This window comes from Phodopus roborovskii, unplaced genomic scaffold, assembly GCF_943737965.1.
Source record: "Phodopus roborovskii unplaced genomic scaffold, PHOROB, whole genome shotgun sequence".
Taxonomy (NCBI): Eukaryota; Metazoa; Chordata; class Mammalia; order Rodentia; family Cricetidae; genus Phodopus; species Phodopus roborovskii.
This window is the reverse complement of record NW_026125059.1, coordinates 8519786-8591874: the sequence shown is the minus strand read 5'-3', so window position 1 is coordinate 8591874 and position 72089 is coordinate 8519786. Positions and strand designations below refer to the sequence as shown.

Sequence of the window (72089 nt, the reverse complement as noted above, 5' to 3'; positions counted from 1 at the left end):
AGATGACATGAGACTTAACCTGGGACTAAAGAGATGGCTCAGTGGTTGAGAATACCGACTACTGGTCCAGAGGACCCAGGTTCAATTCCCAGCACACACAGGGCATCTCACAACTGTCTGTAACTCAGTCATATGATGTACAGATATTTGCAGGCAAAACACCACTATACATAAAGTTAAAAAAGAAAAACAGATGGGAAATTCAAGATTGACCTCTAATTGCACACATGCACCCACACTGACACCCACAAATTACTTAATTTAACCTTAAAAAAAAATTGTTTTGAAGTCAGGCATGGTGGATCCACCTTTAACCCTAGTACTCAGGAGGCAGAGGCAGATGGATCTCTGTGAATTTGAGGCAGGCCTGAGATGATGACGACAACGTAGAAAAAGGAGGAGGAGGAGGAGAAAATGAAGGAAATATTTATGAAAAGAAAGAAGCGAGCAGCTTGTGAAGGAACCGTCACTCATTTGGCAGTCCTGCTGACTGTAGAATGGGGCTAACCTGGTAAAATATGACACTAAGAATTGGCCCTGTCCTCCCAGAGTCTGTGAGGTCTTCAGCTCACCTCATCCTCCGCTCCACAGCTGAGAAGTCTCCCATTGGCCAGTGCAGAAGGCTTGTCAATGACCTTTAAAAGCAAAGGTTTCTTCACTCTACACAGATATCGAGGGTCTAAGAGCTGATGTCGTAGGCCTTCCACAGATCTCATCAAGGCCAGCGGGGTGGTAAGGTGAGTGACAGAGGGCAAGCAGTTTTCCATGACAGGCCAAGGTGACAATCGTGGATTTCTGCCATCCTGTCTCCTTCCCCACCCAATCATTGGAGCCCCCTCCTGGACTATTTCCCAGGTTCTAGAACGAAGCTTCTCCCACAGGGAGACAGGAAAATGTGGGAAACACCTGGTGTTCTGACAGGGAAGAACATGTTTCCTACGTTCTTGCCAGCCACATCTGCCTGAGCCCGTTTAATGGCTCACTGGAGTCTCAGGATAGGATCACAAGGGCCTCAGCAGGCCTCCGAGAATGCGTCTCATCTGGTTGCTGCCATTCTAGCACATTCCGGAACCCTTTAAGTTCCAGCAGTCACCAGGCATTCTGCCTCAGGACTTTTGCAAAATGTTGGACCTTTCCATTTCTGCTGACATTCACCACTCAGGAACAACTCTGACCCTAGGTCTTGGAAACATCTCCCACCAGCGGGACTTCTCTTTGGCAAAGACAATGGCACTTGAGGTCACTTGTGCTGCCTGCTTCTGTCTGACAGGGCACAGTAGTGCTCACACATGCTCCTCCAACCATCACCACCATCATCCTTTGATGGAGTTGAAGACAGATAGTTATGATTATAGTTTTCCTTAGTTAGGCTTAAAGATAAGTTACATATAAGACTTTAGACTCACAAAGATAGGACAGATGATGGAATATTTTCTTAAATCATGCTAAATGTTAATGGACTTAATATTGTTAACTGTGATACTTACTTGATAACTGTTGTGTTATATATTTTGCTATGTTAAGCTTAAAACCCTTCTTTTTATTTAGACAGAAAAGAGGAGATGAGGGGAGATGTCATTCTGTATATGTTTCTTATACTGGGTAATAATAAAGCACTGTTGGCCAATAGGAAAGGAAGATAGGAGGGACTAGGAGACAAGGAGGAAAGAGGAAGTAAGAAGGAGGAGCCAAGATGGAGAGTCTGGAGAGAGCAGTATGCCGGCCGGCTCCCCGGTAAGAGAAATACATAGATCAACAAATATGGGTTAATACTTAAGACAGAGCTAGCCGATAAGGAACTAGCACCTGGCCAACAGCATAATATCAAATACAGAGTCTCTGTGCATTATTTGGGGCTGGCGCAGCGGCGGGACCAGACCAGCGGCGAGAGGAAAAACCGTACGCCTTATAAAAACAAAACAAAGAAGCTGGGATAGGAGTGGGTTGCTGGAGAGAAGGCTCAGCAGTTAAGGCCTCTGCTGTTCTTCCAGAAGACCCAGTTTGCATTCTCAGCACACATATACCAGCTCACAAACATTTGTAATTCCAATTTAAAGGAGTCTATGTCACCATGGCCATGTGGTACACAGACATACATGCTGGCAAAACACACACACACACACACACACACACACACACACACACACACACACACACATAGAGGGGGGGTATAGTATAGATTTTTTTTCCCTCTGTGTAACTCTTGCTGTCCTGGACCTCACTCTGAGGACCAGAATGGCTTCGAACTTAGAGATCCACCTGCCTCTGCCTCCCAAGTGCTAGAATTAAAGGCTAGTTGCCACCACTACCCAGGAAATAAAAATATTTTTAAAAATTAAAATTATATATATATCATGGGGAAGCTGAGTTTGACAACTTAGACATGTAACCACAACTAAGGCCAGAAGTTCGTAAGTCCAAGGTCTGTGAAGGCTACGGAGTGTTCCAAGCTAGTCTTGAGCAACTGAGTGAGACTGTCTCCAAATAAAAAGTAGGGCTGAGGATGTAGCTCAGAGGCCCGGGGCTTCCTTAGCATGTTTGACGTTCTGGGATGAAACCCCTGTACTACAAAAAAGTAAAACAAAATGAACAAAATCATATGAAGAGAGAGAACTGGAAAGAAAACCCCCTCAAGTTAAAAATAAGAGTCAACAAGATGGCTCAGCACGTAAAGGTGCTTGCTGCCAAGTCTGCTGACCCAAGTTCAATCCCTGGGACCCACATGATGGAGAGACCAACTCCCAAAGTTGTCTTCTGACCTTCCCTCCATGTGGCACATGCACCCACAACATTTAAAAAAAAAAAAAAAAAAGGTATTTTTTTTTAACGGGGCATAGTGTCACATGCCTTTAATCCCAGCACTCAGGATGCAGAGGGAGGCAGCTCTCAGTGAATTTAAGGCCAGCCTGGTCTATGGTGAGTTCCAGGACAGCCAGGACAGCCTCAGAAAAACATATATTTTTAATATTACATATATACAAAATATTAGTGCTGTCCATAAACTGAGAACTCAAGTACCTTGGCATGCCTCTGGCAATCTGTAGAACAAGACTTGAAACCCAAACCCCTCAAATGACGCTCAGTGACCTCTGAGCCATCCCTGGACATGAGGCTGTCATCAGCAGCAAGAAGGTCATGCAGCTCCTGCCCCTCGGCGGCAGCTGCTCCCAGGAGCTGGTTTGAAATGCAGACTCTCAGGCCCTAGCCCTGCCCAAGCATCCACAACATGCCCAGACATCACTGTGAGTCTTGTGGCCACAGATGAACCAACCACTGTGATGCACCACAAAGAGCCAATACGGGTGCCTGTGATTGTTCACGCATGCTAAGTCCCCGGCCCCAATCAGAAACTCCCTTGTCAGACTAATTATACTTATGGGTGTTCTGTGACTTGCTGTATTCTCAGAAAAAGAAAGAAAAATGAAGTTCTCTTTCAGGTTTTCAGGGTAGATAATTTCAAATATTTACAGAGCAAACATCATTCTAGAGGCACACCATTCTCTTGCTGCTGATTAGGGGGCTGTCAATCAAGCTGTGATGGGAGGCCTGTCAACCCTCTCAATAGACAGAAACCTCCTGTCATCCTGGCTAAACCATGTGTGCTGCCATGCTAGGCATGCAGGGAGCAGGCTCCCAGGGAAGGCCGTCCAGGGCTGGGCTCCGGGAAACAGAAGGCCTGCCTCTGTGCAAGGCCATAGCTTAGGGCTGCCTGCCCAGTGAAGATGCTGGAGGAGGGGCAGGGCCTTTGTGTTAGGATAAGATGCTCCAACTTTAACTAAAGGTTCTCAGACCCAGGGGCCAGCAACATCTCCACCAGAGCTGACTCAACGCATATGGCTACCCTTCTCCGGGACAGAAGAGGTTGGGAATGAGGCCTGAGACGTCTGTGCCTAAGGCTTCCAGTTACCGCCCCTCCCTGCTGCTGTTGCTGATTCCTCCTCTTCCTCCTCCTCCTCCTCCGAGATCAGATGTTGAGAGTCAGCACCTGCCTGCCATGGTGGTACATGGCACAAGTCTGTAATCCCAGAAGCAGGAACCAGAAGAAGAGGAATAAATGAACGCACCAATGAGGCTACGGAAAAAGGCCCATCTCAGCAGCAAATGAAGAGAAGGAACGGGAAAGGAAAACGAAAGAGAAAAGGAAAGGATAGAGGGAGGGAGACAGAGAGAGGGAGGAAATGGAGGGAGGGAGAGGAGAGAAGGGCTGGGGCTGGGAGCAGAGGGGAAGAGAAAGGGAGGGAGACAGAGAAGAGGGGAGGCGTGGGGAGCCTGCTCTGAGCCCCTGCTACCCTGAGTGTAGACCTTTAACCAGGAGCTTCGGAGCTACCTGGGAATGTGGGTGAAGGCAGTGGGTCAAAGGAGCCTGCCCTGCTCCTGAACACACAGAATCTTCGCAGCGCCCCCAGAGGGAGCTCTGGGCATTGAACTCAAAGCCCTTCGTGCACCTGGCATTACATCAGTCCCCTCGGGTGCCTGACACACAGGTCTCTAGGTCCATCTTGGTTGCACATATACTCGGGCAGGCTCATACACAGACATATAAATAAGTCGTTTTCCTCTTTTATGAAGAAAAGAGAAACTGCTGGGTGGTGATGGCGCTTTAATCCCAGCACTGGGGAGGCAGAGTTAGGCGGATTTCCATGAGTTTGAGGTCAGCCTGGTCTACAGAGTAAGTTCCAGGACATCCGGGGATACACAGAGAAACCCTGTCTGGGAAAATTAAAGAGGGCCAGGCAGTGGCGGCACCCACCTTTAATCCCAGCACTGGGGAGTCAGAGGCAGGCGCATCTCTGTGAGTTTGAGGTCAGCTTGATCTATAGATTGAGTTCTAGGGCAGGTACCAAAGCTACAGAAAAACCCTATGGGGGGGGGAGAGGGGCAGAGAAAAAGAACCAGTGGAAATTAGATGAGAACTCTCCCCTACGACTCACCTATTTGAACACTTGTCTTCAGTTGGTGGCCTTGATGGGGACATTATGGGGACCAACAGCCCTACTAGGGGAAGTGTTTCACTGGGTGTAGGCTTCGAGAATTCAGAACTTGCACTTGAGTTTGCTCTCTGCTTCGTGACTGTGGTTGAATGTGTAATCTCTCAGCTGTCTGCCCCCGTTACTAAGTCCCCAGCTTGCTGCCAAGCCCCCCACCATGATGAAGTCTTATCCCCCTGGAACCATGCGCCAAAGTAAGCTTTTTCTTCCATAAGACACATGGCCATGGCTTTTTACCACAGCAACAGCAAAGTAGTTAACACAGGGAAGGAAGGAAATCTCTCCAAATACAATGCCAAAGTTTACCCGCCTCTAGCATGGTTCTATGTAAATGGAATAAGACGAAAGCCATGTGTGTTGCATCCAACTTTATAGGACGAAATAAAAACAGATGGAATTAAATTTAAAGGTATATTCCATTAACACAAGATACTGGTTCAAACTCTGAATCTATATTTTAAAAAAAAAAAAAAATTCCTGAGGCCTAACATTCAGAAGGCCCTGGATTGCATCCCCAGTACAATGTACCCCCAGTTCAATGGCCCATGCTATAATATCCAATGCCCACAGGTAGATACAGGAGGATCGGGAGTTCAAAGTCATTCTCAGCTTTATAGAAAGTTTGAGGCCAGCCTGGGATGCACGAAACCCCGTATAAAAAAGAAAAGGAAAGAAAAGAGAGAAAGAAGGAAGGTTTTACTGTTGTTTTGCTTTTGTTGCTGTTGTTTGTTTCCTGTTCTTAGTCTCCAAATTCCTAGACACATTTACATGAATGGCACATTGGGCCTGAACCAGTAGTGGGTATTTCAAGCACTGGGCAGCCTCCCACAGGTGGCCACTATATCGGATAGACTGCTGTGGTTTGGATATCTGTCCTTTCAAAATCCTGAGGAAATCCAGGATTTGTGGTCCATACCTATAATCCCAGCACTTTAGGAAGTAGAGACAGGAGGATCAGGAATTCAAAATCATCCTCAACTACATAGCTGAGACCCTGTCTCAAAACCCCAAAACAACGCTGGTGACGTTTGTTGTTTGTCATTGGAACACCATCGATGGATGGTACCTTTCAGGGGGTTGGGGATCTGGAGTGATGATGGCTCAGCGGTTAAGAACGATGCCTGCTGGAGGACCTGGGTTTGATTCCCAGCACCCACAAGGTGGCTCAGAACACTAGACCCCAGGCACACAGAGAGGTATGAGTGCTTTGTCTTTGTGTATGCGTGTGTGTCACCGTACGTATGCCTGGTTCCCAAAGAGGCCAGAAGTCAGTGTTAAATGCCTGAGAACGGGAGCCATAAATGTTGCAAGCTACCATGTAGGTGCTAAGAATTAAACCCAGGTCCTCTGCAATAGCAACAAATACTCTAAACCCTAGAACCATCTCTCTAGTCCCGATAAAAGAAATATTTTTAAAGGCAGTTAGACCTTGCAGGGAATGAATGTTGTTACTACCAGGGTATCTTCATCATCTAAAGTGTGAGTTCACCTAGACCTTCAGGCTATCTTGATGGGACAGTGGTTCTCAACCTTCCAAACAAGGCAACGCTTTGATACAGCTCCTCAGGTGGTGGTGACCCCCAACCATAAAGTTACTTTGTTGCTACTTTATAATTTTGCTATTCTTAAGAATCATAATGTAAACATCTGATGTGCAGGGTATCTGATATGTGACCCCCCCAAAGAGGTCACGACCCACAGCTTAAGAAGCTTTGCTCTGGGGACTCTTTGGGGACCTCAGTAAATCTATGGCTGTGAAGCATCTTCCCAGAGCTGCTTTCGAAGTGAACCACACCCCATAGTCCCCTTCTTCACTGCTGGGTTCATCTAGCCGCCAGCCAGAGAGATTGTTTTTATTGAAAAGACTCATGACGTAGCAAGCGAACAAAAGCTTAGGAAATAAACCCTAATCCCCAAAGGAACACTCACTACAACTCTACTCACACTAAAATACTCAATTTATAGCCTACATTGAATCCTCTGTCTGTAATTTATTACCCTAAGTACGGAGGAGTTTTTTTTTTTTTTTAATACAAACCAATTTCGATGTACTTTTACTATTTTCCTTGCCTCTGTTAAAGCAGAAATAATATATTTTACAGAGAAATTAGGAGACAAATGCAACAGAGACTCACAGGGGTGCCTCCTCCTACCTCCTGGATTCCTTCAGACACCAGCTGGAGAACCGAGACTCTGTTGGGTATTCTGGGCATTTGGATTGCTCACCATTCCCAGGTGGCTTTGGTATAAGCTGAGCACCACAGTTCTTAAAACAAGAAATGGGACCAGTGAGGTTAAAAAAAAAAAAAAAAAAAATGCTTGCTCTACGTGTCTAAATGACCTGAGTTCCATCCCCAGAAGCTGCAGTGGAAGAGAGAACCGAGTCCCAAAAGCTGTCTTTTGACACCCAGCACACTTGTGCTATGGCATGTGCAGGAACGCACACAGTAGTAATAACTATAGTAATAAAATAACTTCCTCTGACTTCCAGGTCAGAGGAAGGTGCTGGGGATCCAGCAGCACCACACAGGCTAGGCAGCAGCCTTGCCTTGCTAAGAAATTGTTCGTAGCTGGGTGGCAGTGGCGCACGCCTTTAATCCCAGCACTCGGGAGGCAGAGGCAGGCAGATCTCTGTGAGTTCAAGTCCAGCCTGGTCTACAATGGAAGTTCCAGGGCAGGCAAGGCTACACAGAGTTTCTCTGTCTTGAAAAAAAAAAAAAAAAAAGAAAGAAGTTGTTTGTACTGGTTAGTTTTATGTAAGGTTGACACAGCTCTAGTCATGGAAGAGGAGGGAACTCTGAGAAAATGTCACCATAAAAGCAGGCTACAGGCAAGCCTGGAGGCATTTTCTTAATTGGTGATTGATGGGGGAGGCCCAGCCCATTGTGGGTGGGGCCATTCCTGAGCAGATGGTCCTGGGTTCTATAAGAAAGCAGGCTGAGCAAGCCATGGGAAGACAACAAGCAGCACCCTCCCTGTCCTCTGCATCAGCTCCTGCTCCAGGTTCCTGCCCTGCTTGGGTTCCTGTCCTGACTTCTTCAATGTTGAACAGTGATGTGGAAGTGTGAGCCACATAAACCCTTTCCTTCCCAAAGTTACACTTAGTCATCACAGCAACAGAAACCCTGACTATGACACTGCTGTTCTGAAAAATAAGAAAGAACACAAATAAAGGAATGAGATTTAAAAAAAAAAAAAACAAAAACAAAAAACAAAAAACAAAAAACAGAGACTGCCCAGGCGTCACATAAAGCTTTACCGAGAGGTGGCATCTGAACAAAGATCTGAGACGTGGGGGGAGGGGCAGGTCACAGTAACAGAAAAGGAATGTGTTTAGTGTGTTTTCTGTGTGTGTGTGTTAGTGGATGCACATATTTGTGCAAGTGTGTACACATGTACATGTGGGTGTGTATACACGTGTACATTGCGTGTGGAGGCCAGAGATCTATCTGCTTCGGGTGTTTTCTTCAGTCACTCAATAGCACTTACTCTTTGAGCTCAGCCGTTCAGCTAGATGGGCTAGCTGCCTAGGGAGCCCTTGGCATTCTCTGGCCCTGCTTCCCCAAGCAGACATGTGCTAGCTACCACAGCCCCTTTTTACATGGGGAGGGATCTGAACTCAGGTCTTCAAGCTTGCCCAGCAAACACTTTACCAATGGATCCATCTCCCAGCCCTGGCCTGTGTTTTCAAAGGACCCTCTGGATACTATACTTGGAATTGACTCTCAGAACCACAAATGAAGGAAGATTGGGTAGAGACCTGATCCCATCAGCCTAGTGAGGGTCGCTAGGGTAGGCCAGGGCAGTAGTGTTAACTAAAGACATGGTTGGGTTTTAAGTATGTTTTTCAATTAGGACCTTGGCAGTTAGCCTTATGGTAGATTTATGTTATGAAAGCAAGATGGGCTCTGAGGATGACTTCAGGGTCTTAGCCTAAGATTAAAAATATCAAAAGACTGGTGAAGTTGTTTCCTGAATGGGGAGGGTTATGTTTGCAGAGGGAATATTAGAGTTCAACTTTGACACGTCACATTGGAAATGCTGTACCAATTAATGCTACCTAATAAATTTCCCCTGCATATAAAATAACAAATGTTTATTACATTCCTATTAGTGTAAGTCAGAAAAGCAGAGGCAGTTCTCCTGAGGGCCTTTCAGGAGGCAGTCTAGATGTCATCTGAGGTTGCAGGATCTGAAGACTCAACTAGGGGAAAAGGACCAATTTCCAAAATGGCACCCAACCATTTGCAAAATGGCACCCAACCATTTCCAAAATGGCTCCTGTCCCACTTCTACAATGGCATCCCACACAACTGGCAAGGCACTTCAATTCCTTGCTACCCCTGAGCTACCCAAAAGTAAAGGCAAGATTCCCAACATCCCAATACCTAGTCTCGGAAATCACATTCCATCATTCTAGTCAGGACTGTACTGTGTCAGGTATAAGTTAATTACCAACTCAAACCCCATTCAAGAAGTGGGAACTTGAGCTCCACTCCCTGAATGAAGTTATAGCACAGGATTTGCAAATATTTTTAAAAATCCATCTCAGTTGCTTGCCAGACATTCAAGTAGGATTATGATTTGGTTGTGAAAAGACCCCCACAGGCCCTTGCATTAGAAGACTTGGTCCCTAGCTGGTGGTGGTTTGAGATATTGTGGAACACTTAGAAGATGGGTAGGGCCTAACTGGATAAAGCAGGTTACGGGGACCCCCCTCCGTGTTTATGGCCCAGACCCATTTCCTGTCCCAGCTCTGCCAAAAGCCACCCTCCCCTCCCTTCCCCACCTCGGTGAGCCAAAATAAAGCCTTCCTTCCTAAGTTGCTCCTATCTGGCATTTCATTACAACCGGGAAAAAGGTAACCAATGGAAGCAGAGACAGTGAGTGTGCAATGCTGGGAAGGATCTAGAATCGGGGCAGTGGTGATCGGTGCTGTCAACCAGACAGAACCTAGAATCGCTGGCTAAACAATCTTCAGGCATGCCTGTGCGGAATCAATCACTTTGGTGGCTTTAACTGAGAAGCCCCTCCCACAATGGGAGGTGTTAATCCCTGGCTGGGGATCCTGGACTGTATAACCACCTCTGGCAGTCTTTAATTCCAACAGCAGGTGGGTCTCTGTAAACCAAGGCCAGCCTGGTCTACAGATTGGATTCCAGGCTAGCTGGGTCTACACAGTGAGATATACTGTCTCAAGAAAAAAAAAAAAAACAACAACAACAACAACAACAAAATGTAGAGAGCGAAAGCTGAGCCCGCCCGGCATTCTTTTCGGCTCTGAATGTTGGGGGGGGGGGGGCAGCTCCCTCCAGAGCCTGCTCATGACCTCCCACAGTGATGGGCCTTATCTTGGAACTGTGAGCAAAGACAAACTCTTCCTCCAGTTGTTCTGGTCAGAGTACTGTACCACAGAAACAGGGAAAAAGAGCCTAAAGCAAAGGAGATGCCGTATAATTTTTTTTTTTTTTTTGGTTGTTGTTTTTTGTTTTTCGAGACAGGGTTTCTCTATGTAGCCCTGGCTGTCCTGGAACTCACTTTGTAGACCAGGCTGGCCTCGAACTCACAGAGATCGGCCTGCCTCTGCCTCCTGAGGGCTGGGATTAAAGGCCTGGCCTTTTGTTTTTGTTTTGTTTTATTGTAAAGATAGTCTCCCTACCAATGGCTAACTAGCTGGAACTCACGATGGGATTGGGCTGGGCTCTAACTTGTGGCAATCCTCCTGCTTCCATCTCCTGACTGCTGCACAGATTGCAATTGTATGTCTCCAAAAACTTGGTTCAGCATTACAGTCTTATTCTAGAGTAGCTACGGACATAAACTTTGGTCAAGCAAACTGTTTGACCTTGACCCCGGTCATGATATCTGAACCTCTCAGCAGCTCACAGTCTCTCCTTATAAAATGCAGGTGACAATGTTGCCTATTCTTAATCGCCTGGAGCCTTGGTCCATCCAGAAACTTGAGAGTGAGCCAGCCTGTTCCTAAAGACACTACAAAGGATGAGGGAGGAAGAAAGCGGTTAAGGTAAACCACTGAAGCAGAGCTATAGTGGCCGGACCCTTTAAACTCTGTGTGCTGTTTGGTTTGTAAAACTGTATTCTGTGTGTCCTAAACAACACTCCAGTGTTGTTTGAGATGGGGCCTCTCACTGGCCCAGGAGTTCACTGATTCAGCCAGGCTGGATAGCCACCCATTGGCCCAGGAGTTCACTGATTCAGCCAGGCCGGATAGCCACCCAGGAATCCTCCAGTGTGCACCATCCCTGTGTGAGGATTATTGGTGCTTGCATCTACATAGATGCTGGGGACCTGAACTCGAGTCCCAGGGCCTGCACTGCCAGCACTTCACCAACTGAGCCAGCTCCAGAATCCTCTGAGCTAATGGCTGAATCTTTGGAAAGCCATGTTTGGGGGAAAACAGATAAGAGGAAGCAGAAAGCAGAGCTCTGCAGAAAGACACATCTTAAGTCCCTAGGCCTCGCTTGAGAACACACAGGTTTTCTCAAGATGTTTAAAACTTTGTAGGCTTAGAGAATAGATACTAAACCTTTTTTTTTTTTTTTTTTTTTTTTTTAAATAGGTCTCACCGAATATCTCTGGCTGTCTTGGAACTTTCTATCTATATAGACAAGGTCGATCTTGAACTCAGTGAGACTCCTGTTTCTGCATCCTAGATGCTTAGATTAAAGGCATTCACCACCACACCTGGCTTCAGGACATTTCTTTATTAAAGGAGCTGGGAGTACTCCAGCTGCCATCCAGGCCGTATCAAAGGATTTCCACCACCATGCCCAACAGAAACCAGGAAATTTTCCCTGATGAGCAGCTATTTGCTTTTCATAAATAATTACACATATTTTTAAGTTTTTCGGAAATTTTTTATGAGATTTATTTTATTTTTATGAATGTTTTGCTGCATGTGTGTAGCACATGTATGCTTGGTGCCCTCAGGTCAGAAGAGGGCTACGGATCCTCTGGAACTGATTGATTGCAAGCTGCTGGGAATCAAACCTGGGTCCTCTGTAAGAGCAACAAGTACCCTTAACCACTGACCCATCTCTCCAGACCCCTACTATTTTTAATTTTTTGTTGAGCTTATTTGGGGAGAGAGACTCGTACATGTAAAGCATGTCAGCAAAGCGCTGAGGATGTCTTGCTAGAATCCATTCTCTCTTTCTACTTTGTTGGTCCTGGGAATGAACTCAAGTCACCAGACACAATGAAGCACCTTAACTCACGCCATCCCACTGATCCTTCATACATTTACATTTTTCAAAAAGACTCTGGGGCTGGAGAGATGGTTAAGAGCTCTGACTGTTCTTCCAGAGGTCCTGAGTTCAATTCCCAGGAACCACATGGTGGCTCACACCTGTCTGTAATGAGATCTGGTGCCCTCTTCTGGCCTGCAGGAGACACATGCAGGCAGAATGTTATATACTTAATAAATAAATAAATCTTTAAAAAAGAAAAAAGAAAAAAGACTCTGATTTTATCATGTTCCCCTCCTTTCCCTGAGACATAGGGCTCATCCTGCACGCACACCTTTAATCTCCATCGGGGTCTAATATGTGGCTTCCTTCAAGCCCCATACTCAGGCCATCATTTTGGATTGGTCATTCTGAAACTTACTTTTGTGGGTGGGGTGACAGGAAACATTTGTTTGTCTGCCTCTGACACAGCAGAAAAGCTTGAGCCAGGCATGGGGGCAGCCACCTGTAATCCCAGCACCTAGAAGGTAAGAGAGGAGAAGAGAGTTGAGATCACGTGAGCAACATAGAGCATGCAAGACCAGTCTGGACTAGAGAGAGAAACTAAGATTCCAAAATACCCAGGTGTGGTGGCACACTCCTTTAATCCCAGAACTTGGGAAGCAGAGACAGGCAGCTCTCTGTGAGTTCAAGGCCAGCTTGGTCTACATAGCGAGTTCCAGGTCAGTCAGAGCCATACTGTGAGATCCCTTTTCAAAATACATAGATACATAAGTTAAGTTCTGACCCACAAAATGAAGAGACCAGATAGTCCATAATAGACTCATATTATAAATAATATAGTAGTTTGTGATAATTAATAATAGATTGAGATTTGAAGCCATTAAGCTTCAGGGCAGAACCCCAGTTACTCATATAGTTGAGGTGGGAGGATTATAAATTCAAGCCAGCCTGGATAGCTTAGTTAGTTAGCAAAAGCAGGGCTAGGGCTGCTTCTCAGTGGTAAAGCTCACTTGCCTAACATGGGCAAGGAGGACCCTGGGTTCAAATCCCAGCATCACAGAAGGAAAAATAAATAGACTCTAAAATATGAGTAATGCTATTCACAAAGCATATACTTAAAATGGTGGTGAATGTTACACTCTTTACATATTTTAACACACACACACACTCACACGAATCAGAAGATCCTGTGGGATTATGGGGCTAACACTGGGCAATGGCTGCCCCTTTACCTGCTTGAGGCCTGGGCACCTGGGGTCATACAACTTGAAGGCCTCACCAGCCAGCTGCTGCCCTCTCTCCACTTTGTGTACAACTCCATCCACCTACCGTCTGTCTGCAGCTCCCCACAGGGTCCCAGGTACCCCAAGATCCCTCCTTTTCAGGGGGGCTGCCTTGCTTCCTCCAGCATTATATACCAGGAAGGGTTATCAGAGCAGAATGAGGTTGGAGCCAGGGAGGACCACAGACAGGGCCTTAGTCCCCAGCCCCTCTCTAACTATGATGATAGTTATGCTGGTGGTTGGCCAGCATTGCTACCAGCGTTAAGCAGGCATTTATCAAACCCTGAAACTCTTTCTTCAACAGGAAACTGTGACCCTGGTCCTGCACCCTGGCAAGCAGGAGCCACTCAAGTCACCCGCTGTCAGCAGGGAGGCTAGGGTGCCTGGCCTGATGAGGCCTGGTGACAGCAGAAGGCAGGGGCTGTGTCACCATGCAGAGACAGGCCTGTCACTGGTGTGTGTGTGTGTGGTGCGTGCCTGTGTTTAAGAAGCTGAGAAATGCAGATAAACTGAGTAAACTGAGACCCTAGTGTGCAGCCCACACACACAGCCCCTAGCAGAGTCCCAAGCTACTTACGGTTTGGAGTGAGGGGGCATTAAATATCTGTGTCCTCTTTTTTTTTTTTTTTTAAATGAGACAAGGTCTCACCATATAGTCATGCTAACCTAGATCTCATAGAACCCACTGTATTAACCAGATTGGCCTCAAACCCACAGAGACCCACCTGCCCCAACATCTGCCCTTTTGGTACTGGAATTAAAGGCCTATGCCACCAAGCCTGGCCTCCTTAAGGCTTTAGAGGGCCTCTGTGTTTTTCTACAGCTGTGGATACAAGGTGACCACAGCAGGTAAGACGTGACGGCTCGGTGTTTAAAAGCACCCCCTGCTCTTCCAGAGGACCTAAATTTGGTTGCCAGCACCCACATACAGGCCTCTGCACCTCCAATTCCAGGGACCCAACACCCTCTTTTGACCTCCATGGGCACTACATACAATTAGGCAAAACACTCATATGTACAAATTATGAAATAAATCCTTCTTTTAAAGAATGTATCCTCTTACAGCTTTCGAAAGTTTGAAGCCTCGAAGCAAGGTATGGGCAGGTGTAGTGAGACGTTCACTCTGTCCGCACTGTTGCACCGACCACGCCCATTGGGTACAGGGATGGGGGCAGAAGGATGTTACCTGGGTGAACGAGGGCTTGGGCAGGGACCCCGGAGCGCTCTCTTGCTTGCTGGATGGAGACAGAGAGCATCCAGAGGCATCCTTGGGACCAGGAACCTGCTGGCGTTCATCTGTCTCTGTTGTAAGTTATTTCTCTGTGAATAAACATCTAATCAGCCTGTTTTTCCCGATCCTTATTATTCCACAATAGGCTGGCTTTTGTCTCTTCCCAGTGTTCCTTGGCCTGTAGCCACATCACTCCACCTCTGCCTCCTCTCTCTTCTGCATCTCTTAGGCCTTACACAAACCAGATGGCATCCTCTCAGAAGCTTTCTATATGACACCTACAGGCTTACCTTCCAAATCTGCTCACATTTGGGGTTCTGATAGGCACCTCTAGTAAAGGGTATGTAGCCAACCCCCTATGTGCTATAACCAGCTATTGAAGGAGATTTGACCACACTGTGACCACCCTAGTTAGCATTTGCATTAATTAAATAAAATTAATGCTGGGTCTGGAAGCTGAGTTGGTGACTAGTTGACAGGAAGTAATTATAAAGCATCAGAGGGCATCTGGAAGAGATAGAGAGATACACCAGAAGTAGTTGGGAGGGATTTTAGTGGTGCATCTTTTTTTGTTTTGGCAGAGCAGAAGAACATGCTGTTTGGGAGAGGTTAGCAAGGAGAAGGTTAGTTACTTGCTACTCAACCTCTTTAAGCTAACAGGTTTTCACCCCAGCCTTTGAATCTCAAGTCTTAGTTATAAATAGACCAATAGAGATTTAGTTAACACTTTCATTAGGGGCAATGGCAGAGACGGTGCCTGTAGGGACAGAATTCCCACCAGGCTGTGCCAGACTGTGAGAAAAGCAGGCTGGAAACTGTTCGGCTGCGAAAATTGCTGGCCAAAATAACAGTAGATTAAGGCGCAGCCACTGTGCCAAAGATAAACCAACACTTGGTGCTTTCCATGTGGCATGACCACATGGACAGAGAAGCCACGCCAGCAGCTCTGCCACAGTTGCTGGGACTTCGGAAAGCAGATTCGCGCTTAGAAACTGCAGGAGGGGCTTGAGATTGCCACCAACACCACAGGAAAACTATGAAGTCAGCAGATTTGGTGAGGCACCTGGAAAGTCCTTTAGGAGACAGTTAAATAATATTACAAAGAAAAATCTTTCCCATGTTAAGAATGGGGAACATCACAATACAGGGTCCTAGGACCCTGTACAGTGCTACTATGGATGGCTTGAAAAGGGAAATTTAAATGAAGGGGTAAATGACATAGCTGGCATTGACATAATACAGATTGTAATTACCACCAGTTTGGTAATTCAATTTTATCCTTAAAAATAGTTTGATAATTGTGCCAAATAAGATAATATAACTGAAAAGATATACACCATAGAAAGACTTACTATTCATAAGATGCAAGCTTTAGAGTTAGTACTGACTAGATACAAGCCTTAGAAAGACTCATCAATGAAAATAAAATTTTTTTTTGATTAATGAGATACAACCTTAGAAAGGCTAATGAAAATATAAATTTGGCTGATAAGATACAAGTCTTAGAAGGACTTACTATTGATAGGACAAAAGCTTTACAAAGACCTACTAATGAAAATAAGAAAAATACTCAAGACACAGAGGAATTTAGAGCAGAACCTACCAACCCAAGTTTGTTAGAAAACCAACCTTAATTTATCCAGTTACCATACAAGAAAGATGAAAGCTATGTGGAAGGTACCGGGGACCCTGTAGAAATGTGAGATTTGGAGATTTAAGGAGGTGATCATTTCATATGGTATGCATTCACCTTTATGAAGTAGATGTTAAATTCATGGGCACCTTGAAAAAGAATTATTCCACAAGACTGGAGAGACTTGGCTACAGCAATACTGGAAGCTGATCCTCAGTTACAATGGAAAACATGGAGAGAGGAAGCTAGGCTCATAGAGCAATGAAGTAGGGGTAGAGGTATGAAAATTTCTCAAGGCCAGCTTCTCCGTGAAGAAGGCCAAGGTGCTGATTCACAAAGACAGTCTACATTTGATGATCACACCTTGGCTCTATGTCATACGGCAGCTTTGAATGCTTGGGACAAAAATTGAAGAATTGGGAAAGGGGACTGAGTCATTTACTAAAATTATACAAGGCCCAAAAGAACTTTTCACTGATTTTTTTTTTTTTTTAACAAAGATTGACTTCAGCTATAAATAGATATCGGTCCAGAAATTAGACAAATATTAATTGATTCTCTGGCCTCTGAAAATGCTAATTCAGATTGCAAAAGGTGATTAGGCCTTTAAAGGCCAGATCAGCAACAATAGATGAGTGGATTCAAAATACAGCTGATACGGGATCTCCCATTTATGATGATACTTGGATAGCAGAAATGACTTCTAAAAGCTTTAAGAAAATCAAACGTTCAGATGTTTTTTAGTTGTGGTAAATAAGGCCATCTGAAAAGGGATTTTAGGCAAAGTGTTCCTAGAAACAATGTTTTCTTCTAGAGATAATCCAAACAAAAGGCCCAGACCTTCTGGCACACACAGAAGGTAGGGCAAAGGCCGACTTTGGACTAGTGAGTGCAGATCAACATGGGGCAGGCAAGGTAACCCTTTACCATCAGGAAACTCCCTAAGGGGGCCTTTCCAGTCTCCAATGTCAAACCTGTCAGCAATGGGGAAATTCCTGCACAGAGTAATTAAAAGACTTAATGCCTGTTGTTAAAAAGCACACTGCTCTGGATGTGATCAAGGATAGATCAGCTTCAGTAGATAAAACAAAAATGTCAGCAGAAACCAGAAAACAAATAATTTTGCAAGCTGCTATAAATGATCAAAAGACCAAAGCTAAAAATACAAATAATCACATTGAAATTGAGAGCTTGGTAGGCAGGGATGCAAATGTAACAATAACTTCACCATAATCTCGGCGGTAAATGTTCAGCTTGTAGGGACTGGAATTTTATCTCAGGTAAAAACAAAGTTCAAGATGGGATGAGTGTATAAGGCCAGAAGGACAGTTAGGAAGATTATAACCATATGTGGCTAACATATCAATGAATTTTTAGGGACATGATTTGTTGGAGCAATGGAAGACACAGATTAACAATCCTCCAATGTCAGAAACAAACCATAATCTAACATACACTTCTGAGAAAAATATTAAAAGGTATTATCAAGAACAATCACTGACTTTTCAGGTTATACAAAGCCAAGACATAACAGCTGCTTTTTCAAACGTACCAAAAGCCCTACCTTTAGAATGTCTACCTGAAAAACTAGTATGGGTAGAGCAATGGTCTTTGTCATTAGAAAAATTACAGGTATTAGAACAGCTGGTACAAGAGCAGGTAAATGCTTAACATATCGAAGAATCAATTAATCCCTGGAATTCTCCTATATATTGTTATTTAAAAAGAAATTTAGAAAATGGATAATGTTAGCCAATTTAAGAGCCATAAATAAAGTCAGTCATCCAATGGGCTCTTTACAGCCTGGAATTCCCCTGACTTCTTTATTACCTAAGGGATGGTCTATTGTAATGGTTGGTTTAAAAGACTTATTTTTTTACTATACCTTTACAAGAACAGGGAAGAAAAAAAGTTTGCCTTCACAGTGTCTATGTATAATCCCAGCCTGTTAAAAGGTACCAATGGAAAATTATTCCACAAGGAATGTTAAACCGTGAGAGGGTAAGATAGCCAGACAACAGTGAAATATGGCTAAGAGCGGATGAAGGCTGGGCTCACACAAGTCAAACATAGAGGGATACCGCCGTTGGTCTGCAAATACATCTACCAGGATTAGGGAGATGGTTCGGGCAGTAAAATACTCACCCAAACAAGCCCCAGCACTCAGGTAAATGGTCAGACGTAATGTGTTCCTGTAATGCTAGCCTTAGACAATCAGAGTCAGGAGGGCCCTGGCACCTGCTAGCCAGCCAGGCTATCCTAAGGACCCCATAAGAGACCCTGTCTCAAAAACAAGGCAGGTGGCTCCTAAAGAACACGTGAGGTTGATCTCTGGCCTACACACACACACACACACACACACACACACACACACATATGCAATGTCCCTCTAATCATGAAATATGACCTTCTTGAGTAGAATATTGGAGATGAACAAGACGCTGCTCTAGCACAGGGTCATGAAAGACAGTGAAGTAGGCCAGGTATGGTGGAACACTCTTGTAATCCCAGCACGTGGAAGAGGCGAGCCTGGGCTATGTAGTGAGACTCTATCTCCAAAAACAGACAAAAGGCACAACAGGTTTCCTCTCCATGTCTCTGTGTCTGCCTCCCTATCTTGTGTTCACCCTCAGAATCCAGACACCAAGGAAATCCAGGATACACAAGGTGCCCTCACTCTGTGGCAGGCAGATCAACCATCAGAAACACAGATGAAGAATTCTCCTTAACATTTCCCAGTCTGTGCACAGCCCTCAAGGAGCACTGAGCAGATCCCCAGCTGAGCCCTGCCAACCTGTGTCTCACAAAGGAGAGCTAGCTAGCCACTTCCTGCAGGCTACACCAGACTGCATCACCAGTGACATTCTCTAAGAAATGCTAGAGCAGAGCTAAGCTTGAAGGATTGCCCTGGGACCAAACTAAGGCAGATAAAAATGCCTGCCACAGACTTTGACGGAGTGCACATGAATGTGTGCACACAGGTAGCAGGAGTCAGCTCTCCTCTCCCAACATGTGGGTTCAGGTATCAAACTTAGGTAGTGAGGCTTGGCAGCAAGCCCCTCTACTCAATGAGCCATCTAATCAGCCCAGCATAGATGTCTTTTGCCTTGTCTTGAGTCCTAGGTTTCTGGTGATGGCAGCAGCGGTGGAGGTGGTTTGGAAATATTGGCAAACTACCAGCGATGGAAATAATATTTTCTGTGACATTAAAGGATCATGGGCAACATGTAATGGCAAGGCCTTTAGTCCCAGCACCCAGGAGGCAGAGACAGCAAATCTCTCTGAGTTCCAGGCCAGCCTGTGCTACATAGTGAAGTGTGGGTCACATGGAAGTATATGTCTTTAAAAAATAAGTAAATGAAAGCCAGGCAGTGGTGGCATGCACCTTTAATCCCAGCACTCCTGAGGCAGAGGCAGGTGGATCTCAGTGAGTTCGAGGCCAGCCTGGTCAACTGATTGACTTTCAGGACAGGTTCCAAAGCAATACAGTGTTATGAGTAAGGTTTTTCCCTGTAGCCGGTCTGGTCCCACCGCCAGGACAACCCCAAATAACACACACAGAGACTCTGTATTTGATATAATTCTGTTGGCCAGTTACTAGTTTCTTATAGGCTAGCTCTGTCTTAAATATTAACCCATTTCTATTAATCTATTTCCACGTGGTCTTATCTTACCGGAGGGAGGGGCTGGTGTTCTGCTCTCTCCAGACTCTCCATCTTGGAACTCCTCCCTACTACTTCCTCTCTCCTCCTTGTCTCCTAGTCCCACCCATTTTGCTTTCCTATTGGCCAACAGTGCTTTATTCATTAACCAATAAGAGAAACATATTTACAGAATGGCATCTCCCATCAATACAGAGAAACCCTGCCTCGAAAAACCAAAACTAACTAAATAAATAAATAAATAAAACAAAACTAACTAAATAAATAAAAAGAAATCTTGAGTTTTAGTGATTATGAAAGACAGCCTTTAAAGTTTCTGGCCTTGTAACCAAGCAGGAACTTACTAGCCCAGTAAAGGTGACTACAGATTGCTATGTATTTGCTGTGTGCCAGAGCATACCAGCTTCCACCCGGCCACATTCCCCGCGCCCAATTTCTTTGTTGAGATATGGTCTTATGTACCCCAGGCTATGCAGCCAAGGATGATCTTGAAATTCTCATTCTCCTTGCCTGTCTCCCCAGTACTGGATGCACCCCCGTGGTGTATGCAGTACTGGGGTCGAACTTGGGACCTCCTGCATGCCAGGCAAGCACTCTACCACTGAGCTACATCCCTCCGTCCACTTTTAAGACAGAGTTTTGGTGAATAGCCCTGGCTGGACTGGCAATTTGAGCACTGTGTTTACAGGCACCGATCACCACACCCAACTTCAATCTCCTCAGCCTTTCTTCTGTGTGCTGCAATTTCTCAGCTAACGATGTTTGCCTTTGAAAAGCTGGCGTCCCCTTTCAAGTCACATTCTCTCTTTTTTCCCTGAGAGCTTCATACATGTGGACAATATGTTTTGGTCAAAACTGCCTCCTACTCCTCCCAACTCCTCCCATACTCACCATGCCCTCCCTCCCAACTTCCTGTGCCCTTTTTCTTAACCCACAGAGTCCACTTAGTGTCCCGGGATGGTTGTCACATTCTCTTTTAACTTGCGGGCCCCCTGTGAAGAAAACTGAGGAGGCTGCTGGACTCTGGCAGTATCAGTGAATGAGGGTGTCTGATTTCTCATCCTCTGCAGAGAAGCAGCTAGACTCCGTTTTAATGTGAGTTCCAGGACAGTCAGGGCTATGCAGAGAAATCCTGTCTCAAGTAAACATAAACCTCAGAACTTTGGATGTGTTTCCATGCAGCCACTGCTGTTGTATTATGTATGTATGTATGTATGTATGTATGTTTGTTTGTTTGTTTGTTTGTTTGTTTCTTTGTTTTGAGACAGAGTTTTTCTGTGTAGCCCTGGCTGTCCTGGAACTCCCACTGTAGACCAGACTGGCCTTGAACTCGCAGAGATCCGCCTGCCTCTGCCTCCCGGGTGCCGGGATTAAAGGCATGCACCTCCACCACCTGGCCCTCTGTTTTATTTTTTAGATTTATTATATTTTTTTACCGTGTGTATGTATGCATATGTGTGGGTGCACATGAGTTTGGGTGCCTTTGGAGGCCACAAACGAGCCTTGGGTCCCCTAGGCTGGAATTACCGGTGGCTATAAAGCTTCCCAAGATGACAGGGACCGAATGCAGGTTCTCTGCAAGAGCTCTTCCCACAATGTCATCTCTCCCTTTCTTTCTTTTTTCTTTTTTTTTTTTTTTTTTTAACCTTTCCCTGTTTAATGACATAGCATTTGATGGCGTTTTCCAGACTACCTTGTTCCTTTAGTAATTTATATGCTAGTTTAATTTTGTTGCTATATTTTTTAATAACCTTGCTAATCTGGTAAAATCAAAACACGATGTCCTGAGACAGCATGAACTGGTCAGGGTTATTGGTCAATGAATTATGGAAATCTGTGAACAGTGCACTGCCCCACACGAAATTAAATCTTTGAGTCTCTATGAAACAACAGTCACATCAGAGCAAGCAGCGCCCTCTGCCTGTGACGAACAAAGTTCTTAGAGCATCCCAGGGCCGGGACTACGAAGCGTCTCCCACAGTAAGGGTCTGCTGTGAGCCCTCACTCCCCAGCTTCACAGACTGGAATCCTGCCTTCGACAGTCTCCGCCCACGCCTGGACTGTATCTTTTTGCCCACAGCCCAGGATTCTGATTAATTTCCTGAACCTGGTAGAAATCCCAGGGCCAGCTCATCTTGGCTGCTCTTCCGGCCTTTGTCTCCAACTTGCTACCGCTGCTCTCCTTAGCGAATGCTGCCCCCGTGTGGCCTAAAGCTGCATTACCTGCGCAAGGAATGGGAGGCGGGGCTTCTCTGCTATACCAAGTCAAGAAGTTGCCCTAACCTGCTTCCAGAATTTCCCAGAGAGAGAAGCAACCCAATTAGATGAAGACTTCCCTTGGGTGTATCTAGGCTTCGTTGGTGAGACCATATTTTGACCCCAGGTGTCAGTTTACTAATACATACCATGGAACAGAGGGCCCCATACTTTAGCTGTGAGATTGAGATATAAAAATTCAAAGCAAGGAACCGGGATGGATCAGAGGATGAAAAGCTTGCCTCACATGCCTGAGAGCCAGGGGATGGGTCAGAAGGTGAAAAGCTTGCCTCACATGCCTGGCAACCTGAGTTGGACCCCCGGAGCTCACATAAACACGGAAGGAGAGAATCAGCGCTACAAAGTTGCCCTCGGACCTCCAGCGTGCCGTGTCACCTGCACCCACTCACCGAATGGGAGTCACGTGTAGGACAGTAAACAAGAAACAAATGTCAAATGCACAGGAGCATTCGAGGCTGCTGAGCACAAATGAGTTTAGCCGGGCGGTAGTGCCTTTATCCCAGCACTAGGGAGCCAGAGGGCGGTAGTGCCTTTATCCCAGCACTAGGGAGCCAGAGAGGGGTGGGTTCGAGACCAGCCTGATTTACAGAGTGAGTTCCAGGACAGGCTCCAAAGCTACAGAGAAACCCTGTCTATATACAGTTAAGGAACAACAACAGTAAGTTGTTAAGGAAACACTTGGTATGATTTGTTTTTTTAGGTTTCCATTTGTTATTTTTAATTATATATAGGTGTGTGTCGGCATGAGGCCAAGTGCTCAAGGGACCCAGATGCATCAGATCCCCTGGAGTTGAACCAGAACCCTGGTCAAATTCAGTTTTTGTAGATAGCTTAAGAAGCACCTTGAAGGGCTAGAGAGACGTGAAGAGCTAGAGGGGGGCTACTCCTAAGAGAACTACCTCCTGCAGCCTGTCCCCTGGCTCCCGCCCACACACCCTGACACCACCCACTCACCCCCAATGCATTTCTTAAAATGTAATTTAAGTGTTTTCAAACTGCCTTAACAGAAAACTATTTGTTTTTCTGGCTTGCTTTTACTTTATGTGTATGTGTGTTTTGCCTGCATATTTTTCTGTGTACTACTTGCATGCCTAGTGTCCGCAAAGGCCAGAACAGGACACTGGATCTTCCAGAAATGGAGTTACAGGAGGCTGCCATGTGGGTGCTGAGAATTAAACCCAGTCCTCTGTGAGAGCAGCCAGTGCTCCTAACCACTGAGCCATCTCTCCAGCTCACTCCGTAGCCCAGGATGACCCTGAATTCAGGTCTTAGCTTCTAGAATGTTAAGTTTACAGTCCTGCACCACCTGCACCATCATACCTAGCCAAAGGTTGTCACAGCTGGGATTGTCCGCTGTAGACATTTCCTCCTGGAAGGGTGGTGCAGGGAGGCCACCCTGCCCAACCAGCTGAATGCAATTAATTCTGCTCTAAGTGTTTGGGGGAGGGGGCATTGTGGGAAAGGCTGAAGTCCACAGGTAAGGAAGGATTTCGGAATGGGAATCCATCTACACAGCCCTGGGGTACAATCATCCCTGGATACAGACCTTCCGGTGAAGCTGCTTTAAGGGCACCCACACTCCTGCTGGTAACCCCCAGCCCCAGAGTGAACTCCTGAGGCATCACACTCTGGTTTGTAGTTGGGACCTTAGGTGTTGTGAGGAAGGTGTTTTTCCAGAGGGGAGGAATTTTAGCAGCTCAGTGCATGCCTGTAAGCCCAGCACCCAGGAAGTGGAAGCATGTGTATCACACACCTCCACACCCAGTGAACAAGGTTCTGAGGATGGAACCAGAGCTTGCCTGTTAGCCAACAACTCTACCAGCTAAGCCACAGCGTTTCACCATGGTGTGGTTTAGTCTTGGGTTTTGGGGTTTTGTTTGTTTGTTTTTGTGAGAATGGGAACTAGTTAATGAGACAGGGGGTCATGTAGCTCAGGCTGGCTGGACCTTGAACTCCTGGCCCTCCTGCCTCCTTCTACAACCCCAAATGCTCAGACTACAGACTTTAGAATGGAGAGAATTTAAAAGGTAAGAGCTAGCAACAAAACATAGGACGTGAGTGGAAACTTGGCAAAAGACCCCATCATACACGAGTATGTGTGCGTGTGAATGTGTGCTCCAGTGTGAGCACTCGTGTGCGTGTGCACACACACACACACACACACACACACACACACACACACACACACACACACGAGTCATTCCATCAGGAGGAAAAGCAGTTGAGAAAAGACCAAACCATTGTTTCTTGTTATAGTTACTGTTGGTGATTTAACCATTTGCAGAGTTGACTTGGTATTTTTATTAAGAACCGTTTCATCAGGATGGCAAGGGCTGTGAAAACACTCACTACTCAAGGGCAGGGCCAGGGCAACTGTACATCTTCAAGGAAACCCCAAACCCCAGCCACACTGGCCTGAGCTCCACAAGGGAACCTCTATGCTTGCCAGGATCCTGATGCCAGCACTACCATGAGGCGAAGATAATAAAGCTTCCGTCCACTCAGAGCAAAAGATTTTTCCATCAGTCCTAAGGTTATGAGCTTCATAGTCCCGAAAATTCCAGACACATAAGGAAACTCACACACCCCTATGTCAAGGTTGTAAGATTTACATGTTTCAAATTTGATCAGAGTAAGATCTCAATGGAGGCACAACCTGTAATCCAAGGAGAAGGCAGAAGTATGAAGACCTCAAGACTATCCTCAGCTACATGGTGAGTTTGAGGCCAGCCTAAGTTACGCCTCAAAAGTTTTCTTAAATAAAGGATGGAGAGTTGGCTCAGCAGTTAAAAAGCACTGACTGATCTCCCAGAGGTCCCGAGTTCGGTTCCTGGCACACATGATAACTCACCACCATCTGTGACTCCAGTTCCACAGGATTCAATACTCCCTGGCCTCTTCAAGCCCCAGCATAGAGGTGCACAAGGCTACATGCAGACCAGACACACATGCACATAACCATTTACCTTCATTCATTCATTCATTCATTTGAGACACGGTTTCTCTGTACTGCTTTGGAGCCTGTCCTGGAACTCAACCAGTAGACCAGACTGGCCTTGAACTCACAAGAGATCCACCTGCCTCTGTCTCCTAAAGGTGGGATAAAAGGCGTGCGCCGCCGCCGCCGCCCGCCGCCGCCGCCGCCGCCGCCCGCCGCCGCCGCCGCTGCTGCTGCCGACACCACCACCACCCAGCTATCTTAGATTTATTTTGTGTCACGTGCCTTTTATCCCAGCACTCATGAGTTCTAGGCCTGCCTAGTCTACTGATCGAGTTCCAGGACAGGCTTAAAAGCTACAGAGAAACCCTGTTTTGAAAAACCAAAATAAGTAAATAAATAGACTTGTTTTATGTGCTTGGATGCTTTGCCTGAACATACATGCAAACCTGGTGCCCTTGGGAGCCAAAAAAAAGTTACAGATGGTTGTGAGCCACCACGTGGGATTGGAACTTGGATCCTCTTGGCAGAGCGGCAAAGAGCTCTTAACTACTAAACAATCTCTAAAATCCCAAAACAAATAATTTTTTTAAAAAATAAAAAGTTTTAGGACATGAAAGCTTTGTAAGTCCAATGACAGAACCATAAGGCCAGTGTATGATCATTTAAGATTTATTACTTATACATATTTGTATGTGCGTGCGACTTTATGTGAACCACTTAAGGGCCAGGTCCTTCAGAGGTGAAGGGGCATCAGTCCCCTGGAACTGGAGTGAGTAGTCGTGAGCCACTGGACACAGAATCCTGGGATGATCTTTTAAAGATGGCGACAGGTACAAGTCAGGGACAGAAATCCCAGAAAAGGTATAGGTAGAGAAGAGACAGGTTCAATATCAGCACCAGTCTCTTCCCAGAATTCCCTCATGTTGGTCTCCAGGGTGATCTACTGGGATTGGTGGTGGTGAGTTCCTGGTTTGTTTTTAAGACAGACCAGGTTTAAACTCCCAGATTCCCCCTGCCTTCACCCCCCACTTACTGGGATTACAGGCATGAGCCACCATCCTCTGAGAACACTTTAATCTGGGACCCATTGACCCCATTTCCACTTTGCACAGAAGGTAGAGCTATCCCAACTCAGCACCCAAGCAGAGAAGGCAGAAGTAGCTATATGATCTGTACTAGTAATCCTGGCTCTATTCCCAGCAAGTGTGGGAGAGAGCCCTGAGTGAAGTCCTGAAAGAGTGCATACTGTTGGCACAGGTATCAAGGACACCATTAGAGGGATGACAAGGCCTTCCTCAGGTCTGAGTGAAAGGCTGATGTGTTCTGAGAATGTCTGCCGTAGGTCTATGCCCTAAAGAGAACAGTTCTACCAAGACGAGCTAAACCTGTGTCCTAGAGCCAGCTGCCTGGCATACGCCACGCCACGCCTTTCTTTAAACATATGCAGTAATAACCCCACCTTTCTACTCAACTCTAAACTCCACACTCCCCCCTTCCCACCGTGGTGCTGTGGTTTCTCTAGAGCAGCCCAGACCGCCCAATCCCAACTTCTCTGTGTGCCCATTTTGTGTGTCTCTTCCTCGATCCTCACTGCCCCAGTCAGACCCATCCCCGAGCGGTGCTGGACCAGGCACACTCTGGGAGAGCACAAGTGCACCACTGTCCTGGTTTGTACATTGCTGGCGATGCATCCCAGGTGAGCACTCTGACAGTTCTCAGCCTGTCCGTTCTCTTTCAAACTTCACTTGGGTTTCTGGTGTCTCTAGGGAAAACGCCTAGACAGCACCCTCTCACACCAATGCCATGGCCACACTAAGGACCATCTCACACCAACGCTGTGACCACACTATGTATGGAGTGGATCGCAAACAAACTACTCCTCCAGATGACTCAAACGTGTGCACCTTTGAGAACTTGCTTCAGATATGAAAGCCCAACAGTGAGGCTGGAAACTAGGGAATGGTCTTCGTGGTCTACCCTGGAGCCACCTGGTGGTGACACTTCACAGCTTTCAGGGAAATGGCCTTATCTCTTGGTCTTTGGATCCTATAGGGGAGCCACCTGAGTTTACTCCAGCATTCAATGAGTACTTTTCAAGAAAGCACCTTTCAGGATGGATGAAATTCAGCCAGGCAGTGGTGGCTCACACCTTTAATCCCAGCGCTTGGGAGGCAGAGGCAGGCAGATCTCTGTGAGTTCGAGGCCAGCCTGGTCTTCCAAGAGCTAGTTCCAGGACAGCCTCCAAAAGCCACAGATAAACCATCTTGGGGGAAAAAAAAAAAGAAATTCAAAAGTGGTGACACACACCTGTAATCTCGACACGCAAGCAGGGCACAGGCACATCCAGTGTCCAGTTAAAGGAGCACGTCTGCAGGTGGGCATCACCCTCCAGAGCCCACTGTTACATGGGTGTCCTCAGGAGGGTCCCGGCAGTGTGGATGCCGCCCAACCCACATGGTGCCTGATCCCACAGGTCTGGTGAAACCTGACAATCTGCACTTCTAACAAGGACCCAGCATGGCTTTAGACAAACAGCTTCAAAACGAGATAGAAAGGCGTCCCTCCATATTTGACCCACCGAGTAACACTGGCATTGTTTGTGTACAGGGAGCTAAAGTAGTAAGTCATAAATAATGTTAATGTCACCCAGAACCTGGGGTGTTCAGAACAATTCGAAAAGTTCAGACCCTACACTGTGAATGGACGAGAGCAGTATAATTCACTAATAAGTTGTGTGCTCCACGCCCTTATAAAAGGGAAAACTGAGGGGGAGAAGGAAGGGGGAGGAGGGAAGAAGGAAGGAGACAGACAGACTTGTATTTTCATGTTCCCAACATCAAACTGAGCCAGGAGCCCAAGGCCCCAGGAGCAGGCCCTCCCCTGCCCCACCAAGTCCAGAGCTCCCTCCCCTGCTCTGATTCTCAAGAGAGAGCTTTCCAGTACTTGCTGTTCTTACTGAGGCACCAGCCTGTGGCACCTGCAGTCCCACACACATAATTAAGAATTTGAAGGCCAGAGAAACAGCTCAGTGGTTAAAAGCACTGTTTTCCCAGAGGACCCGAGGTTCCACAGGCAGCAGCCACCTCTGGCAGACCAGATTCTGTGCGTCTGCGATTCTAATGCGCCTGGCCCCAATGGGTAGTATGTTCACATACATGATGCATAACTGCAAATAAAACCCATCTTTTAAAAAAAGGAAAGGGTGAGCTGAATGAATATTTGCACCCACAACCTCCTGTAACTCCAGCTCCCGTGGATGTCTACATACATACATGGAAATTCTTTAAAATTCTTTATAATAATACAAAGAATCCCAGATGAAATCAGAAGGTCTGGCCACAGCACTCTCACAAACCCTGGGCCAATGAGAAACTGCCTGCCACTGGCCAGACAGGAGACCCTGGGCTAAAGCATGGTCAGGGGCTTAGACACTGCCACAGTTAACAGTCATCCCTGGTCACTTTCGCCGCTGAAGGCCAAGGGGCTTCTTAAGGCAGGAGGCAGCAGAGAGGAATTCAGTCTTTGTTCAAACTGTACCTCAGAGGCACAAAGAAAGTTAGGGGTCCTGTTTTTGTTACTTAGGGACACGTTCCCCTTGAATAACCCAAAATGGCCTGGAATTCAGCCCTCCTTCCTGTTTTACCCTCCCTAGTGCTGGAGCTATAGGCCTGAGTTCCCAAATCGAGGTCACATGGTCTCCTTTCAACAGGTGACGAAGGAACAATGGAATCTAGTGCATTTTTACTTACTACTTGTATTTATTTTATGTGACTGTGTGTGAATACATATGGGCTTCAGGGGTTGAACTCGGGTTATCAGGTTTGGAGGGCAAAAGCTTTTCCCACTGAACCATCTCACTGGTCCCAACAAAGCTTTTTCTTAAATAAGTACATGTGTGCGTGCGTGTTGAAGCCAGAGGATAACTTGCAGGTGTTGGTTCTCTTCCACTATATGGGCTCCAGGCATCCAACCCAAGTCATCATCAGCTTGGAATTCCCTTTACCCACTGACCCATCTCACCAGCCCCATGCAACTTTTATAAACATATTTCCCACAATTCCCAGCTTTGATTTTGGCCACTGAAAGCTTAAGCAGAAAAAAGAAGGACAACTTTATAGTGACATCATTCTGACTTGCCCTCACCCACCATTCAGCCCATGGGCTAGAAATAGCAAGAGGAATTCACCTTATTCCAGAAAAACTAATCCCAAATCCACCCTGAGGTTAACTTCTTGGTTCACTACCACAGGTCAGAGAAAGGGCAATATAAACCCTGAACTGACAGAACCAAACCTCACTCAGGACAAGTGACTAGTCTCTTCAGAAACCAGGTCCACAGTGTACAGGGCAGACTTGGGGAAAAGTGGTTCAAGGCCCATCAACTGACCAACTCACTAAGGTAGCTCCAGGTCACTTTGGCTCCTCACCAATGGGCCTTATGTCAGAAAAGCCACAAGCAAATTACAGACTGGCAGAGGTTGGTAATGAGAAAGGTCTGGTCCCACCGGGCCTGGAGAGCTGGCCCAGCAGTAGGACCCTGGTTTGATTCCTTGTGACCACATGGTAGCTCACAAGCATCCTTACCTCCAGCTCTGGAGTATGCCACACCCTCTTGACTGCCTGGAGCAGCAGGCACACGTGGTACACACACATCCATGCAGGCAAAATACTACTCACATACAACAAACCTTAAACATTTTAGTCTTCTATCTGCTAGAGATGCACATCCACATGGCTCAGAGATTAAATTATGTCTAAGGTTTGCTTTCCCAAAACCCAGGAAAAACTGGACAAGTGATCCCAGGACTTTGGGAGCAGTGGCAAGACAGCAGGTTCAAAGCCAGCCCAAGCCACACGCTAAGTCTGATGGGTGCCTGGGCTATGTGTGCTCAGAGCACGTCTCAGAATTAATCTAGGAAGCAGGCTGGAAAGAAAGCACTAAGTGACCCAAACCCTCACCCCACAAACAAGGGAGGGGGAGAGGAGAGGAAAAGATCAATCGGACCCCCAAGTCGTTCCACATGGTTGAAATAAAGAACCACCCCCAAAGGTTGTCTTCCAACCTCCACATGCACACCATGCTGCATATGCCCGGACATATTTTCTCCTTCCAGAACCCACAGGAAGGAGAGAACTAACACTAACACTCACACTCACTCACACACACACACACCCCACAGAGAAAACAAAATAAAAACCAGAACACCAGAATTGTAAAACACCAAATCTATATTTACATCCACATATAATAACATAACTTTAAGCTGAAATATATCATAAATAAAGCATGTCTACAGTTGACAACTTAAGTATCAACAATTAAAATAAATCAAACTGGAATGAAATAAATACATTAACAAAAATCCAACGAATTGTACCCTATCACATGTACTGTTGCCTCAAAGGGAAGACACACAAAGCCAGTAGTATCCCAAGAGTTAATACTGATGACAAGAACACACTGTGAAGTAAAGTACAAAGGGATGTTTAAAAACAAAGAAACAAACAAAAAACCTGGAATTCTTATGCATTCAAAAAAATGTAACTAGAGAAATCTGGAAGCCCCCAAAATTTCAGCATTACACCGTTGACTTTTTTCTAATAGATTTGGTGATTTTTTTTAATACAGGTTTAATTTTGCCCCCTATTGTATATAACCCCCCCCTCAAGATTTACATTTATCATCTCTGCGAGGTTCCTGTACACTCGCTGGATTTAGGCAAAGATAGAGTCAATCATCTTGCAAATGTGTTAAATCTTCAAAAATAGGCTATAAAAGTGCAGAACCTAAAAAAACAGTCTAGATTATGTACATATGGCTCAGCTTGAGGACGGGAACAGGGCCTAGTGTACACGGTTCCTGATACAAACACACTGTCTGCCAAGAGCAGACACATCTCAACCCAGCTCTCCCTTCAACACAGGAGGTACAGTCTCCTTAGGGACCTCACACAGGTCTCCCCAGGACCCCCATGTCACACAATCAAAGTGGGGAGCAGTCCAGGTTCTCTGAGCTCTTCACCCTTTTGTCCTACCGAGAGGGGTGGGCAAGAAAAACAAGCAGTGCAAACTTCTGAAACAGTTTCTTAATAAAATATTTTGGGTTCGCTAAACCCATGAACTGTTGAATAAACTCAAGGCATCAAAGGAACTCAAGTTTAAAATGCTGAGTGAGCCAGCTGGTGGCTGTCATCCCTCAATCCCAAGCTGCCTACGCACTGAGGAAATCACCCTCTGTGACACTGAACCTAAAGACAAGCAGCTTTCCCCTTCCGCCTCCCAGGACGCTCAGCCAGCAGTTCCTCACCCAGACTCAAGGTGCCTCCACTTCACAGGAGACACACCGAGACTCCAGACTAACTAAAAAATGTCCCCACATCTTTCACTCCCCTTAAAATGTCTTCCCAGCATGCAATTCACACAAGGAAATTTGGCATGTTCATCTAGACTTAACTCAGACAACTCTCCAAGAAACTGGGTCTTACAATAGACGTGAAGAACTGAGATAACTCCCCATGAAGCCTGGCTCATCCACTCAGCATCTGCCAGTCTACAGAGCAGTGGGGCTTCTCTGGCTTCTCTGTAGGCACACTCACTCAGAAGCACCACAGGCCACCCCAAGGCAGGATAGGATGCTGGGGTTCCAGGACAGCCTGTAGTCACAGGAAGACAATAGTCTCTATCTTCCTCGGTGATTAGCTGACAACAGCTGATGAAAGGTGCCAGGATCAGTGCTGCTGACCTCAAGATGCACAGCACACCTTCAGAGTGTCAACACCTCCGTCAACAATTTTGTTAAGACAAACTGTAATAGACTGTGGAGGACTCAACATAATACAGAGCAAAGAGAATTTGCTTTAAAACACATTTTAAATGAAAAAGCATAAAGAAGCAGAAACTGCTCAAATCATTGAGCTCCATGAGGGAAAGAAATACACACAGTACTTAAGCAAGTTTACAACATAGGTATTTACAATTACCTGAGGTGTGGGCATTACGTCGGTTCGGTTCTGTCCCCCTTCCCTCCTCCCCACCCAAGCCCCAATGATTTCTTTTCAGCAGCGCTCAAGTATGCAAAAATGTATTTGGTCAATTCTTTAAAAAAATATTTAGGGACAAAGTAGATTTGCGGTCCCCGTTTGTGTACAGCCCAACTGCTCCCACTAGTTTTTATTGCTATTTGGTACAAAAGTTAACAGAACTTTAGAGAATGTAGTGTTCCTTCTCTGCGCTTGGAGTCTATGTACAATACAGTCACGGCTTCCTCAGCAGCGCTCGTCATGCGCTTGCACAAGATGAGCCAAAGTGTGATTCTGGGGAAGTGTGTACTTGCATCCGTCGAGACCTAAGGGGAAGGGTTGAAAAGATTAGGAAAAAGCACATTGTTGAGGGGTCATAAGGAGTAACTAGAGAAACTGTCCTACAGTTAGCAGCACTGGCTCTTCCTTCCAGAGGACCCAAGTCTGGTCCCCAGCATCCACATCGGGCGGCTGACAACTGCCTATAGCCGCAGCTCCAAAGGCTCAAAGACCCTCTTTTGGACACCAAGACCTGCACGCACTTACAGATACGCACATACACAGTACTTTAAAGACACGAATCAACTAGGGGAACCTAGGAGTGCAAGGGATTACCCTTCCGCTCCAATTTCACAACCTACATAGCTAAAGATAATTAAGTGTTGATGGGCTACTCTCGGGAGTGAGATGATTACACCAAAAACCAGAACCTAGTACTCATTGCATCTGGCAACTACAACTTCCACAAACTCAGAAGGGTTACCAAGGTGAGATGGTTCACTTCTGTAATACCAGGACTGAGAAAAGTAAAGAAAGCAGGATCATCAAGTTCTAAGTCAGCCTAGGCTTTAAAGCAAGACCCTGTTCCCTACTTGAAAAAGGAAAACCAAAATGGTGCTGATCAAAGGCACCAATCTCCTTTCTGCATGCAAGCCCCATCCACATACACACAGGATGGATTCATGGGATTCACCCTACCTAGAGAACTGCGACCTCCACCAGGAGCCCCCTCCAGCCACTTAACTACAGTATGCAGAGTCCCAAGCCTAAGAAGCACCCTGGCCTGGCAGCTGCCCAGGCTGTGACATCTGAACAGCCAGCCATGCAGTGCTGGCAATGCCACCCTGAGCTCAGGAAGCTGGCACTCATATGCAGCTGACTTGTTAAGCCCAAAGCCAAAACACACCTCTGCTTGCCCGTCCCAGTTCCCTTGCGGGGAACAGAGAAGGACTCTGGAATGCTCTGAATCAGCTCTCAACCAAGGGGGCACAGAGCTTCAGCTCCATGTAAAGCCAACAAAAGCCAGGCAGAGGAGGGACTCTGGGAAAACACACAGGTCAAGCCTGTGTCCTTAAACTGATTTGGAATATATGGCTCTCAGCCTCAGGGCAGAAACTGTGTCTATTTTCAGCAAACCTATAGTCACGCTTGGTCACCGGGTTACACACCCAATCTTGCTGCTGTAGCGGGAGGGCAGGTGTGAACTATGAGTAAACACATGGGTGTGGAGCACCCAATCCAACCTCTTTTCCAAGCAGCAGCCACCGCCGGGGAGGCTAACCTAATGGCCTGGCTGCAGTGGGGATTACAGCACAGTTTATTAGATGCTCACTACATGGTAAAGATTCAACACACTTCAGAGGCTATTGTGACTATTTAATTACACCAGACACCCACAATCCCTGAGTACTGTCATTTTTAAAACGGGGCCAGTTAGATGGGTTCATCTGGTACAGGCACCTGCTGCTGCACCAGACAGCTGAGCAATCTCAGGTCGTGGAAGGAAAAACGGACTCCCTAAAGACACTCTCTACACATACCCATCACAGCACACAAACCAGTCAACAAAAGTAATTATAAAAAAAATATACTGAATTTTTAAAAGATATAAACTTTAATGAAAATTATTAAAAAGAATATTAGCCAATACAATGTATTTAAAGACAATAACGCTCACCTTTTCCCCAAAATATCAAAAATCAAGTTTTTTTGTCATTTGGTCGATAATGTGTATTTCCAATACAATTCTCAAAGCTTCTCTTCTGCAGCATGCTGTTGGATAGGTGCTGATACGACACAGGCCTCTTTCCTAATTGAAGAGAAAGGAAGCGGTCACTCAGAGCCCAGCACAGCAACACCACAGGAGTGCAGGCTCTCGGTCTAGGAAGCAGGTGTCCCACCAGAGACTAAGCTGCACACCTCTGATCCCAGAGGCTGAGGTGGAGACAGGCAGATACCTGGTGAGGCCAGCCTAGTTACAAAGTGAGTTCAAGACCAACCAGGGGCACAAAATAAGACCTTCTCTTAAAAAGAAACATATGCCAGGCTTGCTGACACTCACGCTTAATCCCAGCACTTAAGAGGCAGAGCAAGAGGGATGTGCAGAGGAGTGAGGCTAGCCTCTGGCCTACAGAGTGAGTGCCGAGACAGCCAGGGCTACCTAGTGAGATTCTGCCCAGGGAGCTAGGTGGGTGGGTGGGGGGAGGATGGATGGATGGATGGATGGATGGATGGATGGATGGATGGATGGATGGATGGATGGATGGATGGATGGATGGATGGATGGATGGGCGGGCGGGCGGGCGGGCAAGGTAGATAGGCAAGGCAAGGAAGGCATGCACCAGGCAGGCACACTTTTTAACTGGGCCCAAGTCAGTTAAGGTACTTGCTGTTGTGTGTGACTGGAGACCGGAGTGTGGAAGAAGAGTCCAAACCCCAGCGTGTATACACACATTACACACACAATTAACAAACAACACACTTAAACCTACACATATCATAAACCAAAACTCTGGAACAAACAGGAAAGGGTTAAAAGCAGGGTAGGGATGCTGTAGCTCAGCTGGTGGATGGAGTGTTTACCAAAAGCATGCAACAGGCCCTGTCTGGGTTTGGTAGCCTACACCCACAAAAGGCACACATTAGACCTCCACAACTCTAATACAATCTACTGGAGTAGATGAAGACACTTGTTTTTGCTCCAGCAGGAAGTGCCCAGACATGGGACACCAAGAGTAGTTCTCAGGGTTTTACAGTACAAATTACAAATTAAGTGGTGTGCATACGGTTTTACCCACCTCCCAAAAAAAAGAAAGAAATCAAAACTAAACTTTCTCTTCCCCAAGCCAACATTGTGCCTAAAGGTTTGACTGTGGATGTCTCTTTGGAGCAGCACAAACCCACAACTGCAAGAGAGCCGTGGTCTACTTCCTCTAAGCACTGACAAGCTCCGGAAGCGCCATCAAACACCAGAAGAGAAAATATTTCCCTGCGGGAACTCCAAAGACATCCACTAAGATACCACTACATACAAGACAACCTCATCAGGAACAGACCCAACAGCAGACAAGCAGTATACCAGTGTCACACACAGGAATCCCAAATCACACCACAGGACTGAGTGCTGGCCATGACTTGTGGACAGGAGAAGAGGGCTGTGACAAAGACCCTGAGCAGGGTCTCAGGGGCACTCATGCTCTGGTTTTCCTTGGGAACAGTCTATATAACCCAGGCTAATCTCAAATGCCTCAGTCACCCAGTACTGGGGACATGCACAACCATGCCCAGCTGGTACCTAGACTTCATCAATACCAGGAAAGGAACTATTTCTAGCTTGTTTTTATTTCTGTTTTACTCTACATCGTTTCCTTAAGAGAAACTCAAGACTTATAACTGCAAAGCTAAACTCTGAAGTCCTAGAATACATTGCAGCGTGTTACATATGGAGGAAAGTTTGCTTGCACCCCAGGGCTCCAACGGGATGTTTGCCTGTGGTAATACCTTCAAGGGCTGGGCTGGCTCCTGCATGTCCCGCAGATCCACAGGCGTACAGAGGTCCAGACGTGTTGTAGGGCTTCTGCACTGTCAACACACTGGGCGACTCCACCTCCCCAGGGCTCAGGAAACGGGCTTTGGGGAGCAGCACAGGTGATGGGCACACACACTCTGATGGTAATAGCGAGGTGATACTTCTGGCCACGTGGTACTTGGGGATCTCAAAGCCCCTTCTGCCATTGGGCCCAGGATGTTCTGTGTCAAGGGCCACCACGCTAGATTTGAGTCTTTTGGGATGTGGCTCACTGAACTCTGCAGTGGCACTGCCAGCATTCCGATGACAGTAGTAGTCTCTCCCTTGTGACACCCAAGGACCATCAACCTTCATGGGGTACTCAATGGAACCATTGCCATTACTACTGCCAAGGGGGGGCTGAGACGGAGCAGCCGGCAGGGCCTTGAGCTTCGGCTCAGGTCTCTTTACCTTCTCCGCAGCAGCAGAGACGCCACCACCTTTGGGAAACAGCTCTGACTGCTGCTGCCTGGTGGCCCCAGGACCCCCGGCACTAGACTGTGACCTGTGTGACTTCAGGTTACTTGGGGCTAAAGTGCTGTTGTCTGGCCCTGATGTCTGGGAAGCTTTGCTAGGCCCCAAGGAGCCCTGGCGGACCTTCTCCGGGTGCAGGGACTTGGCCTGTGATGAGAAGGCAGGCTTGACCTTGGGCTTGTGCAGGCCGGACAAGGGAGGAACATCTTTGCCCAGCAAGGCAGGAGGACAGCCTGTCCGCCGGCTTCTCACCACAGACTTGCTGCTACAGTTCTTATGGGTATCAGGGTTGTACCTGTGCTCCAGTCTCTGGTGCATCAACAGAACTTCTGGATAAAAGGTCTTAAAGGTACAAAAGGGGCAGGAGATGCTGGGAATGAGACACTTGCTCAGGGTGATGGCAGGAGAGGCATGGAGTGGCCCAAGGGATAGATTCAAAGGACTGTCCTGGCCTTCGGCACCAGTCTTGTATTTGCAGTCGGCTTCCCACTCCATCTTCTCCCTATGACCAGCTTCCCGTGCCAGGGACCCAACCCCCTCTAGTTTGCAAACGGGGCTGCTGGCCTGAGGCTCGCCCAATGCTCTCTTCTTCGGCATGTCCAGATAAGCAGAGGCAGGACTGTTTCGAACTTTCCCACCATCATCGGCTGCATGTTTATGGAAATCCTGAGTATCTTTGTGTGCTGGTGAGAGAGCGGTGCTGCCCAGAACACTCTGGAAGACAGAAGGCGTCTCCTTAAGCTGCTTGGCAGGTGGGCTGCCCTTAACTTCTTTGGCACCATCAAGAAAGCGCTTTAAATTTTTGGTCTGCACACTGTCAGCGGTTAGTAGTGCTTCCTGTGGCTCCTGGCTCCGGCCTTCATTTTTAGCCTCAGCTGCAGCCGCAGCATCCACCAGATGTTTGTCCTTGTGATGTCTCTCCAAGTGATACCTCAGAGATGTCTTCTGGGCTGCGGCATACTCACAAAATTCACATTTGTACGGTTTTTCACCTAGAACAAAATATGCCAGGGCATCATGACATTTAGGAAAGGCACCAATAAACTCTGCAAGCTAGCCAAGCTATACACAAACCATGGGTTGTTACCGACTACCAACCTTGATATCTAGGACAACTCAACGCCCCAGTGTGCTGAACACTTACTTAAACCTATCTTTCCCAGAAAAAGCTCGCTTTAACTGACCTGACCTTCACTGTTGCCCTGTGGCAGAGTATGCACATTTCCCAGCTGAGGAAATGGGAGCATGGGGATTATTATCAGTGCTACCAAGCCACGAGGCAGGCTCACAACTTCCTAACCCACACTACTGCTGCCACCTACATCCAAACAACAACAAATACACCCTCACTTTACTCCAAAATCAAAAAGTGGTTTTGAAAGAATGTGACATTAAAAATATTGCAGGTCTGCCTTAATGATGGCAGCCGTAAACCAGCCTCAAAACAGGACCCAGTGTCCAGGCTGCTACAATGTTAGAGGACACAGCACACACTTAAGCCATCTGAACCACAGAGCAGCGAGTAACGGTTTCAGCTAACACATGCTTTAAGAATCAAGCCCTTTACCTGTATGCGTTCTGAGATGAATATTGAGGTAATAGTTTGAACGGAAAAACTTGCCACAGTAACTACACTCTCTCGAGGACGTGAGGGGCTTTGCTTTTCCTCCATCATCATTTTTATCTTAAAGCAGAAACAAAAACATTTGTGTAAGTCAGACGAAGCACATGATTCAGGTGTGCAGACTCCAGTATTCTAGACACAAAACATTTGGAGAAACCATGAAATAACTTTTTACTTTAGTTCTGAGTAGAAGTTTCAAAGGCTAAAATAACATACCAAATGCCATAAGGCAGTGTTTCATGTCTTACACTGTGCTTTTGTTTTGAAGACAAGGTCTCGCTATGTAGCCCTGACTAGCTCTGGACTCAAGAAACCCGCCTGCCTGCTTGCTTGCCTGCCTGCCTGCCTGCCTGCCTCCCTCCCTATGGTGGGGATTAAAGGTGTGTGCCCAGCACTACACTCTGCTCTCCTGTGTTCAGAGCACAGCCTAGTGCCCTACTATACTCAGGGTCTGCACCTTAAATCACGATGACACTTGACAGACAGAACCTAACACGTACTGAACCTGGTTCGTGCTTGGGTGGATGTGCCCACTAACCATAGAAACCACCTTACTCAGAACCAGCGATTTTATTTGGAGGCATTAAGACCACTGGCAGAAAACAGCTTGAAATTAAAGAAGTTACCACTAGGGGGCGGCAAGCACAAAATAACTTCAACAGTAACCCTGGCATGGCTTTGAGCAAGTACCTAGGAAAGTTGATCAAAATAGCCAAGTTTGGTAAGGTGGAGTTCATGGTTTCCAAGCAATGTCATGGGCAAAACAAACCCTGCTCCATCAGAATCTACTCGAAAGGCAAGGCTGAAGTGCCTGATGAGTGATGTGCAGGACCACTGGAGACAGGGGCCAACTAAAGCGGACTGAGGCTTCGCTCTCAGCAGCCCACCAACTTGAAGTGGTAAGACTGTCCTCTGCAAGACTGACCCTTGTAGCAGGTAGGTACAAATGACCCACCATGGCTACCTCTTGAAATCTAGCCACCAGGGCCATGATGTAGGTGTGATCCATCATGAGTGCACAGACAGGTCCCATCTGGGTTCAAGAAGGCAGAGTTAAAGTGGTCATTTTGCCTTATGAAACCTGATTTCCAATTACAGACCTCTTCCCTGCTCTGCCGCATGCAAAAGGCATATATACCCGAGTAAGAGCAGGTGTTAGGAATGGGCCTATGCAATCTCCATTTACACCGAATCCCCTCTAAGAAAAGGGATCCATAAAACACAATTTCTGGCCTAAAACAGTACGAGAGCCTTTGAAAATTCAGACTCTTTGAACTCCTTGAAAGTAACTCTAAAGCAGACTGGCTGACAGCACAGTGGATGATGCCCTTACAGCCCCAGCCCTTTACAGCTAGACTCACAGCTCGCCCTACCTCCAGCTGTGCCAGGGTACACACTCTGGTAAATCACACCCAAGGCTGGGAAACACCTCTAACACACAGGCCATGACCTCTCAACATCTGGAAAGCCTGCTAACCTGAACTTAATTGAACCATGCTGTTGTACAGAGTTGCACACTTTTACAACTAATGTTGAACTCGTCCTAGGGAGGAGCACCAGAGGTGGATAAGCTGATTTTGCAAACCGGGAAATCGCAAGGTTGGGCAATGTGTGATGGGTCACAAGGAATCACAGCCAGACCCTGGCTCTCCCACTTGTGGCAAGCCAGGCCAGGGAGCCTTCCTCAGAACCCAGCGAGTTTCCCACCAACTCTGACGGCTGAGAGAGTCCTTTCTTTGAGAGCTGGAGGCCATCTCCAGCACTGACAAGGCACAGAGGCCATCTATGAGGTCATCCTTATGTCATCAACACCACGTGACCTGTAGGTTTCTAGGGACTGAGAAGTGGGACTATGCTAACCTCTAGGTTTCCACTGTCCCTAGAAACTCAACTGACTGGACATCTGTCAGGAAAGCAAAGGTCTGCAGGTCAATCACTGACCAGGAAAAAAAACTGACTACTGGTTCAAATGCAGGGGTTGACAGGTTCCAGGTTAGCTGTCCACTCATCTGCTCTCCCACAGACTCCCAATATGCATTGCATCTGCAAGTGTTATTTATCATTAACCTGTTAGCGAGCACCACACATCATGAAGCAGCAGACCCCCACATTCAGTGACAATGGTTCAAGTGTGGGTGAGCAGCAAGACAAACACGGGTAGACTCCTCTGCTCTGGGCTCACACCCAATCATGAGAACCTAGGCAACAAACACCTTGTTTCTATAAACACCAGTACAACACTAAATTCATGGAGCAGGCCTGGAGTGGACCCACACACCTGGATTTCACCTACCCATCATTTCAGAAGCTCGCTCATGAACACTGGCCTTGCAAACACCAAGGTGATCAGAGTGCAGCAGGGGACGCTCACATCATGACTAGCTGACTGGTTAGGAAGCCTCCCCACTCCTGGGACCACTAGAAACCCATCTGAACACACATGAACACATGGTTACAAGTTAAGAACAGGAATGCCAGGACTGGTACAAAGCCCTGGGTCTCAGTGCCAGGATTGCTAGCATCCGGCACCAGGTCACTGTCAGGCGCATTCCAGTGCCTCAGAAGGTGAGCAGCAGCCCCTGTCTCAACCTACTGGTGCACCAGCTATAAAAACCTGAGTCCTTTGGGAGCAAAATGTACGGGGGCCTTTCAGAACAACAGGATTGATACAGGCTTTTTTTTTTTTTTTTTTTTTTTTTTTTCCCTCTCCCTCTTTTTAACTCCACCCCATTAATACAGAAATGAAAGAAGGGCTAAGATTCCAACCTGCTCCCATGCTCCCTGCCTGGGAAGCAGTAGAGTACTCACCCAAATGGAGCCCTTCAGGGAGCCCATCCTCAGACCCATCTTCAGAGCCTCCTTCTCGGTCCACAGTCCCATGGTCTTCCAGAGTGGTAGCAAGGTCTGGGGAGCAAGTACCAGGCTGCCTTCCGTCCACAGACATGGTGGGTGATGGGGCATCGGCCCTCCGGTCCTTCTTGTGCACCCTGGAGTGCAGAACAAGCTGGTGGTAGGTCCTGAAGGCTTTACTGCACTCGGAGCAGTGTGTGGGCTTCTCCTTGCTGCTGGGCAACTTGGGATCGCCATCCCCAGAAGGCACTTCACTGCTGACATGTCTAGGCTTCTCTTTGTCTTGGGAGAGACCTGGACAACTGCTTCTATTTGTTTTAGGCTTTCCAGAACCTTCCGACTTACTCCCAATCCAAATCTCTCCAAGTTCCTCTTTCTCTGAACACGAATCATCATTGTCCGTGCTCCCTTCCTGGCCTGACTCTTTCACCTCTTCTTGGGCAATGGCCACTTTCCCTTTGGTGGCCAGCTGCCATGCCTGGTAGGTGGTGAACGGGTCAAGCTGAGGTATACAGGTGGCGGGCTTCACTGTAGTCTCTGGGTGGGATCTGGGTCTCAAGTTCAAAAACTGCAGTAGCTCTTCCCTCGGGGGTGTGGGTCCCTCTTGCTGGGCTTCAGGGGCTGTGTTAGTGGCACTGGAGGCAGTTTCTTTGGCATGAACCTTACTGTGCTCCATGAGGCTCTGCTTATTTGGGAAGAGGAAGCCGCATACCATGCAGATCTTGTAGGGAGTGGAGATGCTCCCAGCTACATGTGCCTGAACTACTTCATTGATGGTGACAGGACTCTCCAGGCCCTGCTGCAGCTTGCTCCTGGTGCCAGACTTGCCATTGTGTGTCCGCATGTGGTTCTTGAGGAACCACGGCTCCTTGAACCTTCTCCCGCACATGCTGCACCCGTACGTGAAGGAGTCCTTGTGTTTCTTCATGTGGCTCTCGACGTCGAAAGCCCCTGGGAACGTCTGCCCACACACATCGCAGCTCAACTCTTCGTTCTCTTTGCAGTTCTTCTCCTTGGGTGGCTCTGTTGGCACCTGACCTTTATCGAGAGGACTTAGATACTCGGCCTCCACCCGCAGGACAGCCGGCTCACACAGGGTGGGCCGGTGCTGCATGAGCACATGTTGATTGAGGTCTTCAGCATGGGAGAAGGCCTGGCTGCAGAACATGCAGTCCAGGGGCATGTGCCCTTCAGCTGGGGTCATGCTCCTCTCCGGAGCAGCTCGGAAGGGGACTGCAGCTGGCCCTTTGATGGACACAGCATCATCCACCTCCATCTGGGTACCCAGAGAGCTACCAATGACTTCCGGCCCATCCATGTACACGAGGAGGGATTGAGTTGGCATGTTGCCTGTGCCTTCAGGATCAGGTAGGAAGGGATAATCCAGCAGTCTACTGAGGAATCTCTGGAGTTACAATAAGGCCACTTATGAGACGTCACACAAACCTCCAGGAGCCCTGGGCTTGTAACTAAAGTTCACAGGGGAGAGTATTCCGGAGTCTGGGGAAGCTCAGTGACGGAGACCCCGGCCGCCCTGTGCTGTGATTCAGTCGTGAGTCGGCACCAGGGCACTAGTCCTGTCTGTCTCCATTGGCTGAATGGCTCAGCTGAGCAAGGTGTTGATCCCGGCCAGCAATGTGAAGACAAGGGACTTCCAAACTCTAGAAGTTAAAAACAAGACACACACAGTGAGGAAGGCTCAAAACAAACAAACAAACAAAAAAGGGGGTTCCGCTGGATGAGTCACATGGTCTTTTCCACAAAAAGGGACCAGACTCAATTGCCTCACCTTTAACTAATCCATAATGCATCCTGCTAAGCATGTTTGTTAATTAAGTCATTAGCATATTTCCTAGCCGATACACTTACTGAGTGAGTAGAATTTCAACCAGGAAGGAGGTTAAGCCAGAACTCTGCTACCGAAATAGAAAAGCCAAGTTTAAACAGGGAATGGCTATGACAGACCAGCCCAACTGAGCTACATGAGTTCAAGGTCAGCCTTGTCAACATAAAAGGCCGTCTTAAAAATAAACATAATAAGAGGTGGTTTTAGAATTGTTACAATTCTGCTATGTCTCCTACCTAAGCAAGATACACACACACAGACTATAAAAGTTACAAAAGCCCAGCACAGTGGCAAGTACCTTCAATCCCAGTGCCAGGAGAGGCAGGTGGATCTCTGAGGATCTGAAGCCAGTCCAGTGTAAATAGCAAGTTCCAGAACAGCAGAGCTACACTGGCAGACCCCGTCTCTAAGTAAGTTATGAAAATAAGCTGACAAAATGAGCCTGCCTCGGTTATGTACTAAAGTCAGTGCTGGAAACGGTTACATGAGGGAGGTCTCAGTGTCTCAGTCACAAAGAGGTCTAAACCCTCAGCACACGACACAGGCCCCTTTCCTCAGGTCCCCACACAGACACAACTCAGAATCCCATTCACCTCGGCTCAAGACCCTGATGTGTTTGAGGCCCTGGATGCTGCCAGGTAGGCAGTGTAGGGCTTCAGAAGGCAAATGACCTATCAGATTCAGAAGCCATTTACTGTGCAGGCCTCCACAGACCCGACTCCATGTGGCCCATTCTTCCATCAGAAAACACACCTCCCACTTTGTACCCCACCTTTCACTTGGGCACTGGGCCGGTGGAAGGGAGGGCTGTGGGATCTGCTTCAGAGGCTGGTTTTCTACTCTTGAAGAATTAACTCCTAAGAGTCAGAGTCTTTCATGGTACACAGATAGAGGGCTTGTTTTTACATAGCCTCTCATAACAAGTGGGTTAGCCCCACCCAAAGGACACAGCACAAGGCCACCGGCCATAGGGCTGCCTTCCTCCCTCCTGGGTCCCACCCCACAGCAGGCTCGTGAACCTAGCTCCTCCCCTTCTTCAGAGTACAGTTGTGAGCTCCAGGGCACAACTTTTATCTCCTTCCTTTCTGCCTTTATTGCAATCACAATGGAGGACAAACACCTGGAGTGGTTACCACCCTGTGACGTAACAGAGACGTGAGTTCTAGCCCAAGTTAGGATTTTCAAGGTGTCATGGCAAAGCCAACTCAACCAAGCACTTGCAGTGGTTAAAACTATGGCAAGGTTGACAAGTACCAAACCTTGTCTGGCTGAGGACAGACCCACACAATCAAAGCACTGGCAGCAATCTAAGAGTGTGCCCCATTTTAGATTTCTACACTCATTAATGTGACACCCACACCACGGGTAGTGTGCTCACTGGAGAACTAGGCACAGGCTGTGGAAATGCAGGATCTCATCCTGCCCAACCTGTGCAGAACCAGAGCTAGCTGTAGTTTGACAACAGTCACTTAGTTACTAGACATCCTTTCCTCTTTGAAGCGCTATTTAAACGTTGCAGAGATGCAGTAGTTGTATCAAATAGTAAGTTCCAGGCCAACCTGGGCTATAGGGGGAAACCTTATCTCATAAAAGCTAAGAGCAAACTTGTTGGGGGGGGGGCACAGTAGTGGAGGACACTGATCTGTGAGGCCTAAGCTTTTGGAAGAACCCCACTTCTCTAGAAGTTATCCTACTTGCCACCCCTGGGAGGCAGTAACTTTTAGTCCCAGCAAGTGAATGCACCCTCACTCAGCCTGCTACCTGGATGGTGTATTCTGTTCAAATCTGCACCGTCCTTATGTTTTGAATAAAGTATTCTTGCTTCTGTGGGAGGGGGAGTGGTCCCTATTTTTATCTGTGAACTCCTTGGCTGCCTGAGAGGAGGAGGCTACAGTTCCAGGTAAGGATGCTGTAAAGATGGCCACCTGAGACATGCCCAGTAAAGTGTAACAAGAGGCACACGGTGGGCTGGTGGCCAGGGAGAAAGGGGAAGAGCAAAGCTGGAAGCACTTCCTCCTCCTGAGAAGCTTCCAGAACAGATTCTGATGGTCACAATTATGCATAAGTGCTCAGCCCTGAAAAGCCTAAGTTACATCATCTGAAGACTCAGGTGCAAGCCTGTCCCACAACTCCTGCTCAACACCACCCACCACAGTGGGTCTGTGACATACTCTCAGGACTTCAGTTCAACCTACAACCATCCTATAAGGAAAAACAAATTTAAAAATGAAGATAAAACAAGATAAATTAGCTTTCTCAACCAACATTTTTGAAGATTCTTTTCTAAGTTTTAAAATATAAAAAAGCAGCATCCTAAGACCCTAAGGAAGAGCTGCTGGCTGGTTCACTGTTGAGACCTGGCACTGAACTAAGACACACTTATGATTTCACCAGGAAGCAAGGGCCAAAGCAGCAGCCATTCCTTGGGCTATGGCCCGATACTCCTGATCTAATACTGAAATGAACCCAAGTGTTCACAGTTTCTTCATAAGAGTCAAAAGGCCACCACCCCATTGCCCACTCTCTGTAACCAAGACCCTGACGGAATTTAAGATGTACTTTCATTCCTAAGTGCGTGTTCAGGTGCCTGCAGAGGCAGGGTAGGAGCAGAGTGTCAGGTCCATTGGAGCTGGAGTCCCAGGTGGTTGTGAGCCACCTGGGGTGGGTGCTAGGAATTGAACAATGGTTCTCTGGAAAAGAGAGCAGCCAAGTACTGTTAACAAATTAATCATCTCTCCATGCTCCAAGATTTTTTTTATTTGTTTTGGGTGCTTTTGTTTGAGACAGGGTCTCTCTACATAGTCCTGGCTGTCCTGGAATTCACTGTGTAGACTAGGCTTAGCCTCAATCTCAGAAACTGCTTCCCAAACACTGGAATTAAAGGCATGTGCCAGGTTCCCCCTCACCCCCCCCCACACACACACTTATAAAGCTGACCAGCACAACAGCCATGCCCTGAGTTGAGGCCAGAGCTCAGTCAGCTGCAGCTGGCCTGTCACACCCTGTGTAGGTTTGGGGTTCCATCCCCAGCATTGACAAAAAAGACTGCACCACTAGAGCTTGCTCCCTACTGTGGGCCATCCAAATCTGACAGCAGGTGTTCTCCTCACTGAGAGGCCACAAATCTCCTGCTCAACTATAAAGCAACAGAATACTTAGTGTTAAAATCCATTTGCTCAACTACAATCTTTAAAGAACTGCAACAGGGTTAGTATCGGAACCTATCAAAACAGCTGTTCTACTGTAACTGCTACCTAACAAACAGTCCCTCCCTTTGCCTGAACCAAGAGTGAACGCAGACTCAGCTTTTCCAGAAGGCTCCATCCAGCCTTCCTCCTGCAATCCCAGTACTTTACAGACTATTTCCTGAAAGGAAGGGACATCACTGCAATGTAAGATTGTTTGGTTGCCAGGAAAGCAAGTATTCTAACCACACAAAGCTTGTTAAAAAAGTACTTTGCAAAAAAAAAATGTCTATTTAAAAAAAATTTTTAAATCTTCACTCCTGTAAAGGCAGCACTAAACCTTCAAGTCCCACACCCCAAGCACCTCACTCAAAATGCTCACACATTGAGAGCATACTAGAGCTTAATGCATTACTAAGATTACTCAGTTTTCCGTAAGAAACATACGGCTTTAACTGCTCAAGTGTGTTTGATATTCTGTAAGTCACTAACTCAACAGTGATGTGTGACTACATGAACATGAAAACACACACACACACACACACACACACACACACACACACACACGCCTGTTAGATTACCAGTTACACAAGATAGTGAAAAGACAGCGAGTCAGGAGAACTGCCACTTGTGACAACTACTATACTTGGACTTGGAAACACCAATCCACACAGAAGTGCTCCCAGCCAGAGTCCTCAGACAACATATCTGTGTGTTTCCCATGAGGATGGGATCTCACATCCTTGGTTAGGGCTATCCCACTGCCACATCCTCCAACTGCTTCACCCATGTTAGAAGAGTCCTACTAGACACTCTAAGACACTCAACTCACAGTACTAACTCTGGCCAATTTATTTTTATCTTTAAAATTACAGAATTAGGGCTGGAGACATGGCTCAGTGATTAAAGGAACTGGCTGGTTACTCTTCCAGAGAACCCAGGTTCAATTCCCAGCACCCACATGACAGCACACAACTCCAAGTTACAGGGAATACGACACCCTTGAAGGCACACACAGTGCTCACAAGACCCTCTAGAACTGAAGTTACGAATGGCTGTGAGCACACGTGGATGCTGGGAACCAAACCCACATTGTGAGCAAGAACAAAAAGGGCTCGTAACTGGCGGCTGACCCATCTCTCCAGCTCACTACATTTTTCCCTTAACCCTATAACAGGACTGACTTCTACATCAGAATCTACAGTATCAAAATCTACAAAATCAAAAGGCAGACAATTTCAGCCAAGATAGTTCTCTCCTTCTAACATGTTAACAGGCTTGGTGGCAAGGGGCCTTACCTATCTGAGCAATCCCCACAGTCCCTAAATCTGTAACTTTTGATCTTTCTGTGATCAGGCTAACTTCGTGCAGGTGGGGGGGGGGGGCTTAAAAGTTCAAAGAAAGGTTTAAGTGTAAATTCTCAGTTTAAATTCAGCACCATAATCCATCACAGGCAAAACCTTGCTGCAAGGCAAAAGGAGAGGCTCCTCTACAAAACAATCCTGAAAGTCACTGACAATACTCCACTCCCTACAGCAGGAGACCCCAGTTCTATCCTGGCCCGTAGACACTGCCTGATTCACCCCCACACAGGTCAGGGTGTGGAGGGAGCCAGTTTTACTTTCAATATGGTCAATACTAAGATACTGATATCTGTTAACCCTTTCAAACACTGTCTGCAAAACGTTCAATGGGGGAAGGTACTGCATTGTTAATCTTCAATTAGGTAGGATGGACACCAATGTCCAGAATTTCTCACCGTAACCCTGCCTACCTAGGGCAACCTTCCATCTGCTCTGAGATCTGACAGGGCAAAGGGTTTCAGGAAACTACAGCAGCAAGCCCACATTTACCTGGGCTCATCAGCTCCACACTCTACAATGACTCAGTGTCTGCACACACACATCCGTGTACACACAATACAATACATCAACAAAAAGTATGCCCATTAACTGGTACCAGGAATTACACACTATCCCTCTTTTTTTTTCAGGTTAAATGGGCAAGGTCTAAATTAGACTCAAATTAACTTACCAGGTAAAACACAAGCTAAGGCAATGATGCCCTTAAAACCCAGGGACATAAAGTTGAATAAATGCTAAACTTGTGGCCAGCTCTTTCATAGTTACCTGTCCACATCTCAAATTAAATAAAAATAAAATCTTTCAATGAATAAGGCCAATCACTCTTGGAGAGATTTACAGGTTAGTTTAAGTCAGCAGCTACTAGCAAATAAAAACTGCCACCAAAACTGAATTTTGTCCTTTTGAAATATTCACTTAAAATAGCTTGTTTTGAAGTAACTAAAGATTTTACATTATCCTGTTCTGAGACATTAGAAAAAGGAAAAAGTCACCTGGCCATTCAGCACTGTCTTAAACCTGAAAGATTATAATCACCCATTAAAAAGCCAGCCTTGGGGGGGGGGGTAGTACAGGCATTTAAAAACAAAAATCAGTGGTAAAGCTGAACAACAAAAGCCAGGGTCAATTCATCCCCTTGCTCACCTCTCTTCAGAGTTAGTAATTCTATTTCCCAACTTTATCATAAAATTACCAAACTGGCCCCAAATTTCCAGTAACTCTGATGTAGCTAGCCTGGGCAGGAAGCAATGGCTCTTTTGAACAGCACAGGCAGCAAGCGTTCACAGGCAAAGTTCTCTGTGCAGTGCAGCATAAAAGAGTAAGCTGTGGTGGCAGCTAGCTAATGGGGGCTCGCTCGTGTTCATCTGGAAGCTACACATACCCAAGAACTGAACTCACTCATGAGGAGATGAAGATTTTTCTAGGAGAGAATGGTGGTATGTGCCCCCCTCACCCCACCCCCCACACACTCATACACACTTCCTTAAAGGCAAGATTTCTATCTGCCCTCGTGGTCTGAATTCAAAACCCTCTGGCCCACATACCACTGCAAATTTGTCTAGCTATGTTACTGGCTGACCAAGAACCTTAATCCAGATCACCTAACTGAAAGGCCAGCTTTCTACACTTTCCTAATGTGCCCCCACAATGAGAACAGTAAGCCATATTCCACCAGACTCCCCCAACACAGCAGAGTGAAGACATTTCCCCAAGGCTTTGTGTAATGATACACTTTCCGCACTGAAAACCCTGGAGCTGAGGTGTGTGAACTGAGGCCCCTCCATTGTCACAGCTTCCATTTACATGCCTGTAGCTAAGCCCTTCCGGGTTCTGAGTATTTAATAGGGCCGGAACCCTTTAATTCAATTTTGGTAGCTGTCCTACACACGTCTTCCAGGTTTTTATTTTTTTAATAACCCTGGTGAATTAAAAACTGTTCCATATGCTCAGTTGTGATCATTTAATTTGAAATGGCACATTCTGACACTAAAATGCCCCACAGTTTACTCAAACTGCCTTGTGTTGTTCCTTCTAATTCTAAGGCTGGGAAACCCACTTCTTGATAACTCAGCTTCAACTTCCCAAATTATTAATCACACATATTGCCACGGGATTAAACTGAAATAGGGAATCAGGAACCAGCCATTTAAAACAAATTATAGCCAGTGACCTCAAAAGCCCACAATGGAGGCCACACCGAATATTAGATGGGACAATCAAGTTGTTTTCACAGCAATGGGAGAGCAGGTCTTTTACAACTACTCCAAACTACTCCAAAGTTCTTATCAACCAATGTCATGTTTAGAACAACTGGAAAATGTCATTTAATAAAGTGGAGAAGGAGCCCATTTCTTGGAACCCTGAGGTTCTAATCAGGCAGCTCAGAATTAAGAGGGCTCCTAGGCTGAGGATGGCAGCCCTGCTGTTGCAAAACATCGTTTCCTACTAAAGTTATGTGAAGGGAGAGAAGGTGATTAGCACTTATCTGCCAGGAGGGTATAGACTGAGTCATCGAGAGCCATTGTACGCCTTAATTATTTCATCAGTTTTTAAGAGACTTGATGATTAAGTCTTATTTTCAGATTTCCTCTAAAACAAGAGACTGGAAAAGGATTAGGGGCTCCTAGCCACCCCCAACTTTCTCTGCCAAAAATGGAGGATTACAAAAAAAAAATGCACCATACACATAAACACATATACATACATACACACACATACACACACACACACACACACACACACACCCAGAAGCCAGAGTCAGAACTTTCTCCCCCTCTTCCCCCCCTACCACCTGGGGGGAAAGAGTGCTATTATTAAAATAGATTCTTCAGCATAAAGGGGAAAATTTTTCTAAGTGGTATCTTAGTTCCTTTTTTTAAAGTAAGAAGTGAAAGGGAATAATATGAAGCCAAGACAATTACTAAACTTCAATCTCAAGAATTAGTTATTACCCTGAAAAAGACCAGGCTACAAAAGTGGGAGACGGTGCTGGGAGTGTGAGAGGGTTAAAAGCAGCTGGAAACCTAAGGAGATGTCTTTCAGTCTATCGACTATATGCATAGGAGGCAAAATCTTTAGGTCACTGCCTCTTGGATTTCATACTTACACAACTGGAAAAGTGGCAGGATGGGGGTGGGGGGCTTGTGGGCGATTCCCAATAAAAGATCAGGATTCAAAATGAAAATCAAAATAATCAAAAAGGAAAAATGCCTCAGTGGACTCCAGAAGTCTACAAAACAGTATCTAAAATAGGACATCTGGGGAAGAGAAAGAGTCATCTACCATTAAGGACACACCTTAAAAGTTCTCAGTACAATAACTAAGTAAGCACAAACTAGTGGCCTGACAGTCACATTTTCAGTCAGCAATTAGATTAGTTCTCTGCACTTGTTACTACAGAAAATAGCTTGGGGATGGTAGACCTTTTATTCAGCTATCTCGAAGCAAAAATTGGGCGTCTGAAATCTGATTTGGTACCAATCAAGGCAGTGGCTCCACTTGGGGGAAAGTAGTCAAGAAGAAGGCTCTGGACGCCCTTCACTTACAAAGAGAGGTGAAAGGCCCCCTGAGGCCCCTACCTAGTCTCCAGGCCTGGCCAGCAGCTGTGGCTACCCTGCCTCTTTTGTTGGCCTTAATCTCATGTCAAGTTATTCAACCAACTCAAAAGCGATGAAGACATAATTGAATCAACCTGAACTAAATCAGACCTAGGCCTCTTAAAACATACAGCTTAATGGCTCCAACCCATCCCCAAAATCAGGAAACTGGCCACAGGATCCTGTGGCACACATGGTGCCCCCACAACCAGGGACCATAGGCTGGCTCCCCTTAATCAAGGCTTGCTCAGGAATGCCTGTTTCTCAGAAAGAGAAACTAAGGCTCAAGGACAGAAACCTTCGGTCTGGGAACGACCACCCTTTCCCCTCGCCCGGAACCAAACAATAAAAAGTTATAAAGTTTCTACTGCCCGAATGCAGTCCGGCCCCCACTTGGGGGTCCCAGATAGGGGACCTCGGGGCTTGGGCTCACTTGAGGAAGAAAACCTTTTGGGAAAACTCCCCGCCTGCTGTCCCCACCCCCACTCTCCCCGCCCAAGAATGCGCTTCCCGTGCTCCGAGGGTCCGCGGCGGGGGCGCCCTTCACCGTGCGCCCGCTCCCTCCCTCCCTCGCTCGCTCGCTCGCGTCGGGGCTGAACTGAGGCGCACGGGGCCGCACCCTCCAGTGTGCGGTTCCGCCTCCCGCCACCCCGCACCAACTTCCCACGGGAGTTTGCGGGGCGTTCTAAGTTTGGGCGTGAAGCCGAACACCTTCCCTCACTTGCGGGACGCAGGTCCGGAGGGGGCGCGGACCCCCGACGGTCACGCCGCGCCGGCGGGCTATTGTCTCGGCCGTCCCTCCCAGCCCCACGCGCTGCCCCGGCCGTGGGGACGCGGCCCGGAGCCCCTTTACCTGCGGCCGTCCGGCTGCACCGCCCCGGCCGCCGGCTGAACCAGCGGCAAGGGCAGCGCGGCCTTTGTGCGTCCGCCGCGGGGCCCCGACGGCGCGGGGCCCCGGACGGGGCCGCTCCGTGCCCGCCTCCCACGGCCGCGGGTGCCGGGACCCCCACCCACACGGCGGCTCCGGGGGGCCGGGCTCACCTCCGGCGCGGGGCGAGGGAGCGGCGCGGGCGCCCCCTACTCGTCCGCGCGGGGACAGTGCAGGCGCGGGGTCCCTGCGCGGGCGGGCGGGCGGCCGGCGTCCGGCGGGGGGACTGTTGGGGCAGAAAGTGCTCGCAGCAGCTGTTGCGCCCTCCCCCCCGGCCGCGCCGCCCGACGCCCCGCCCCCAGCCGCGCCTGTCACGCCCCCTCGGCGCCCGCGCGTGTGCGCAAGCGCACCCCTGACCCGCCCACCGGTGCCGGCCACGCCCCCCACGGGCCCCCCGAGGCGCGAGCCCCGCAGAGCGGCGCGCGCACCCCGCTCCCGCCCCATGGGCTCCCGCGCACGCGCGCCCCGCTCCACCTCCCGCCATCCGGCCTAACGTGGCGCGCTCGCGCCCGGGCGGTTCCAGTGACAGGTATTCTGGGGGGGGGGGCTGCGAGCACAGCGCGCAGGCGCACTGCCAACCCCCCCCCCCCGCAGCCTCTCCCTCCCTCGCAAGGTGCGCCCGGGGAGGGGAGGGGAGGGGACCAGAGGGGAGGGGAGGGAAGGGAAAGGGAGGAGCCGGTTGCCCAACTCCCGGGTCGCACAGAATCAGGAACAAAAAAAAAAAAAAAATTTTAAAAAAAATTAAAAAAATTAAAAGAACTTGTCACTGGTTTTGGGGAGCTTATCGGATAGCGGTGTTCACAAGAAGGGGAAAGGAAAACACTTTTCAAAGGTTCAGTGTGAGGAAGGTCCGGGAGATAAGAGAATTAAATTTCCCCAAATTAGTATCTTCATAAAGCAAATTGTCCTTTTCTTTAAGACCCTGGGCTTGCGTTTCTACTATAATTTCATGTCTGGATTTGGACTTGGTGCCACAAATCTGAGTTTGCATAGAAACTCACTTGGGTGTAACTAGGCTTAAAAGTGGGGTCAAAACAAAAACGAACACAACACAACCCCCCCCCCCATGCCCAACTCACTAAAAACGTTTCCCTAAGATTGTGTTCCTGACTCACAGAAAAGATGTAAGAAGGAAGACAGGAAAAGGAGATGACTCCAAAGGTCTGGGAAGATGCCCCCTGTTTTTAAGCAAGCCCCAGGGAGAAACTATGGCGGCCACAATCACATTCAATAATTTTTCTGCTCCAAAATGCAAATGAATTCAAATATAAAATAGATCTATTGCTTCATACAGAAAGGCCAACTTGTTTCTTTTTCAAGCTGCCCCTTCAGTGTATCAAAAAGTGAGAAAACATCAATAAAGCATTCATATCCATTTCCTAAATCAAAAGAAGCATGGGGGGGCAAAAAAAAAACCGACCGGAACTGGTAAGCAACACAATCCCTAATAAATAGGAAGAATTCAAGAAGCCAGCTTATCAAAGGGCAAGAATCTGCCATGTAGAATGTTTTTGCTGTCGTTTTACATAACTAACCAACCCACATATGGTCTCGTTAGTCTTTTTTTCAAAGGAAGTGAATCAATTACTTACTCACAATTAATTAGCAGCGCTGGAATAGATCCTTAAGCCAGCCAACGACGTAAGATATCGATCATTTTTAGTACTAGGGTTCCTTTTCTCACCACAGATTAATCTTTTTTTAAAAGTACTGGTTAAAACCTAAATATTCACTCTACATCCTACAGCTCTGCAAACATTCATAAGCAGGAGACTTCATTTAACTTTGTCCCCCCCAAAAAAAACAAAAAACGATGGGGGAGGGGGGCAGCTTTGATACAAAACAAAGAAAACTATGACCAAGTAAAGTGGATGGATGTTGAGGCTAAACCTAAGTGTAGCCTCAGTCTACATGTTAATGGATAACCTTTGCACTCTGAAGCCTTGAATACTGTAAACACAATAGTGCTGATAGTTAAAAATCCTAGTGTGGAGATGGAGCATAAAGGAAAGTCCAAACTTCTCAGCGGCAATAGGGAAACAGTCAAATATTTTGACAAATAATCGTATGGCTAAGAACAATGAGACTCGGGCGCTCAGACCTTGTAGCTATGGAGTTATTTTCAGAGCAAAGGAAGAAAAAGGGGGGGGGGGGTGTTTTCCTCCGTGCCCTCACAAAGCCACCACTCTAAGCCATTTTGGCATGAGACGGTCTGTTACAGTTTCTCCTCCCCTTCCTCCCCACACCACAAATAAAAGGGATTTTTAAAAAAATCTTACTATATTGTTGCTTTTAAAATTGAAAGAAAACTAACTGCCTTCCCTGGTCTATATGCTAAGAGATTTGTGTGCGATCCTGATGTCTGAGCAAAGAATTACAAAGAACCTTCCCTCCTGGAGATGTGCCAACAAAACTGGGAAATCGTTGCAAAATTCTGCCAGTGACGGCTGCGCTTGCAAACACACACCGTGTTTTCCAAGGGACGTGGAGGGATCGGAATTCCTGCCTTAGAATGCGGAGGCTCGTGCCTCGCGTTGATTTGGGAAGCGTGGGTCGTCGGACACAATTAAGAGTCGGAAAGTCACAGGAGAATACGAGGGACGTTTGGTTTCGTAATAAGCAGCTAAGAACTCCCCATTCTGGGAGAAGTGGAAACTGAAAAATCGAACGTTGGTCTCCACGGCCTTGGCCCCGCCCACGCGGAACCCAGCTTCGCCATCACTCACTTCCCAGGCTTCGCTACCTCTAAAGGAATCAGGTGCTGGAGGACTCAGCCACCGAGAGTGGGAACCCGCATTTCGGTCCCTATTGCTGGGATCTGCACGTGTACCCAAACTCAGGCTCCGTCCCACCTCTTCCTGAACCCGACAAACCTCTGTCATGTCTTGTCCTTTTCACTGTTCCCAAACAGACTCCCTAAACAGACACATTTCCCAGTGTATGCTTATTAAAAAAACACACACACACACCATTATCTCTGATTTCATCTTAGTGCTAGCAGGCCTCTCTTCCTTGAACTAACATCTGATTTTCTCTCCAGATCCCTTCTGTATTCGAAAATCTTATTACAAAAACAAGAGCAATCCTGGTTTGCTGTATATACTATCTACAGGAATTATCTTTTTGAGACTATTCCTAATTAAAAGTGCAGATGGAATATAATCGTCCCTAAGTATTTATTTCACCATGGAACAGATTACAGAGAAACAACTTGGAAACGAAATCCCTGGAGCTGCAGCAGAAACGGCACACAAGCTCAAAAGAGCTCAGTGTGCAGGGCAGGAAAACCAGAAAAACTGCAGGCAGCAGGAAACAGAAAAAGTTAGGCGAACCTGCATTTACAAACTACAAAGGACATCTGAGAGGGAGGCAGGAGCAGCCCTCTTCCCAAGACTGAAAGCACTAAATTAAGGACAGATAACAAACAAAGCCGAGGGAGGCCACTCCACTTTTCCCTTCCTAAATTTCAACCCCATGGAAGTCATCAGTTTTGAAAATACTCAAAAAAGTTAAGAGAAAAGTAGATGGCAGAAGTTACCTTCAGGAGGGGGAAGGCGGTGCTGGACCCTGGAAATCCTAGGAGCCTGCCACTCCACCTGGCCGGGAACAATACAGGAGGAGAGGTGATTGCTGGTTTTTACAAGCAAACCAAAAAGGGAGGGGCTAAGAGTAAAGCTCAATTTAAATAGAGGTTGAGATATAATCCTACTTGATTGACTAAATCAACCTCGATTGGGGTAAGAATACCATTTGATTCTAAGGACATCTGTCCCTTTGCCAACTTTGTTAAACCCTTTACAGGCACAACTAACTATTTCTTCCTCTAATATTGCTGCTTCCCAAAGTTGCCTTCTCTCAAAATATTCCTGGAAACTGCCTTAAAATTTGTACATATAACGTTCTCAGAGAAGCCCCTTTCAAAACTTCTTCCACTCAACACGTTTTCCCAATGGGACAAGGGGAGGGAAAACAGAGAAAAGTAAAAATCCTTGAAATCCAATCATAGCTACCGTTGCAATCAAGAGAGCCATTTTCTATTCACACACTCAAACTAAGACTTTCTGGAAGCAGGCAGATCAAGGCATTCAAGGCTAGTCTGAATACATAATATCCTGTCCCAGAAAAAAAAAAACAAAAGGCACAACTGGAAATATATAGTTCAGGTAGTGGGGGGCTTGCCTGCATGCAGGAAGCCTGAATCTATCTCCAGCACTACATAAACAAAGCATGGTAGCCATGGCTGAAATCCCAGCACTGGGGAGATGGAGGCAGAAAGATCAAGGGTTCAAAGTCATTCTCAGCCAAACGGTGAGTTTGAGCCCAGCCTGGACTATATCATAAATCCTTGTTTCTAAATAATAACAGCAGGGCATGGCAAATGCATGCCCTTTAATCCCAGCGCTCTGGAAGCAGAGGCAGAGGCAGCAGGTTTCTGTGCTTCTAAGGCCCTCCTGATCTACACAGTGAGTTCCAGAACAGCCAGGGCTATCTAGAGAGACCCTGTCTCAAAAAACATTGTTATTATTATTACTATTATTATTTGTTAATATTATACCATTGATTTGTTATCAAATAGTATTGTTAAATATTTTTAAACTACAGGAATATCCTAACTGCTGTCTGCTGGCACCTTGCATTATAGATAATAAACTTTTCCTCCCCATAAATAGCTCCACACACACATACACACATACATTTACCAGAAAATCCTATATTTTCTCCTTTATCTTCAACTTTGGAGCTGGGAACAAGGTTGGGTTGGTAAAGCATTCACCAAACATGCACAAGGCCCCAGGTTCAATTCCCAAGCACCTCAAATATATTTTGAATCCCACTTCTGTCCACTAAATGTGTTTCTAATCCCAGCTTGCTGTGGGGCAATCAGTTCCCTCCTCCAGTCACACACAGTGACCATGTACATATTACTCAGATCTATACAGCTTGGCCTTCATGCTTTCTCCACCCATAACAAAGGACATCCTTCACAGTGGAGAGCAGAGCCTATCACCACCCTGCTCTTGGATTGCTATTGCCCTGGGCAAGAGCACAGCTTCCCTAGCCAGTCTGCTTAGCCTTTGGGTCTAACCTAACCCAAAGTCTTACAGGAGGCCTCGCTTCAAACCCTATGCATATACTTCTACCCATCAGCAGTCTTAGACCAGGGCTTCCCACAGCCTGTCCTGTCTCTATCGCCATCACTTCCCACTCTACAAAAGCAAAACCGAGTACTAGTCCTTCTCTTCTGAGGAATCAGACATGGGGCCCTGGACAGGAACATCCTCTCCCTTCACTGTGGCTCAAATCCTCAGGCTACACCACTTCAGACTTACATAATCCGGGCTGGAGAGGTGGCTTAGTAGTTAAAAGCACTGACTGCTCTTCCAGGGAACCTGGCTTCAATTCCCAGCATGCACATGGCAGCTCACAACTGTCTGTAATTCCAAGATCTAATAAGACCCTCACACAGACATACACAGTCAGGCAAAATACCAATGCAAATAAAAATATTTTTTAAAGTTACATAATCCTAGACTATTCAATTTGCTTACCTAGAAAAGGGTGTAGTAACCCTGGCCTGGGGGCTCAGGGCAGTAACTCCAGCTGCTTAGAAGGCTGAGGCAGGAGGATCACAAATTCAAGACCAGCCTGGCCAACCTGAAACCCTCTCTCAAAATAATAAAAACTAAAAAAAGGAAGTGAAGGCACAAGCCTTTAAGGAGGCAGAGGCAGGTGACTCTCTGTACATCTGTGACCACCGTGGTTTATAGTAAGACTATCATTAGTTAACACTAAAGATCGATAGTACGAGGCTGTAACCTCAGCATTCAAGATGTAGAGAGACAGGAGGATCAATCAGAGTTTAAGGTTGACCTGGGTTACATAGTAAGTTCTAGGCCAGCCTGAATTCCATGAGATTCTGTCTCAAAAGATATTGCCAAAATAAACTAATCATGATGCTGGGTGCTCAAGATCCTAAACACTGAGGAGGCTGAGGCAGGAGGCCCTGTCTCAAAACAATGCAGGGCTGGAGGTAGCTCAATGGTAGAGTGCTCCCCTGGCATAAAAGAGGACCTATATCACAGCCCCAGGACTGCAAAATGAAAAATAAAGATGGACGGTGAGCATGACAAGAAATAGAATGGTAACACAATTACCCAGACTGCCTGCAGAAACAATACACCCCTCTACAGGACTCTGGAGGTTAATGGGACCTGCTGAGTACCTTCTGGGTACCCTGAGCAAAGAGGGCAAAGTGGAGGAAAACTGGGAGTCCTTGTCCTTCCTGGGCTTATCCCTGAGACAGACAGAAGGGAGCTGGAGAGAAGTAGAGTCCCTTCCCAGAAAGAAAGCAACACACACACACACACACACACACACACACACACACACACACACACACACACTCTCTCTCTCTCTCTCTCTCTCTCTCTCTCTCTCTCTCTCTCTCTCTCTTACTTACTTTCTCTTAACTAAGGACTGGGGATGGAACCAAGCTGGGAAAGTGCTAGCCTAGCATACGCAAAGCCCTGGGGCTGGTCCCTAGCGTGGAACACACAGGATATGGTTGCTCCAGCCTATAACCCTGGTATCTGAGTCAGAAGGACCAAACTCTACACCCAAAAAAATTTGGGGGAAAAAAAAAGAACAAAAGATATGTACAGCTGGGCAGTGGGGGCTCAGACCTTTAATCCCAGCACTTGGGAGACAGAAGCAGGTGCACCTCTGAGTTCAAGGCCAGCCTGGTCTACAGAGCAATTCCCAGGACAGCCAGAACTGCACAGGGAAACCGTCTTGAAACACCAAAAAATTAAAAAAAATGAACAAAAAATAATTAAAAAAAAAGCAAACCTGGTAGTGGTGGTGGCCCACGCCTTTAATCCCAGCATTGGGGAGGCAGAGGCAGGCGGATCTCTGTAAGTTCAAGACAAGCCTGGTCTACAGAGTGAGTTCCAAAACAGGCTCCAAGGCTACAGAAGAAACCCTGTCTTGAACCCCCCCCCCAAAAAAAGGAGAAATGAATATATATTAAAAATACTAATGAGTTAGCAAGGTCATGACTAAGCCTAGGGGGTTGCAGTAGGATATCAAAGGTTAATTTTTTTTTCTCATTCCACCATCAACAGCACTCCACAGAGCTGTTAATGTGTCAACCCTCTCAGTCTGTGGTCCCACACCCTCCTGATTTCCCTCAACCCTCTCTACTGGTCTTCACATGGCCCTGGCTCACCACCTGGCCCACTCCAACAGCTCAAAAATCCATCTCCAATAGGTTCAATATTCAAGTCTGGTGCCATCACATCGAATCCCAAGTCTCAGAATAAAAGTAAAATCTACAACAAAGGCTTCCAGACCAGGCAGATGGTTAGAACTGGACCTTTAAAGACTATAGAGATGGATTAGTGGCTAAGAACCCTGCTGAGGCAGGTGGATCTCTGAGTTGGAGGCTAGCCTGGTCTACAGAGTGAGTTCCAGAACTGCCAGGACTGTTTAAACAGAGAAACCCTGTCTCAAAAAAAACAACAACGGCAAAAAAAAAAAAAAAAAAAAAAAAGTCCCAACCAGGGCTCTCCCCAAAGGGCAGAAGGCAATAAATGTTTCTAAAATGAAAATAGTCAGGAAGTACATCCATGCCTGTCAACAGAGTTAAGTTCCAAGATCTGTCTCAAAAGGAAAAAAAAAAAAAAAAAGGCCTGGGGGATGGCTCAGCAGATAAAATCACTTGCTGCCAAACCAGACTGGACAACCTGAGTTAGATTCCCCAGGACCCACATGATGGAAAAAGACAACTGACTCCCAAAGGTTGTCTGTCCTTTGACCTCCATGTGCATGCCAAGTACTCATGAGTGCTAGTACACACACACACACACACACACACACACACACTCTCTCTCTCTCTCTCTCTCTCTCTATCTCTCTCATTCTCAAGAAATGTAATTTTTTCCAAATAAATAAATAAATAAATGTCCCAGACAGACATAATAAACCAATCTCACAGAGCCAGTGTTTCCATAGCTGGCCTATAAGGACTACAAATTTAAAACCAGCCTGAGCTATATATAAAGGTGGTGATGGCCAGCCTGAGCTATACAGAAAGACAAATACTAAAGCTGGGCCTGGTAGCCCATGCCTATAATGCCAGCACTGAGAGCTGCAGGAAGGAATCCAGAGTTTCAGGTGAACATCAGCCACACAGCAACTTTAAGAGCAACCTGGTCTACGTGAGACCCTGTCTCCACAAAAAGTAAAATAAAAATCCCAATGTGGGTACCAACTTCCCCCATTCCTCCTTTACCTTGCCCCTCAAAGGTACTTGCATACCCTCGGAGGCCATACTCTCTCAGGGTCCCTGCCTTCTTAGTCCCTCCATCCTTGATTCCTCTGATCCCTGTCACCTCATTCTCACTCTCCTGACCCCTCTTCGTCCCAGCCACACCTGACCATAGAACTTCTGCCCTGTATGAAAATCTCCTATTTTACCAGAACATGACTCAGTTCACTCTCTGGACACCAGGATGCAAAACTATATTGTGGCCCCAGCCAACCTTGCAGCATGACTCACTTAGTAAATATTTCCATCCATTCCTTTCTCCCAAGCAACTGAGGTAAGTAGTAATTACAGGAGTCCTACCTTCCTGAGGCTTCTATTTTAACAGAAGTAGATGTTCACCTAATTTAAACACAAGTAAGTATCTACCCAGGAGATCATAGCTCATGTACAAGAGGAGCAAATACAATCATTGTAACAGGAAAAAATCTTAAAACTTGGAAAAGCAGAATTTCAGAATATAAACAGTAGTTTATACTAGCAATAAAACAATCAGAGTTCTCATGCAGCTGGATCTTGTCTTTTAACACGAATATAGTGATTATAGTTAGTGTGTGTGTGTGTGTGTGTGTGTGTACTAAGAAACTTTAAATAGTCTGAATATAAGCCAAGCATGGTACATGAGAAGCTGAAGCAGGAGGATCACAAAGTGTTCCAGACCAACCCAAACCATTTAGTGTGTGCCAGGCCACACTGGACTACATAGCAAGACCCTGTGTAATTAAAAAAAAAAAAAAAGTATATAAAAAAATTATACATTTGAAGAAAAAAATTATTTGGCTGAGTGAAGTGGCAAAGTCTTTAATCCTAGCACTTGGGAGGCAGAGGCAGGCAGATATCTGAGTACAGAACTCACACTACAGAGTGAGGTCTACACAAAAAAAAAAAAAGAACAAATAAAAAAAGAAAAAATGTTCAATACACACACCAAAATAAATATATAAGATAATGCGTTCATTAATCAGCTTCAGCTTCTAATTCTGCTGCTTACACCCTTACACAACATGACACTGTACCCCATCTAGAACCACAGTCATCATAGGTCAATCAAAATTATGTTTTTGCAAAAATCCCCAGTTCAAAACAGCCTGGGCTACAGTGACACCCATCCCCAAATGTGTGTGTGCACATGTATGAATATATGTATGTTTACACATGTATACATGTTTATAAATATACTCTCACACACGTATATCTAGGGAAAGACCTAAAATTACTTTTTTTACATTGCACCCAGGGCCTTGTGTATACTAGGCAAGCACTCTGCCGCTGAAGTGTATCCCAGCCCTAAAAATATGACTTAATAAACACTCGATGAGAGTTGTATTTATTCCTTCTCTTTGCTGCCTGCCTTTCCCTGGCTTTCAGGTTCCCCTGACACACTAAGTACCACATACATGCACAAAGCTATGTGCAGGGGTTGGGCAGCTAAGTGGTTAGAGGACTTCTATAAAATCTGGAGTTCAATTCCAGCTCCTAAGAGAAAGGAAGCCTCTCAGGCTGTCTGGCATAACCCTGCCCCGCCCTGTCCCCTTCAGGGGCCCAGTTAGGATCTAACATTCTGACCCAGATGTAAAGACGACCACCTTTGATTCCAGCATGCAGAGGCAGGGGGATCTCTGTGAGGGAGGGAGGCCAGCCTGGTCTACACAGTAAGTTCCAGAACAGTCAGAGCTACACAGGGAAACCCTCCTGTCTTAAAAAAAAAAAAAAAAAAAAAAAAGACAAAGTCCAGTATGTTTGAGGATAGGCACTTTGTTCTTTCTGGTTTCTTTTTTTTTTATTTGTTTGTTGTTGCTGTTTTTGAGACAGGGTTTGTCTGTGTAGATGTGGCCCCTGTCCTGGAACTTGCTCTGCGGACCAGGCCTGCCTCTGCCTCCCATCTTTCTGGTTTCTTGTCCTGTCTCCAGCACCTAGAATAGTGTGTGGTACATAGTAGGTGCTTAGAGTACAACCTCCTGTGACCAAAAAAATGTAAGACTCACTACGTAGGCCTGGCTGGAACTCAATTAGATCCACCTGCCTCTGCCTCTCTGGCGTTAGTATTAAAGGTGTGTGCCACCACACCTGACCTTAAATATTTATAGAAGTAAGGAAAAGTAGATGGAAAACCCAGGGGCATATTTATGTAATTAAATAGAAGCTCCAAATGTTGAGACGCTTCCTTCCACAACATGGAGTAAACTAATTTCCTCTTCAAGGATCTACCTTCTATTCAGAGGTTTAGCTTAGTTCACACAGAGAATGACAGCCACAAAGGCTCTGAAGTGGGCGAGCATCTGAAGGCAGAGGCTAGGGAGGACATTAATGGATAAATGGAATACCTACAGTTTGAAGGTGACTGAAGTGACAGTGGGAAGCCAGAGTTAGATCATTCCAGGCTTAGGGGCCAAAAGCAGGAAGTCCAGCCTGGCATGGAAACCAATTGAAAAACTGACCCAGGGCAATTTGTATCAGCTGCCTGGAACCTTCCTGGCCAAGTTATGGGCTCAGTTACACAAACTGGCCCAGTTATTAAATGAGCAGTCTCTACGGACACTAACGCGGACCATCCAGGCTGCAACCACTCAGATAAGTAGGTGTGTCCCATTTTCAGGGTCACTTTCACTGCAACGACGATAAGTAGTAATAAAAGACACAAAACGGGTCGGGTGTGGTGACACACACCTTTAATCCCAGCACTGGGAGCCACAGGCAGGTGGATATCTGTGAGTTGGAAGCCAGCCTGGTGGTGAGTTCCAAGACAGTCAGAGCTGTTGCACTGAGAAACCCTGGCTTGAGAAAAGAAAAGGAAAAGAAGCCAAAAAAGAAAAATAAGAAACTACTGAGGCCACGCTCTTGAGTCAGTGTTAAATCAGTGACTTAAAATCAATCCAAAGGACTGAGGCAGGTGGGCAGTTTTACACTTGCCTGGGCTACAGAATAAATTCTGAGTAACGGATATATGTAAACGAACTTACAGCCAGTCATGCTGGGACATACCGGTAATCCCAGCATTTGGGAGGTGGAGGTAGGATTAAGAGTTCATGTAGGGCAGGTGGATCTCATAAGTTTGACGCCAGCCTGGTCTACAGAACAAGTTCCAGGGCTACACAATGAAACTCTGTCTTGAAAAACCAAATAAAAATAAGAAGAAGAAGCTATTACACAGTGAAACCCTGTCTTGAAAACAAACAAAAATAATAACCTCCTATAGAAAAATAAGGAATCCAAGATGATCAAACTTTCTAACTCACTTCTCTTATTCAAGGTTATCTGGCCGAAATGAAGCTGTATGGAATTTCAGATCCAATCAAAACACCAATAACATTTATGATGAGTTTGGGCCATCACTCTCAGTAAGCAATCACTTCCTGAATATGCCTTCCTGGCCAAATCAATTTGAGGCAGAATAAGTAGGGACTCACCACTATAGGAACACCCACTTTGCAGGCCCTTGATACTGACTTAAATTTCTGAAGTCCTAACCAAGGCTTCACTGGCCAACCTTCCCCACCTGGCTGCCGAGTCTCGCTGCCTGTTTTTCCCACTTCACAGACGAAGGAAACGGTACTTGGAGAAACTCATATTCTCTGTTGGAGGTTTGGACACACACACACATACACACACACACACACACACACACACACACACACATACACCAAGTACCCCATAAAGGCAAACCGCTACCATAAATACTACTGATTCTGGGCCCGCAATTCCAGCTACTCGGGACAGAGAGACGCGACGATTACAAACCCAAGGCCAGGATGAGTTCGACGCCCACCCTGTCCGAGTAGAGCCTGCCTTCGGACAGGAAATAGACATGGAGCTGGCTGGGGAGGCATCGGGTTCAACGCCCCCAGTACTCAAACTGACACACATTACCAATGCCCAAGGTCGCAGACTCCCACCCAAACATGTCACCGGGGCAGACAGACGCCCACAGACACGGTCTCGTTCACTGCAGGGGTCGGGCAGCGGGGCTCGGGAGTCCGACCTGAGCCTGGCTATGCTGACTCCAGACACCGGCCCTCGGCTAGAGACGGCCCGGGGTGGCCCAGAGCGCAGGTGCAACTGCCCGAAGCACATACCTCAACGTGGGGTTCAGTCTTCAGGGAGCTCGCCTCGCCTCGCGCAAGCTCGACGCACCTGCTGCCCTGGGGCGCTGGCTCGCACAGCCCTCTGGCATGGGCGGGCGGGCGAAGCCAGCCCAGCTTCAACACCAGCGGGAGGGCGGGGCCGGCGAAGAAGCGGCCAATGGGCGTGCAAGAGCGCGGCCTGAGCCCACCCTCCAGGCGAGACGGGGCGGGGCCGCACGCACCTACTAATACCAGGCCAGGCCGGAAGTGAGCGCAGCAGCGCTCGTGGACTTCCGGGGCTCGGCCTCCCTCCTCTGCTCGGCCTGGCCGTTCGCTCGGGCTGGCACCGGGTGGAGACCTTTGGTGGTTGTCTGCCTGAAGCAGCCCAGGCTGGCCTCGAACTCACGGAGATCCGCCTGCCTCTGCCTCCCGAGTGCTGGGACTAAAGGCGAGCACCGCCCACGCCCGGCCGGAATTTTTTTATTTTTAATTTTTTTTTTTTTTTTTTTGAGACAGTCATATGTTGCCGGCCTGGACTCACTGTCCAGAATTTGCGGTGATCAGGTGCCTCTGCTTTCCAAGTTCTGGGACTAAAGGCCAGCGCCACCACCGCCCCTCTTGAAAAATATTTTAAGAGATTGAGTTTTGTTGTACTTCTGGAAGCGCTTACTTTGACATCATGGAAGGATCAGATAATTGGACCAGCTTTCCTGAATTGTTAGACCAGGCTGGCCTCGAACTCAGGTCCGTCCACCTGCCTCCAACACTGCCCGCCTAAGAAGAGGGAATTTTAAATTCAGATACTGGGCTTCTGAGTAGGAGGAATGATACATATGTAGGGAAATGCCAAAGAATTAAAAGCATTTAACAAAACAACAACAACAACAAAAAAAAGAAACAACTACTACTACACTGGTAAGAGGTCATTGCTCTTCCCACCCACTCGCTCACATAAACGCCCCCCCCTCCCGCCCTGGGACAAATGAGTTTTCTTTCTCTTCCTCAAAGGGGTGGGGGAAGGGTGCAGTCGTAAACCTCCAAACCAACAGAGCTGAATTTCCTGCAAGAATTTGTAAGCCAGCGACACATCCCTTAAAATGAAACAATTGTGCTAGGGACAGAATAAACAGCGTGATTGGAAGTCCACAAATAAAAACAGTGTGTCCCCTAGAAGTCAAAGTAGAATTTCCCTAAGAGGTTCTGGCTTAATCCTCTACTACCCAACACAGTGGGCCGGAGAGGAAACCCCCTTCCAGGAGGCTGCCAAGTGTTCCTGTTGCATCACGAACCCAGCCATAGGGAAACAAACACAATGCACACTGTAAAAAGAAAACTAAGAGGAAATAATAAAGTAAGTGCAGAGGGCACTGCAGGCCTGGTCGCACTGCGACAGTGGCCTGTGGACCACGAGGTCATCGCCCCCAACCCTCCCAGGCCCGGGAGGAAAGCATTTCATTCCCACATTTTTCAACAAGTCCTACGGTTCCCCTTCTAATCCAAGTCACTTTGTGGTTGTTTGGCAGTGCTCAGAGCCCATGTTTTTATAGCTAAAGAAAATGTGTATTTACTTTCGGGAGAGCCCGGTCACGTGACTAGCACAAGGCCGCCACCTCCCGAGGCCAGTGATTTATTGGCGCTGTGAAAAGCTCCTCCCTGAAGCATCCTCATATGGCCCCTCTCAGCCTCTGTAAGTGGAAGTGTAAATTGGTACAATCCTTGCATACACTTAGCGGGCAGACAGGCAAGGGCCTTACAGATGCTCACACATCCGGATTCAGCTAACAGCGCTGGAAGGGAGACTAAGGACCCAAACCCCAAGGAGGAAGAGATCTTAGGAGAAAAGTATGACCAGCAACAATGGTTGAAGACAGGAAATGCACTCTTCCTCAAGTCAAAGGAGTTACCCCACACTAGCACACAGTCATTTTTAAATCAAAACTTGGATTCAGCCCTTCCTAAAGGGCTCAGCCGTTAGGAAGCTTGCAGCTCTTACACAGGACGGGAGCTCAGATCCCCAAACCCACCAAAGGCCACTCAAAATCTTCCCATAAATCCTAACATGGGATCCCATGCTCTTCTGGCCTCACCTGGTACCTGAGGACCTGTGAACGCACACACAGACACACGCACATACCCATATATAAAAATGAAATAAATCTTTAAAGATGAAATCAGAGCATTATGTGATCCCAGTACTTGGGAGACAAGAGGAAGGGCATCCAGAGTTTCAGGTTGTGCTTGGCTACAAAGTAAGTACCAGGACAGTTTGAGCTGCCAGTAACCTTTACTCAAATTAGTTAATAAATTAATTTAAATTTTATTTTATTTTTTAATAGCCTACTGGGAGATAGTTTTGATAGCAAATAAAAAAATCGAAGATGCAATCACACTAAATTTTACAAATCAAAATCCAGCGTTGGTGGTGCACGCCTTTAATCCTAGCACTCGGGAGGCAGAAGCAGGTGGATCTCAGTGAGTTCGAGTCCAACCTGCTCTACAAAGCAAGTTCCAGGACAGCCAAGAATACACAGGGGAACAAAGTCTCAAAAAAAAAAAAAAAAAAAAAAAAACTACAAATTAAGCTAGACATAGTGGCACACACGTTTAAATCAGAACTTGGGAGGGAGGCAGTATCTCTGAGTCTCAAAACAAACAAAAAAACCTACAAATCTTTTCTAAGGAAAAAAAAAATGTTGGAACACATAAAAATGTTTAAATCTACCATGTAAGTGGTCCACGCCTGAAATCGCAGCCTTTGGGAGACTAAAATAAGAGGCTCAAGCCTAGGCTTTATAACAAGACGATCTCAGAGAGAAAGCCAAAATAAACAATCAGCTCAGCAATAGTGGCACATACCTTTAATCCCTGCACTAAAGAGGCAGAGGCAGGTGGATCTCTATGGGTTCAAGGCCAGCCTGGTCTACAGAATGAGATCCAGGATAGCCAGAGCTACATAAAGAAATTCTGTCTCAAAATACCTCTTCCCCTAAAAAAGACAAATCAGGCCACAGAGATGGCTCAATCGGTAAAGGAATTGAGTGCCAAACCTCCTCATGACCTGTGTTCAATTCCCAGGACCTAAAGGATAAAAAAAAGGAAAAAAAAAACTCTTCCAAAAGTTGTCCTCTGACCTCCATGTGTTCCATGGTGTATAATACACACAAATAAATAAATGTGAACACAAAAATAATAATTGAAGCCAGGTGTTGATGGCACACTCCTTTAATCCCAGCACTCTGGAGGCAGAGTCAGGTAGATCTCTGTGAGTTCAAGGCCAGTTCTACAGAGCTAGTCCAGGACAGGTTCCAAAGCAATATAGAGAAACCTTGTCTTGAAAAACCAAAAAACATAAATAAAATAATTGAAGACATTTTCCTATTAGTGAATTTTTTAGTATGGATTAAATATTATATGATACCAACATACTATCTGTAAAATATTCTCTAGTAATTTATACATAACTATATATATATTTAAAGATGTATATAGAAATCTATAGAAAACTAACATGATAAATAAAAGTTTACAATATTTTTCCAAATTATAAAAGGAGAGAATTGAAACAGTGTGGTTAACAAATGTAAATTATAGAACCCGGTGTTGGGTTTGGAAAGGATCATTCTACTATTTTTTGCTATTCTATTTACATGCACTTCAAATTTGTTCAGAATACTCTAGTCATTTTTTTTTTCAATAATGGGATATGAATGACCTTTTCTCTACTTCCTGTTTTTCTCTATTTTCCATAAACCTGCCAATAACAACCTTTGAAATGAAAGATCTCTTTGCCCAAAAAAATTTAAAACTAAAATCTAACAACCTTGTGAAATGTCTTCCTTATTATGAAACGCTAGTGACTGAAATCTGGTGTTTGTTACTGTTGTATGTGATGTCCTTTTGGGAGACCAATGTGCCATCAGAATCCACACTGTAAATATGATCAGATGATAAAAGGGCAAGCTGCGGTGAACCCTTCCAAAGATGAGGGACCCTTTAAAACAGTGCAAACACTGCATCTCCTTCCTGCTTCTTAAATGTTAAAAGGCTTCCATGCAGTAAGCAGAGAGCTGGGCAGAGTTCTACATACCTCGGTGCTGACTCAGAAAGGAAGGGTTCCACATTCCTTAATTAGCAGTATCAGAAGCACTCCACTTCCGTCAGCACAGTTCCCATTTCGCCCCACAAGCAGCGTGCTCAACACCCCACAGGTCCACAAACAGGACCATCATAAAAAGCCTAGACCATGGACTGCGCTGCTGCTTACTTTGTTACATTCTGCTCTATTCTGCTACACACCATTCTCTTTTCTAATGCTTACCGGATGAAGACGTCTGATCTTTAAAACTTCAGACATACCCCATGTATCTTGAGATCGCAGTGAGGAATAAACACTGGAGCAATTTGAAAATATAGCTGTGTTGGAAGGGTGTGGTGCTGCACGCCTTTAATCCCAACACTGCAGAGGCAGAGACATGGAAATATCTGTGAGTTTGAAGACAGTGTAGTCCTTAGTGAGCTCCAGTCCAGCCAGGGATACACAGTGAGACACAGTCAATAATAATAATAATAATAATAATAACAATAACATAAAGAAAACAAAAACAAAACAGCTTCCTCAGCTATATATAGGCAAATGATTGTTACCCTGGTGGCCAGAGCTTCCTTTTTTAGTACCAGTTACTGGAACCAAGGGTATGCTGTCTTCTCAAGACAAAGCCTTGAGGAAGATTTCCACATGAGATTACATGGTCATAAGGTGGCATATTTGATCAGATTGGGAAAGAAGGTGGCAAAACTATTGCAGCTTAAAGGAAATATCGTAATATCATATTCTCACAAAACATTATTTTCCTTGTAAACACTAGATTTGAATACAGCCACGGTTACCTAGGATAGAGTTCGGAGGACTTTGTGGTTCTTGTGTGTCCTGTTCTGTTGTTTGTTTTTTGTTTGATTGTCAAACAAACAGAAAACAAAAAGCAAAACCAGGGTCTCACTGTGTAGCCCCAGGTGGTGAAACTCATGGCAATTCTCCTGCTTCAGCCCCCTGCAATGGAACTACAGTCAACCTCAAAAATACTAGTGTCTGGGAGGAAGAACCACACCTCCTAGCCAGGGTTTTTGTTTGTTTTTGTGTTTGTTTTTCAAGACAAGGTTTCTTTAATCCCAGAGGGCTGGGATCAAAGTGTGCCACGACACTCAGCCAGGTCGGAGCCTTTAATGACAATGACCCTAAGGAGACAACAGATTTGACAGGGTTTTCCATTGGTAAACCATTTTGAAAAATATCATCATTTTGTACATTGGGGGAGGCCAATTCCCCCCAGTGTGTTGCTTTCCATGGTCCTTGTGAGTTTGTGTGTTTAGAGACGGGGTTTTCCCTCCGGCTGCCCTGGGCCGTGTGATCCCCCTGTTCCACGGGTATAGGCATGTGCACCTTCACACTTGCCATGTTTTCTCACTTAAATCTGGCCTCTCTCAAGCTGTGTTCCTCTCTTGACAGATTTCTATTTGTTTAACTGTAAATAAGACAGAATAATTTGTACCTGTAATCGCCACACTTATAGGACCGAGGCCATGGGGGTCTGGAGCGATGGCTCAGGGGTTAAGAGCACTGACTGCTCTTACAGAGGACCTGAGTTCAATTTGTTACGATAAAGCTTGAGGAGAACCTAGTCGGATTCCATGGTGGACAAGGTTGACCAAGGTGGGGAACAAACAAACATGCCAGGCAGAGTTTAGTAAGAAGTTTTATCAGAAAGGGAAGGGGGGGGGGTTTGAGAAAAGAGGTAAAGAGTCACAGAGACAGAGAGAGGACAGAAAGAGAGCTTAAGTGGGCGGGGTCTTTCTTGTAAAGGGGTCCTTTACACGTGCATGCAGACTACACAACCACGGACCCCTGGGCTGACCAGGGTCCTGCCTGAATGCATTCTGCCAGATGACAGGACAGGCCAGCATAATGCCTGAATCCTTACAGCCTGAATCCCCAGCAAACCACATGGTGGCTCACAACCATCTTCGTGCAAAACACTGTATACATAATAAATAAATAAATCTAAAAACTAAACAAAAAAGACAGGCAGGAGGAGGCCAGCCAGGACAACACACACACACACACACACACACACACACACACACACACACACAGACACACACGGGTAAGCCGGGCATTGAAGTGCATGTCTACTAGTGAGGAGGAAGACAAGATTGAATAAAGCCAACCATCTGGGAAATATTGGAAGATCTTGCCTCAGAACAAGAACATTTAGGTTGGGTGTGGCGGCACATGCCTTTAATCCCAGCAGTGGCAGGTGAAATTTATACACAGTGGGTCTCAGGTAGTGATGCCAAATCTCAAAAAAAAAAAAGATTTAAAAAAAAAAGATAAAAAGTATACATATATGTGAGTGAATTTGTGTTTTACATATATGTGCATTTTACATACATGTTTGAAATACATTTAATTTGCTGAGCGGCGGTGGTACACACTCTTAATCCCAGCACTTGGGAAGTGGAAGCAGGCAGATCTCTGTGAGTTTGAGGCCAGCCTGCTCTACAGAGCAAGTTCCAGGACAGGCTCCAAAGTTACATAGAGAAACCCTGTCTCAAAAAAAAAAAAAAAAAAAAAAAAAAAAACAAACAAAAAAAGAAAACAAAAAAAAAACATTTAATTTATTTTATCTGTTTTTCTTTTCTTTTCAATTATTTTGAGACAGAGTTTCACACTGTAATCCAGGATGACCTGGAACTCAACAATTGTCCTGCCTCTACCTCCCTGGTGCTGAGATTATAGGCATGAGCTTCCATACCCTCTGAACTAAGTGAGGTTTAACAGACAAGTGAATGACCTTGACGAGTTGAATAGGCTTTGAATTAAGGATATAAGTTAGCAGTTAATGTCAGCTTAGAATATTCAATATCCCAGCTCAACCACCAGCACCAAAAATAAATACATAAATAAAAAGGTATGTAGATGAATAAATGAGTGGGTGGATGGATCCTGGAATTTTGATATTAGGGGATCATGCAAAGCCCATAGTTTGTCATTTGTCCTGTCTCTGTTTCCCTTATAAGACACAATCATAGGCCAAATATAGTGGCCTATGCCTATATCCCAGCACTCTGATAGGCTCAAAAAATACCCCACCACTAAGCTATCACCCTCATGGAGGTGTAAGTCACAAACTTGGGTTTTTTGCATCATTTAATAGTTTTTGTAATCGGATCCCTTGGATAGACCTTACATTTTTAATACAGCATTATTATTATACTGTTCCTGGCGGGGAGGAGGGCTAAAGGAAGAGAGCTTGCAGGACAGGGAAAGGGCCTTGAGTTCAAATGCCAAAAACAAAATAAAAACATGCATGAACATAACATGTTATTGGACAGAATCTTTAACCAAAGAAGTGAAATCTTTAAATGTCATAGAAATCCTGCCTGAAGTGAAATTACCTAATCAGTATTTGGGGGATAATACTTGCTTCAAACAGAAGTTTTGCCCATCCAAAAAAAAAAAAAAAAAAAAAATGACCCAGTTGGTGGTGGTGTAGCTCACCTTTAATCCCAGCACTTGAGGGGCAGAGGCAGGTGGAACTCTGAGTTAGAGGCCACCCTGCTCTCCCCAGTGAGCATGGAGAGTTACAAAGAAACTCTGTCCCCAAAACACAATAAACAAAACAACAACAAGATAGAGTCTGCATTAACTCTCAGAACTAGACACCTTTCACCCCAGTAGATTAACAT

General features: G+C 46.4%; 1 protein-coding gene across 1 annotated transcript; it reads right to left on the bottom strand.

Moving 5' to 3' along the window:
• Positions 1 to 32360: 32360 nt before the first annotated feature.
• Positions 32361 to 52240, bottom strand: Znf217 (zinc finger protein 217). Its single transcript, XM_051185631.1, has 6 exons — positions 52073 to 52240; positions 40999 to 42701; positions 38134 to 38250; positions 36026 to 37558; positions 34203 to 34334; positions 32361 to 32571 (listed from the first exon to the last, which is right to left on the bottom strand). The coding sequence occupies exons 2-5, from the start codon at positions 42383 to 42385 to the stop codon at positions 34225 to 34227; spliced, it is 3147 nt and encodes a 1048-aa protein (XP_051041588.1). The 5' UTR covers positions 42386 to 42701; positions 52073 to 52240; the 3' UTR covers positions 32361 to 32571; positions 34203 to 34224.
• Between the last annotated feature and the right edge of the window lie 19849 nt (positions 52241 to 72089).

Coding starts and splice junctions, on each gene's coding strand:
- Znf217 (XM_051185631.1), bottom strand. CDS start 42,385: ATGCCAACTCAATCCCTCCTCGTGTACATGGATGGGCCGGAAGTCATT. Junction 37,559..38,133: donor TCATCTCAGAACGCATACAG/GTAAAGGGCTTG, acceptor ATTTTGTTCTAG/GTGAAAAACCGTACAAATGT. Junction 34,335..36,025: donor AGCCAGCCCAGCCCTTGAAG/GTATTACCACAG, acceptor CTCTTCAATTAG/GAAAGAGGCCTGTGTCGTAT.